A 71501-nucleotide genomic window follows, 5' to 3' on the forward strand; every position below is an offset into this window, starting at 1 on the left:
TGAAGCAAGGCCACACACACACACTCTCTCCATTCTACACACTCACCCAGCTGATAGTATAATCACATTCTCTGACTATCTGAAAAACGCTCTGTTGTCACAGGGATGATGCAGTGATAAAATGGAGGAAAGGAAGTAAAATAAGCCACCTTGGGGAGAAAGACGGGGGTATAAAAAAGTAAATTAAAAATATTTTTCTTGACTTTCCAGTTACTAGCCAACTCACTCCTTTCAATCTGCTTAGTATCATTTGCGTCAGCATTTGGATTTTTGAAATATTCTGGCCTTAAAAAGGGGAAAAAAACTAGGAGAAAAGTGAAAACATTACAGCTTAACAGAACGGTAGGGAGGCTGAACTCTGGTGTAATAGTGTATGCCAAAAAATATCCTGGAAATAAACAGGGTGGGGAATTGCAACTAAAGCAGCCACCTGTGAGTGAAAATTCAACAAAATGTATTTCTACTATAAAGAGTTTCCATAGTCTCTTCCGCATGTTTAAAAAACTGCAGAACTCAGGCACTCAAACTCACACGAGCCTAGCGCCTTCTGCTCGGGACATAAATCACTTGCCATTGCATAAACTCAACCTCCTCTCACTCATCGGAGACTGCGGATACCCCCTTTAACACTATGCGGCAAGAACGAAGTCAAGGAGGGGCGTCCTATTCATGGCAGCGTAGTTCCTCCCCCTGTAAATATGCTACGAGGGAGGGCAAGGTGCTTAGAAAACGCCTCTCGCAGCAGGAACTATATAGCCCCCAGCGACTGGAATTTACGGGAGTCTCTAGGGCCGCTGCAATTCTTCCAGCTCGCAAGGGAGGAGCCGCGTCGTGGCCAATGAGATAGGAGCCTCGCCCACTCGCAGGACTAGCGCCCCAAAGGTTGTCTTTCGCCTTATCGGCTGGTGGCGGCAGCTCCGGAGTGGCTGAGCGGCGTATGGAGCCCCAGGGGTGGATGGAGGACTTGCGAAGGGCGCAGCTCGACGTGGCCTTCAGACCGCGGTTGCCCTCGTGAAAAGACTTGCATGGTTTGTGGAGGGGGGCAGGAGGTCTGGTAGGACAAGACTGTCCCGTTGCCCTCGCGCTGGGAGCTGCATTGCAGGGTTGACAAAGGACAGGACTCCTGCACAGATGAAGGGGTGGTGCATCCCATTGCAGAAGGTGGGGGGGACATTGATGATGGCTATTCGTTATCAATAGCCCCCTTTTCCGAAGCCACGGGGCCGATGCTGACGGTGGCTGAAAAAGCGTTAACGTCGCTGGTAGCTTGTTTCCACTGGCAGCCTCCACCGTTTTGTATCGTAAATACATTAGCAAACTGCCACGTTCGAGAGACTGACAAACAGCGCTCGCTCTTAAATGGTTAATATTTCGCTACGGAATCTGAAGAAGGTAACCTGAAACCACTTGTTGGACCCACTTTTGCTGGTAAAAGGGGATGACAGGGAGGGGTGTTGTGTGCACAGGCATGCTTTGTTTTGCAAGGATTTATATTGCATTGTTAGGATACCCCCTCCCCCTTTCGTTACTCTAAAGGTGGTGGAATGTGAGGAATAGCAAATATCAGGTATCTTTTTTTCTTCCTTCAGCTTCACCCCCTCAAGGAAGTTTTGGCCAAGGTGACTTGTAGATGAGTGTTACAGCCTTTAATTAGGAGACCTGGAGAATGTGTGAATGTGTAACTTAATTCATCCATCATCTTCTGTAGGAAAGAAAGAGGCCAATCCTGCCTGGTGATTTGTTGCCATTTGGGCCTGTTCAAAACAAATCTGGAGCACTGGAGGAATTCCCCCCCCCAACTCCCCCCTCTTCTGCAGCATAGGGTTTATATGCCAGCAGCTTAAAAGATGCCCGGTAAGTGGATTTGTTTCTCCTCCTTCTGTTCTTTAGGTTTTTTTCCTTCTCTCTGCAGGAGAAGCGTTTAGCTACAAGGTGTAATTTTCATTATGCCAAGGACAGTTCAGCAAATGAGATGCCTGCTCGTTACTTGGTACAAACACAGACTGAGCATGAACTCTTCTTTTGTGTGTGCGTGTTTATGATTTATTTTTGCTATGTAACAAGACTTCAGTTAAAACAAAAAAGGTGCCAGAACCATTTTAGCACTATAATTTGAGGCATGATAATATTCCATGATTTTCTTTTTCATTCAGATGCTACTGGAGTTTTGCCTGCTCCCAGGTTTTTCCAAGATTATTCTTGAAGAAGCAAACATTATTATAACTAAAAACTTGTGCTCCTTTTTAATCTTGTTATTTCAGGTTCCCTAAGGGAACTACCAGTGAGAACCCATAGGAATTCACTGAATAAAAGAAATTATTCTTTTCCAATAAATTCTAACATTTTCACCGATCTTCCAAATGTGTCTATGTTTTAAACACCCTGGCTTGTGTTACATCTCCAGCAGAAATTAATAACATTTTTGGATATTTTCTGCATTCTATTGGGAAAGATGATTCCTTTCTTTACAGCTCAGACCGAAGACTTAACTGAGAGGATGATTGACTTGGCAGTAGATGTGATATCCACTGTGCTATCCCAGGCCAAGATCTTGGAATGTATTACAAAAATGGTGTCGTGATATTACTATGGTACTAAATTGTAGACAAATAGATATGATTGATTTATTTTCTTAAGAATTAGGTCTTACTACTTTGCTTCTTTGTAGTAAGACCAACTCCTTGTGACTATCTGCATTCAAACGCACCTGGGCCGATTCCAGACGGGCACAAATAAAGCGAGTGCTTTCACTTTTTCAGTGACAGCACTCGTAAAAACCCGCAATTTCCCATCCCGGCTTACCTGCGGTCCATGGCGCTCGGTTGCGCTATATAAGCAGACGGTGTGAACGCGGTATGGTGGGTTTGCACACTTCTGTACGCTTAGTCGCCACGGAGAGGCCCTCCCCTTTCCCTCCTTCCTTTGCCAGCCGGCTGGCAACAATATTCCCTTAATTTTTTTTTTAAACCGGGAGCCATTTGCGCAGTCGCACGTTTGCGCACATCAAACTGTGCAAATGCGCACAAATGCACAAAAGCACACAAACGTCGACGCTGCATATTCACATACCTGCGCATTTGCGCAAAACACGTAAAAATTTTTTTTTTAAAAAAACAAAATGCAAACCAATGAAGGCCCCTGACGTCAACTGTGACGGGCAGGAAACAACCAATCCCGGGTACCTCAGTTGGCCGTGCGAACATCTGGAAGCGGGACGGCATGGCATGCTGCGAGACAAAGCAGATGGAGACGAAAGTGAACGCGTGGCCGGTAAGCGATTATTTCCGCAGAAAAACCGCAATTTCTGGCCATCTGGAATCGGCCCTGCTGTTTGAGGAACCTACCAACCCACTTGTATTAGTAGATCATCCCGTACTGTGGAACATGGTCCCTTCGGGAGAACTGTGGGTAGCAAAAGAACTTCTCATAGGAATCCATAGACTCTTAACAGAAACTGCAACTTTCCTGTCTAGCAGAGTGAGGTAGGAAGCTGCCCAGCTAACCCTTGACTGTTGTGGGTATTTGTTTACAGTGACAGACCAGGCCTTCGTGACCCTTGGTACCAATGATGCTTACTGCCATGGAGCTCTGGTTCTTGGACAGTCCTTGAGGAACCATAGGACGTCCCGAATGCTTGCAATACTAATTACACCCCAAGTTTCCAGAGCAATGAGGTAAAAACACATCCCCAGATGCAATTAACAGCATTATAGCAATGAAGTAGAAATGGGAATTATGCAATTACATGATTGCAAAATAACAATTCACAGCATATTGAATTGATATTGTAATTCCCATCCAGTCAGGGTGATTAAATTGCATGTGACTGAATAAGATTTTTTTTTCTTTTTGCAAGCTTGTTTCAACCATATTGAAAGCATCTTTCCACTTGTAACCAGTTCTTGTGCTGGAACTGAGCAGAGACTAGTGTACCTTGGTAGCTACATGAACTGCAGAACACCACTTAAACCCTTTTTAATCTCAGCAGTGAATTCCAAATCCTTATTTTAAAGTATAGGGTTCATCCAAAAGTAACAGCCCCAGCCTTCTACACTAAGAGGGTTTGTACATCCCCGCCTCACCTTCCACCCTCTGATTCACTCTCCAACCTCCTGTTTCAGAACGATAGTTTGCCCAAGCCAGGAAGCCCCTATGTGTTTATTTTAATGGGGCACATTGGAGCTCCCTAAGACATTCAGGAGAGAAAATGAGATGTGAGAGAAGTTCGAATCTCCCTTTATGCAGTTCTTGATCTAAATATGAACCCGTACACCAGCTCCTTAAAGAAAAACTCAGATGCTTATAGAGTTCCCAGTGACACATTTGTTTTGACCGTCAGGTTTCATTCAGGTGTCATGACACAATCCATTAAACACAAGATTACTGGCCTGTTGCACAAGCACAACTTGTTCATTATATTTGTTCCTCCTTCATTCCATGTGCAGAGCTTGATTGAACACTTCAGTTTACTATGATATTTGAATGCAACTTAAAGTATTTCAGTTTAGAAAAAGACAAGTGGGAACCAGCAAAGATTTATGGGGGGCATCTAATTTTCCCCTCCCCCTACCATATCCTCTTCCCTTCCCTTCTCTCCCCATAGTTTCTCCCCTTTTTCCTGCTTCCTTCTCTCCTTCCCACCCACTTTTGTCTGCCCCTTGGTCCTTTCCTTTCCCCCGGGAGCCTCTCCTCTATGGCCCAGTTGTGTGGCACCAGCTGAGCTGGACCCAGTTGCATGGTGGGAAACCTGCAAGGACTTTCTCCATGTCCCCTTCCCTACACTATTTCCTCTTTCCCTCCTCCTAGCAGCCCTCATATGCTGACTTTTCCCTACACCCTTCTTTCCTTCAAACCCACTATGCAAATTACTTCTTATTTCCCCCATCTATATTCTTTAATTTATTTCATTTATATACCACCTTTTCCTCCAATGGTGACCCAAAGCAGTTTGTCATTCTCCTTGCCTCCATATTATCCTCACAGCAAGACTGAGAGGAAGGTTAGGCTGAGAATGTGTGACTCGATCAAAGTCACCTGGTGAGCTTCCATAGCAGAGTGATGATTCGAACCTGGGTCTCTAATCTGAATTCTAACCACAGTACTACACTAGCTTTTGGAGGGGGTTGCTGTTTAACAGTAGCAAGCAGTCTGGCCTGGGTGAGTCATGTAAGTAATTTGGTATCGTTGTCAGGTGGTTGCATCTTGGCTTGGCCCCAGTGAGTCCTTCAAGGGCCAAAACAGCCCTGGAAAGTCCCACCACCACCTCTTCCTGACAGAAACCAAGCCTGGAATAGGGTTGCCTTTGGTTAAAGCTACAGGAGCTCTTTTTATCATTTTGGGTTTTTAAAATTCCCAATGTATTTTTTTTAGATTTCAGATTTCTCTGCAACACTGGAGCATTTTTCAGAAGATCTGACTTGTCTGTTTATGGTTCCAGTCTCCAGATCTAAATATACACAGATTAGGGTTGCTTGGCTTTTAGTATATAAGATGATTAATGGAGGAGGACATGGCAGAGACTTATATGAAGTTTATGAGAAGTGTGAAGAAAATAGATAGAAAAATCAGTAAAATTAAGTGTTAGCAGGTTCAGGAGAGATGAAAGAAGTACATATATTATTTTGTGGAATTTACTGGTGCAAGAAATTGTAATGGCCTCACCAGTTGAGATTTGTGTGGCACAGTGGTTTAAGTATCTGTCTAGGATCTTGGACAACTGGGTTTGATTCCCCATTCTACCATGGAACCTCACTGGGTGACTTTAGGTCAGTCACACACTCTCAGCCTAACTTATCTCATGGAGTGGTTGTTGTGATAAGCTGCTTTAGAGAGAAAAGCAGAATACTTTTAAAAATAAATACATTAGGATGGCTTTAAATAAGATTGTATGAAGTCCTGAAAGATGGGGATATCAATGGCTATTAGACATGATAGCTAGGTGGAAACTCCACATCCAAAGGCAGTATACCTCTGAAATAGAATGCTGTTCTAGATGAACCTGCCTTTTTGCCCAACAGGACTGCCCTTGTGTTCTTCTCAAATATCAGGCTTCTCCTACTACACAGCAGCCCCTATAATAGCCTCCACCTCAGCATGCTGTTATTGTTGAAGTGAAATGAATCTCTGAAGATCTTACGATGAACTGTCAGTTGTTTGGATTATCAGAGTATACAGAAGTCGTCTTGTTCAGAAAATCAAGCACGTGTTTAATGAATGATTAATGTTTATTACTAATTCCAGCTGCTGTAATTTTAAACGTCAGAGACTTTAATTACAAAAAAAGAGCTTTGAAGGCTCCCAATTGTGTTTTTTTCCAGGGCCGTCCTCAGTAACGTATTTGATGCTGTGGTTGATGTGGATGAAATTGATAGCAAAGATGTGCTGTGCTTGGCTCTTCTGAATAGGCCAGAGCTGGGTGTGACCTTTACCAAGCTTCACTGCTGGACGCTTACTCAGTATAACAAATGTGTCTTCATGGATGCTGACACTTTGGTAAGAACAGTGGTGCCAGAAAGCTTATGGCATTTTTGCCGTATTGTTTGGCTTTTGTAAGATGTTCCAGATTTTGTACGTATTGTTTTGCTAGTCATTGCAGGATTTATGATAGACTGGGGGAAGTCAGTTCATGCAGCATTCCCTATGCTCATATTATATGCATGTGCACATCTTCATAAACAAGCCCCTACCATAGGAACAAATTTTAACTATAAACAGCTGAGTACAATATAAAAAGTAGCTATAAAATGCTTACGTATAGAATGTTCTGTTCTGCAATTGATGTAGAAAGCACTACAAATTCAGTGGTTGAGTGGCTTGGATAAAAAAAAAGTATCCCATCAGTACAAAGGTAAAAGGAAACATATCAGTATATAGATACTGAGAAAAAGGCAGAAGGAAAGTGGCAGAAGATAACACAGCAGTCTACGCCAATGAAGCATTTTGGATTCCTGAAGTTTGTATTGTGTGGCTGTCTTGTAATTCAAATTTTTCATGTCCTCCTTAGGTCCTGTGCAATGTTGATGAACTGTTTGATCGAGAAGAGCTGTCAGCCGCTCCTGATTCTGGCTGGCCAGACTGCTTTAACAGCGGTGTCTTTGTTTTCCGTCCTTCTTTAAAAACCTTCAACCTCCTCTTGCAGTTCGCAAATGAGCATGGTAGCTTTGATGGTAAGCTTTATCAGACCCGCTTCTTGTTAAAGTAAGGTTTACACTGTGGAATTCTTTTAAGGATGTTGACTTTGGGATATTGACACTATCCTAGGAAATTTTCCCCCTATGGGACTAGGCCATAAGTAAATGAAACAATTGCCTGCTTCCAAAAAGTGGCCACTTATGTGTACAGTTCCTCTGTTGCCCTTTCAAAGTCTAGTCAGGGCCTAGCAATCTTACTGAACCTGTGAATACTTTAGGAATTTTGGGAACCAGTTCCTCCACAAAATGGCTTTTATGGGAGGCATCACCTTTCTGGAGCCAAGCTCAACCCACATGAAGTGGTATGTGGCCTCTATTAGGCAGGAGGGGAGCCTATTGGGAGTACCCTGCTGAATGGCCCCAAACCCTGGTAATGGTCCTGTGTTAATGGGAGTTTCAACAAACGCGTATATTCTTTCATTTTCTTGAATATCCTTTATGCCTTCTATTGTTTTGACTTGTGTCATTCCAAATATTGCAAGACATCTACTGTTTGTTCAAGTACAACCCAGCCCGCCATGTCTTTCTAAATTTAGTGAGGGAAAAAAATCTCCAAATTTACAGAAAGCATTTATTTTCATGGCAACTGTTGAATTTTTTTTTTTGAAAAATTCTTGTTTGAAATGTAACAGATTAAGTTTAAAGTACTGAGTGGTGAAGTGGACACAGTTTATCCATACAGACAATCTGTATACAGTGCTCAAAAGGTTGATGTGTGTTTTCGACCACAAATATTTGGATGGAGCTGTGAACCCTATTTCCTGACATGACTGTACTACAGAGTATGTCCTCAAAAGGCCCATAACTGTCATGGGCTGTGGATCAAGGTGCATCCAATGCTCTGGCTTGCATGGATTGCTTCACCTTCTTGCCAGAACCTATGTGACAAAAGATGCGTAATTGGTATGTAAAACTTCCTGGAGGAAACTTGTCCAAAGTAGATTATACATCCATGGCCTTGTTTCTGTTTATTTGGTGTTCTAGTTTTAATAGAAGTGGACTGGATGCATGTGGGAGCTGTAGTGTTATATAGTACAACACAGCTGGGTCTTTTGCTTCCCAGGTGACCTCCTTGTGACTTTTCAAAATGATGCTGTGGCTCAGTGTTAGTGCCCTTGTTCTGCTGCTGTTCCCAGGTTCAATCCCTGGCTTCTCTACCTGAGACTTTAGAGAGCTGCTTCCAGTCAGAGTACACCATTCTGAACCTCATAGACTAATGGTCTGACTAATGTGTTCATGCAAATAAGAGGACGGAAGGAAAACAGGCAGAGAAAAAAGTAGCCATATGAGATGTGATGGTATTGCTCTAAGCTGTTTGATGATCAGAGAGTAGTGATCTGTGGGCTCTCTTTTGAAACTTGCTTCTTCTCTGGATGGAAGCTTTGGGGCATGAGTAAATTTGACTTTGAATAATTAACTTTTGGTTATGTTGTAGCTTGCCATCTCTTATTTTCAATTCTTTAGGAGGTGATCAGGGACTGTTGAACAGGTTTTTCAGCAACTGGGCAACAACGGACATTAGCAAACACTTGCCATTTCTCTACAATCTGAGCAGCAATGCAATCTACACCTATGCCCCTGCATTCCGATAGTAAGTATAGAAATACTCTGGGTCAGTGGTTGCAGTAGTCTATGACTGCAAACCAGGTAGCACAGACACACCTGCCAGTTCCATCTCCTAGATAATACTTGGTGTTCTGCTCTGCATTTATAAGTTGGATCATCCCTTGACACCTAAAGACTTTTCATGATGCCATGGCACTGATGAAACATTTCTGTCAACTCTTAACACAGTTTTGGTAAAGATGCAAAGGTAGTCCATTTCTTGGGATCAGCAAAACCCTGGAACTGCAAATATAATCCTCAGACCAGAACAATTGTAGATGATGGTTCAGCTTCGGTATCTCAAAGTCAGCGTTCCTTTCTTGAACTTTGGTGGGAGACGTACAATTCCAGTATATTACCCTTGCTGGAAAAATTACAGGAATCATATGAGCCAGAGCTCCCGAAAGAAGAGGTAATATGACGTTTTGACAAAGAAAGGCTTTTTGTTGTTGTTCCTTTGCGTGCCTCCTCCTCCTCCTCCTCCTGTGTTTGTTGCTGATTTAGGCTGTTGATCTATGTAAGGAGTGTTATGGAATAACATCCTTACACAGCATCTAGCATTTTAAGTACATGATGCATAATTATGTGAGTACTGGAAATTAGCATAGAGTCTATAAAAGTGTACAGGTGTTGTGAAGACATGTAGTGAACTTGTGAATTTATCCTCTCTTAGCCATAGTTCTGCAGTGATTACTTTTGTTAGAATACATCTAACAATACAGCCTCGTTGACAATTACCAGCAGCCAAAAGAGCCACGTGATGACTGTACACCCTGCACATTACCCAACTAAACATAAAATAATATATTTATATTACATATAAGAGAGCCCCGTGGTGCAGAGTGGTAAGCTGCAGTACTGCAGTTGCAGCATTGCTCGCAACCTGAGTTCGATCCTGGTGGAAGCCAGGTAGTCGGCTCAAGGTTGACTCAGCCTTCCATCCTTCTGAGGTTGGTAAAATGAGTACCCAGGTTCCTGGGGGTAAAGTGTAGATGACTGGGGAAGGCAATGGCAAACCACCCCGTGAAAAGTCTGCCAAGAAAGTGTTGTGATGTGACATCCTCCCATGGGCCAGTAATGACTCGGTGCTTGCACAGGAGACTACCTTTACCTTTATATTAAATATAGCTCTAGCCAGAGGCTGAAAAGAAGGGGGAACTTGGAGAGGACTGGGCCTTTATTTCCATCCCTGGCATGAGGCCCGCAGCTCAGGAAAATTTACCATGCTCCAATCTTTCCACCAGCAATTGTTTCAGTGTGGGAACCCCACCTGCCAACCACAAGTCCCATTGGGAAACGGGGTTCCCTACTTTTCTGAATAATGGGGCGGGTACCACATTAAGGAATGAGGCTCTAAAAAGCCATAGATAGCATGTCAAAAAGCCACATGTGAGCAGTGAGTATTACTGGCCTATAGCCTTATATGTGGGAATGAAACAAATAATTATATAACTGTTCTCCTCTGATCTTTTCAATATTTTTAAAAAGACTTATATAAGCAAATAAAGAATGAATAAATGTATTACTTATCCTAATTCTAAAAATTACTTATCCTAATTCTACCTGCTGTGAAGGTAGGCCTATATGTGGAAGCAGGCATTCACATATTATATGGGGTTCAGGACCTAAGCATGGATTGTGCATCTGAGTATTGGTGCCTGTCTACACACTACTGTTTTGAATGGGACAACAGCTCAGATATGTGTCCCAGCCACATTGTGGCACAAGTAGTCATCCACAAATACCATTTTTTGCCTTTGGAGATTGCATGTGTGTATACAGTACAATTGCCAGAACAGATTGTTTCCCATTTGAAATAAAACATTACATCTAGTAAAAAATAAGACAGTATTTTTGCTAATACAACTTCCATTATTTTTGTTAGCTTAACTTGAGTGAAAATCAAATTGAACTTGAAGAAGAAGAAGCTGTTCTTTCTAGTAATTCTTTGCCTATATCTGTGAATACAGAATATGTAATAGAAACGACTGTAGGCACATGTAATGAACTCTCTGCCAATAATGTAAGTTTTTAATTTTTTTTAACTTTTCATGCTAATTGAGTATAGAACTATGATTTAGAAATATTTCAGATGTTCCAGTATTATGTATTTGGAGATTACATATTGAGTCGATAAAATGTTTTGCCTGTGTATGTTCAACAGTATCTTATATGTGAATCTTTTTTAAAACTAGTAAATAAAAAAGATACTCTCTTACCAAAGGAATCCTATTAAATTGGGATATATATTGTAAATAACTTGTTATAAAACACTTTGTGTTAAAGTTGGGTGGTGGGAGAACGGAAGGGTGAGTGAATCTCTTACCAGGATGCAGCATATTATCCAAAGAAACTGCATCTTCCTTGGGAAAATATACATAGCTGTGAACTTTAGACCAGAGGTTTGGGTTTTTTTCTTGTCCAAAGCCATCTCAAGCCCTTGAGAGGAGTTTTTCCTCTCTAGAGAGTAATGGGCATCACCCATTTGCATGTAGTCTAATCCTAATTATATTTACACAAATGTGTGTAATTTCGATTTCTTTCGACAGTGTTTCCTTGTGAATGTATTTTAAAACATGTTTCTTTAAGGCATCTTTTGTCTGGAGTCCTAAGAGTACTTAACTGGAAATCACAATATAGTCATAGTCAGTTTAGTGTAGTGGTTAAAAGCGCGGGACTCTAATCTGGAGAGCAGGGTTTGATTCCCCACTCCTCCACTTGAAGACAGCTGGGTGCCCTTGGGTCAGTCACAGCTTCCAGGAGTTCTCTCAGCCCCACCCACCTCACAGAGTGTTTGTTGTGAGGATAATAATGACATACTTTGTAAACCACTCTGAGTGGGCATTAAGTTGTCCTGAAGGGTGATATATAAATTGAATGTTGTTGTTGTTATAATAGTGCTCTTAGTTTTATCCATTACAATATCTAGAACAATTAGGTATGTGTCAACTAAGCAGAACTCGCGAACCTGTAAGCTACTTGTACCTTGAAACGGAACACACCTTAAGGAATCATAGGTTTTGAGCTGTGCTAAAAGCACGCACTGATCATCTCCCCTCCCCCCAACATGAAATAAGATAAACTAGTAACCAAAATTGTGGCTTTCTTTTTCAGCAGTCTGTACAGAAAGTAGAGGGCAGTCATGATGTTAAAGTTGCTGTGCCCAGCCAGTCTTCCACAGTGCCTATTGTCCAGACTTTCCCTCAGCACACTATAGAAATGGTAGGCACACTTCCCATGGAAAACTTTGAGTGCCAATATTTATCTATGCATTTTGACTGGAACTGTGGTTCCAAAATCAGTATAATCAATATCGATCCATAACTTTAAAAAATCTATACAGGCAATTGTGTAGCAACACAATCTGTTCATTTTGTCCCATCTTTGGAATGATGAAGAAAGGGCCTCTAATATGTTTTGCGAATTCTCAGATGCTGCTGTAGGTACAGTCTTGGATGTGGGGGAAGTACCTGCTTTTGTTTGCTGGCAGGATCATCTTGCAAGTAGCACTGAGGGAAGGGATTTGTAGAGGCTGAGTCTGGCAGATAGCCCATTCTGTCATAAGGATTTGGGGAGCCTGAAAGAGAACACAGACTCTGCCCTAAAGGGGGAGAGTAACAATTTGTAGCTAGGTGAAAGTAATGTAGTTTCTGCTCAGAGAGAGAGAACCTGTAGAAAACAGAGATCATCCTCATATCTGTAGTTCAGAGTCCTCTCAAAATTAAAATTGCCGTTAAAGTCTCCAGTGTCCTGCTGATTGACATCTAATATTTTCCTTTTTTTCTTTTTTGTAGGTGGGTGGAACACTCTACTCTGGCACCTGTGGAAGTGAGAAGTTACAGGTAAGACCAATTTCTTCCTTCCTCAGGATTGGGCTGTTCTGACTTTAGGATGCAAAAGTTGCCAAGGCTAACCCCTTTTGGGATTTACAAAATCTCCCACAGGTGACATCAGAGGAGAAGAAAGTATTTTCTTCTCCTCTACGTCACCTGTGGGAGATTTTGTAAATTTGCCAGCATGGTGTAGTGGTTAGAATGTTGGACTAGAATTTGGGACAGCCAGTTTTGAATCCCTGCTCTGCCATGGAAGCTTGTTGGTCGATCTTAGGCCAGTCACACACACTCAGCCTAACCTACCTCTCACAAGGTGGTTATTGTGAGGAAAAAATGGAGGAGAGAGCAATAAGCAGTTTTAATAATAATAAATAAATAAAACAAATTAAAATTTCTTAATTTTTAAGCTTTTCTTTCTCTGGTAGAGGACTCTGAGTGGCTAATAGTTGTAAAAAAACAATCCATTGAAACGTTCAAAACAAATCAAAAACCAGGAAGAAACATTAGTTCTGCTTAGCCCAATTGAAAGGCCCTCTTAATCAGTTCAGTCAAATAATTTCCTGAAGATCTGAAAGAGTGGATGTCTTCCTTATATGCTCAGGTAGGCTGTTCAACAATATAGCGGACACCACTGAAACATCTGAACCAAGGACAGTGGCAGGGGACAAGAGGGAACAGAATGGAGGCATTGATTTGGTGATTGAAGCGGCTGCATAGATTCCTACTGGGAAAGCTGGTCCTTCATATATGTGGATCCCAGGCCATGAAGGGCTTTTCAGGGCCAAACCAGCACCTTGAATTGATCTCTGAAATACATAGTCAATTGAGTGTTTTCAAAACCAGCACAATTAATGCAATATGGCTGGATAACGATTGAGCTGCTGCATTCTGTGCCTGTTTCAAATCGTAGTTTCACAGAGAGCAGAGATCTATACCGCAGCACTTTCTGAGGTCTGCACAGAAGTCCAAGAGGCTATTTCACATACTTCTTACACAGAAAAGTAATTCCCCTAAGTTACAGAGCAGCTGCCCCTCTTAATGAGCAGTGATCTCTTTCCCTTGGCTTTATAGGTCTCTTTAATGCATAGTTTGAATCACCTAGCAACAATTGAAGAAGAAATGTATGTACCCATAGGAGATGTCTTGAAAGAAATAAACCTCTGTTGTCTTATCTGTAAAAACTGGGAGTTTTCTAAACATCCATCTATCTCTTTTAATAAAAGAGATTTGAAGACAAAGTTGATGTCACATGACCTGTAAAACACAACATTGACTTCAGATGTGAATCTAGATGCAGAAGTGCTTTATGTTTGTGGAAAAAAGTACATCTTTGTTGGTTGATGAATAATTTAAATTCTGACACTATGTACCAAGGTTACAGATGCCTAAAAAGCTGAGTTTCTCAGCTTGGGGACTTTAAGGAAAGTTGTGTTAGCTCTAAAACCTCAGTATGGAGATGCCACCTATGAACATGCAGAGATGAGAGGATGGGTATTGGTGAACACAAATAATAGGTGAACAGTAAACTAAACCAAAATTTGTGGACTCTGGAATGTATGTCCTGAACCTCAAAATATTCTGCTGTCGTGTTACTTTGAAGAATGGAGTCTACATACAGCACGATCCTAGTTATATTTATTTGTAAGTAAGTTGTTTACAAAATAAACATGTGGGGGACCTACAAGGACTTGCGGGGCATCTCATTCTCCCCTCCCTCGCTATTTTCTCTTTCCCTTCCCTGAAAGCCTCCCCCCTTTTCCTACTTCCTTTTTTCCTTTCTTAACACTCAGCCTTTTTTATCTGCCCCCCTCCTATCTTCAGCCCTCCCTTTTCCTGTGAGCTGGGAAAACTACCCAGCCCAGGTGCACAGTGGGCAACCTGCAAGGACTTTCAGGGGCACCTCATATCCCCCCTGTAATTCCTTCTCACTATATTCTCTTTCCCTCCTTCTGGCAACCCTCACCTCACCTTTCCCTGCTTCCTTCTCTCCTTGCTATCCATCAAGCAACCTACCTTTTATTGCCCCCCAATATTCAGCTATAATTTTTATTTAATGTATACCCTGCCTTCCTCCACAATGGGGACCCAAAGTACCTTAGATCATTCTCTTCCATTTTATCCTCACAACAACCCTATGGCATAAGTTAAGGCTGAATATGTGTAACTGGCCCAAGGTCACCCGGTGAGCTTCCAAGTTTGAGTAGAGATTTTAACCTGGATCTCTAGATTCCAGTCTGAAACGGTAACCACTACATCACACAGGATTTTGTGGGGCAGCTGCTGTTGAATAGTAGCAAGCAGCTGGTTCTGAGAGAGTCATGCAAGTTCAGTGATAACAAGCCGCTTGGTGGTTGCTGCTGGGCCTGTCTCCAATGAGACCTCCCTCAAAGGCCAAAGTAGTCTTGGAGAAGGCCCTTTTCCCTGCACTGTGTTTTATAGACGGAAGCGAAAGCTTGAAGCTTAGCAGTTTGGTGTGGTTGTCTAGCAACAACTCCAGGGGCATTCGCTTCTTATAGCTATAGGTGCTGCTTCTGTTTTTGGTTTTCTAAAACCCCCAATGTAATTTTTTTTAAATAACATTTTTCTATAAACCTGAGATTTTCTCAGGTCTGTTGGAAGATCTGGCTTGTCTGTTCATGGCTCCAGTCACTAGATTTTAATTATCCACAGATTTAGCCATGTTGAGAATTAGATATATTGATGTGATATGATCTCTATGGGATGTAATTCCAATAAGGTATTATTAGGATTGTAACCGTAGTGGAATATTTTGAAGTCTGGATCCAAAATTACGGCTCTTAATTACTTTTCCAAGAGGCACTCAGAGCAGTAATCCACACACTTCTTATGCTGCTTAAGATCCCCTTGGGGTAGGCTGAACTCCACAGTGCTTTGTAGTGATGTATTTTTCATATTCAGGTTTCTCAGAAAACTGCAAAGTCAGTGTTTGCATTAGGACAATAGTGAAACTGGCTTTCTGGCTTGAATATTGCATCAGTTAAAGGTAAACCTCCCTTTCTTACTGTTGTTTTTATAGGAAGAGGTTACCAGTTCTGTTTCAGAGCTTTCTACTGAACCAGGACCACAAGAGCCAAGTGCAGAAGATGAACGAAGAAAATGGGAGGAAGGCCATATTGACTATCTGGGGAAGGATGCTTTTGAAAACATTCAAAAAAAGTTGGATTCCTTTTTATTATAGATCTTGCTTTTGTGCTCTTACAGTAAAATTATCACTGTTTACATCTCTCATGTATGTGAAATCTTCAGGATAAGACCCTGGTTGTTTTGCAGAGAAGAAGGTGGGGTGAAAACAAAAAAAACCTTTACTAATGGCCGCATTTAGAACGTGTGACTGTATTATGGCAATATTTTGTCCCAGAGACTGAATTACAATAGGCTTATCAAGTTGCCTTTTACTGAGTCAGACCATTGGTTCATCCTTTCATGCACTGTCTCCCCTAACTAAAAGCAGCTTTCCAAGATTTTAGGCACAAGATTTTGGGCAGCATCTGGACCCAGTTCTCTTCTTGAGAACCTTTTAAATGGAGATTGTAGGTAACAAACCTTGAACTTTCTGGATGCAATCCAGATCCTCTGATTAGTTTCTGCTGGCACAGTATGCCAAGTACTGCTGCCACTCAACCAGCATTACTTTTGCTGGCGATTCTGCTCAGTGTGATATGCCAAAGTTGTTTCCTCTTGGACCATCTGTCTTATGAATATGGTCAATATTTGGAAACCTCCAGTACTTTCGTACAAAGAGGGTTTAAAAACAAAAGTCTGTTTAAGGCTGACTTGTAGTGCCTCATAAAACATTCTTTCACCATCTGAAATCATGTTCTGGAAATCATTTTTATACCAAATATCACACCATATTGTATTCTTCAGTAGATTCCAAAGAAGGGTCCAAAGAATTTTAATCAGACCTGATGAACACAGTCAGGGCACGATCCAAAATACTGGTGCATAGAAGAGTCTTACAGATCCACTGGACTGCTGCCTTTCCCCAGACTACAGGCATGCAGCTGGTGCAATGAGCCCCTAGAGACACCTGGAAGCATCTTTCTTATCATCCAGCCTCCCCCCTGCCACTTGTTGCAAATTGTGCTTTAGAGAGTTATTGACTTTTATCAACTTATTTTAAATTGCTATTCCTGAATCCTGATTTGTGGAAAGAATGCTTGGAGTTGTGAGCTACAGCTGGCAAACTGATCATTATCCTTCCTGTCTAATTAAATCCTGCTAGGAAAAGTTGAGATCCTCTTTAGCTAGGATCCAGAGGAGTTAGCCGTGTTAGTCTGCAGTAGCAAAATAGAAAAGAGTCCAGTAGCACCTTTAAGACTAACCAACTTTACTGTAGCATAAGCTTTCGAGAATCACAGTTCTCTTCGTCAGATGAAGAGAACTGAGGAAGAGAACTGTGATTCTCGAAAGCTTATGCTACAGTAATGTTGGTTAGTCTTAAAGGTGCTACTGGACTCTTTTCTCTTTAGCTCGGTTAATTAACTGCTCACTGGGGGTGGCGGGGGGGGGAGTAATTTTCCTAAGAATTTAATGGTGAGACCATTGCTTTTAAAAGCCTTCTTTAGCCAACTGTTTCTTAAATAATTATAGATTTTAACCTTGTATATATAATATATAGTAGTAAAGGGCTAGGGGTGGCATTACTTAGTGGCGCCTCTGGAGGATCTACAGTTGCCAACTGATAAGGAAAACTTTTCTTGTTAAAAAATTCACCATAGTACCGTTTCAGACCTCTTACAGTGTCTCTTAGGGATTTTGGGGGTTGCTCTCTGTTGATTTCTGTTCCATTTTTCTGATATATGTCAGTTACCATTGGAGAAGTGGAATTATGTTCTTGGGATTCAGAGGCTCTTTGTGTTCTCAATTATTTTATTTCCAATCAGTTTTATCAGGTCGTTAATCACAATCATCCAGATCTTTTGGTCTGGGTGTTATCAGAGTACTGGTGATAACCTACAATATATTTAACTAAACCTCATTTTTAACTAAGCCTCCTGATAAAATTGTCTATTCTGAATCAGTGCATATCGCAATAATTCAAGCAGGAAGTTATGTGGATGAGGAAGGATAAGTTGAAACTAAATCCAGATAAAATGAAGGTGATACAGTGGGAAAAGCTGATGGATGGTCTGAAAGAGCATGACTTTTCCTATCCTGTCTTCATGGGCAATCCTTATTTAACATCTATTTCCGTAATCCAAGCATGCAACAGCATAAGCAAGATTTAGTGTCTGATTAGATGATAAGTTTAAAAGTGAGGTGGGCTCAGGACCTGAGTTGGCCCCCACACACTATCTTTAGGGTGAGTCCTGGATCACATGTTAAAAGAAGCTGGGTTCAGGTTTTCCCCAGCCCAAATCACCTTTAACAAATCATCTAATCAGACTCTCAGTCAATCTTGAGGCTGTTGTATGCCTCAGTAACTTCCTGCTTGGATTATTGCGATATGCATTAAATGCAATTGGCCATGATGATGACCCAGAAGCTTAAGGCAAAATGCAGCTGCTTGTCTCTTAGTAGGTTCTAGGTGCCATATATGTTTTAAGCTGGTTTTAAAAGGCTGGCTCACTGGCTGCCTGTTTACTTCAGGTCTCAGTCCAAAGGTACTGGCTGTCACCATTAGACCCTTCATGGTCTCGAGCCCACATATTGAAAGATCACCTCTCCTTGTTTAATCTATTTGCCAGATTAGATCCTCTCATCAGACTACAAGTGACAAAAGGCACAGGTTGGACACTTGTCAGCTTCCCTCAAGTTTTGATGGGAAATGTAGGCATCCTAGTCTTGCAGCTTGGCTCTCTGACTGCTGTCCAATGGACTTTTCAACTGTCACTTGTCCAACATTCCGCCAAGCTGCCTACATTTCCCATCAAAACTTGAGGGAAGCTGACAAGTGTCCAACCTGTGCCTATTGTCACTTGTAGTTCCGCTCTTAGCAGTCCACTTCATTTGCCATGTTCAGACCTTCTGGGCAAAGTCTTGTTCCTTTTTCTGTTACGACACCAGTCTTAAGGAACTTAAGGCTTTGTCATAGGCAGTTCTCTGCAAGTAAGGCAGTCCTCTTTGGTAGGGCAAATTTTCTCCAAAAAAGGCATTTTCAGATTAATTGTACATCATGATGTTTATGAGCAATGAAATTTTTTTGGCAGGTCTGTGATGTTTAATGGTAGTCTACTTAGATTGGTGTGTTTTGTTATTTATACTGCCTTAAATGAAGGATAAGGCATGATATAAAGTTTTGAACTAAATATTGAGGCAACAGAGAAGGCTAGATAAGGACCTGTCCCATTCCCCATTTTGGCCCATTTCACACACTGCATGTGTATTTTGTTTTCAGGAACTTTCAGGGAAAATTTGATCTTTTCTTCCTCTTCATAGAATGGTCCCATGACAATTAATCCTTTTCTGTTAAAAACACTGGCAAAAATCCAACTAGGATATGTTCAAGACTTGCTAAATTATGGTAAAAGGTACTGGAGTCTCTAGTTAGTTTGTTAGATCACTGAAACAAGCAGCTTCATATCAGTTTATAAATTGCTATGAAATTTTGTTTTGACAGCTACAGGTAGGCAGCTGGTCCCTACAAACTTGGTTTGCCAACCCTAATACATTTGCAGCAGGTGAGAAGAGTCCTAATTCTTGGTAAAAGTAAGATGGACATTGTATGTTATATATATATATATATATATATATATATATATATATATATATATATATATATATATATAAAATCCTATACATAACTGAAAACATACATGATAGAGCTTTTTATAAAAGTGGTTGCACTGAAACAAATATTTTTTCCTCATAGCATATTTTTTACACACACACACAAAAGAGAGAGGGGGTTCTTGAAGAACATATAATTCACCTTGGCATATGGCCCTGGATTTTTTTTTTGCCTAGGGTAATTCTTATTAGAAATGTAATTTGTAAATAAAGAACAAGAATGTATTGCTTTCGGTAACAGTAATTTGAGACCATTGCCATTTTCCCCATTATCTAATTGGGGATGCATTAAGGTAGCTTCTATTAAAACTTACTCTTTCTTTCTTTTACTGTGAATGTTTCATAATTTGAAAGGTCATATCCTAAACTGAACACTTTTGCTTCTTACAAAGGGATTCCTTGTTTGGTTGCTGATGCAGCTTGAAAAACTCAATATAAGTAAGGGGTGCTTCTTGTGAATATCTACATCTTTACACCTATTCTTACTGTAATTCTGCATGAAGAAATAATGGTTTTGTAAATTCATAAAACCTAGCAAACAATAGGACCGTCTGAGTGTTCCAGTTATTTTTGTTTGCATTTTTATAAAATTATTCAACAAATAAACATTTTATATTCTTGATTTTTACATCTGCCTAATTTTTTCCCTTTAATTTTATTGTATTGGAATTTGTATGTGGCATCTATAGCAGAATCAAGAATAGATGGTAGTAGAGGTATGGAGAAAAGTAAAAGAATGCACTTTAAGATTTTCTAGGGAATCATTCTGAGATCCTAAACACTGATTATTTAGTTGATTATGTTGTAGAGCCCAATGATTTAGGAAGCTTCTCAAATATAGTAGTATGATACTACAATTTTCCTACTGTACAATTTTGATCTTGTTTATTCTGTAATTTTTATCTTATATTTACTTTCACAACCAACCTAATGTGGTGTGAGTTACATTCTGCTTTAGAAGAGAATTTTCTACTCTAGTACAATGCTGAACATGAAGTAAATACATGCTTTCATCGCATGTAAAGTGTGCTTGTTTATTCAGGGGATTTTTTTTGGCCACTTAACCCTTTGGTATTCACCATTTAGGAAAAGAATTGTCTTTGATCACGTGTTTTGAATCAGTAAGCACTGGGAAAAATCATAGCTGAGGAGGTTAATAAGGGGAATAGGTGGAAGGAAGGGATGATTTTAAAATAAACTGGGTGTTCCTTCTATTGTGTGGTAGGCAAATTTATTGAGTAGGGTAAAGCCAAGTAAGAAAGGACGTATTTTCTTTAAAAGACCCTTAACCTAAATACGGTCCCCATTTCACTTTCAAAGGAGAATAAATTCTCAAGAGGCTCATCCAAAGGTCAGCAAGCATATCACTGAATTGATTACATTCAGCTGTTTAAACCAGATATTTCACCAATTGATACATTTGTCAGTCATGCCTGGATGGTCCCTTTCAAAACTTACATTGATTTCTGTAGGAAGGGCATTCAAAATGAGGAATATTTCATTTTCTCAAGGGTTAAACTCTGCTTGTTCTGCCCTTCATGAGGAAGCTGCTCATTTACTTTAGAGATGTTCTAATCAACTTGCAGCATATACAGAGTACAGGTGCTTTAGTTCCATCACTCTCACTGAAATGTAAGTATTCAGATTTAGCAATATCGAGATAGGTCTGTTTACAAGGAACACAGCTGGGACAGTTACGGGCATTCAGCACACACCCTAGTTGTTAGCCTGTGAACCACATGTTTAAAACAATGTTGCTATTACTTCCTGCTTGGAAGTAAGAACTAAGACTCAAAGATCTACTGCCACTGGTGGAGTGCTATTTTTGTTATGCAAGTAACTTGTGCAAGACCCCTGAATGGAGAAAGTCAAACTGCAGTTGATTTTCTCTACCAAATTCAGAAGCTTGTACAAGCTGTGTGAAAGGGTTTGTGTACAGATGTATGGAATCATTAAGGGTTTTTTTCACTGTAGTTTATAACCTCCTGGAGCCTTCTCAGTGATTGCATCAATGATGGCAGAAAGGGTAACCTACAGTGCCTTCATAATATTTTGATCGTGACTGCAAAACCAGAAGCATGGAAAAAATTTTGCAGGACAGCAACCACCTACATGCTCATTGTTAGCATCACACCAGGCTGACCACAACCTCTATTAGTCCCAATTAGCTGGAGGGAACCAGTGTTGACAAACACTAATCACATCTGGTGTGATTAGGATTACTTCCATATACAAAAAAACATGCACCTGGATTAAGACACTGATGGCATCACCAAGACTGTCTATACTTGGAGTGGTGAAGTTTTATAGAGGCAGTTTGGACTTCGTGGTTTGCACTTTCCCTAGACTTGAATGTACCATTTTAAAATCCTTAGACCAAAACCAAGATTCAAGAATCAAAGGGAATAGCTTCAAATGCTTTCCACATCCCTCCTTAAAATCCACAATTTGTTGATGCAATCAGTAGCTCAAGTTTCATTCAAGCAGACTTTAGCTTTCCTCACTCTGTCATCAACAAATGCTCCTAGTTTCTTCTCACATGAACCAGGACACAATAGACTGAGTTTAAGACATGAAAAATAATTGTTAAAAAGGATTCTTTGTTGACCATTTTTTTAAATACTTATATGGTCATTATGATTTCCTTTATTACACCAACAGAAGGGGAATGTCCCACAGCATGGCTGCAGCCATGGTTTCCATATATTGTTATATGAACTAAATTGTTCAGGAACAGGAGTGAGTGTCCTGCGATGCTCATCCACCCCTCTTTTGATTTGACTTACAATTGTGTTAAAAAGAGGCTCAGCATTTGGTGACAGAGGGTTGACTTCAGAAGGGTCCTGTAAGAGATTAAAAAGCAAAGGAGGGGTGTGGTGAGTTACGGCCTCTCCAAAACACTGGCACATCCTTTGTCCATAACAGGCTCCAGCCCCCTCTGGATAAAATTTTGGAGTCACATAATGGGCTTTCCAGAGAGCACCACCTGAGAGAAAGAAAATCATTTGTTAAAAAAGATACACAGTGCAATGCCAAAAATAAACGGTTTCTTCATATCTAGGTAATTAATTTTTTATAGCATTAAGATCTGGTTAGTTCACAACAGATGCACTAATGGTATCACCTAAAACTAACTTTCTGATTTATTAAACAACTATCCCTGTTTTGGTCCTGCACTGTGCCTTACATGCTTGGAAGACATAGGCTGAACTGCTGGCTTGTATAATCTCAAAGGGAGAGGGAGAAGCCAAACAACAGCCTGTCCCACTAACTTTTGGTGCATTTTGCAACTTGTTTTTGAACCTAACACCATCTGACCCAATTACATCTCTGACACATTCTGTATTCCATTTTAAGAGTAATCAAATGTCACCCAAGGACCTCACCATCATGCTCCAGACACCTTTTCTTCCTTCACCTTTTGTATCAGATATCTAGCCTGACAGAGAGTACAGTGGAACTCAAAAGTTTGCTCTTTTTTAAATTGATCCAAATACAGGTTTTTGTAAGCAGTCGGCCTGGCCTCCGCCATCTTTAATAGCCATCTAACATGGCTACCTGTGATATAAAATCACAAGGCCCCTGGATTTTAAATGGCTGTTTGGATTCCAGCCAGGGGAATTCCAGCTAACAGTTGCCGAGTCTCACCCAGGAGACCCAGGCATAAAAGGAATGCCACATGTAATTGCGGAGAGACTAGTGGCGATTAATTTTATAGTCTCCCCAGCCCCTAAAGAAATCCAGCGCAACAAAGGTCTTGCAGAGTCACCCCCACTTAACACATTTCTTTCCCTCCTCCCGTGATGAGATCTGTCCATGACTGAGGAGAGAATCAACTGGCATTCATAATTCATTCCTGGGAAGGCACATTCCCTACCTAAATTCATCAACTTAGCTCCGGTGGACTTCATGAGCAAACTGCCCCTTGGTGCAGTGCCAGAACAAATTTTGCATTCTCTTTCACACGCCCTGGCAGCTAGCAATCAAGGTAATCAAACCTTTTGTTACTCCCAGGAACTGACCATTAAAGTCTTTGTTCCAATGGCTGGGTAGGCTACCCCACCTTTTACCCTGTAAGATTAGTGCCCTTGCCCCATTCAAATCATGCATGTTTCAAGGATCCCTGCTTCCAGGACGCTGCTCCCTTAGGGTCTCTTCCCTAAGACTCTCTCTCTGTACATGCTTACTGGATCCGAAGCACTGTTCCCTTGAGGTTTGCCCTAAGCCTCTTGCTCTCCTGGCCAAGACTGCTGGCGTTTGAAGCTGCCCCCTTCCCCATGGACTGGACTACTCTTCAGGATAGGTAGATAAACTTTGCCCTCCCTAACTCTATCCCAACTTCTGCCTAATTTCCCAGGACTCTGTGTATGTGTAACCATTTTTACTATTTACCCTGTGTGTGTACATGCATGCATTTTCCTCTTTCAATAAAATACTGCTCTTTGAAATTTAAGCACCAGCCTCATTTTCTATTTTGGGAAGGGACTCTGTAAAAATTGGTGAAAAAGATCCCATAGTTACTGCCTCTTGCATAGCCATCTTCCTTGCTGCAACCCCCCCCCCACTATTTTCTTACTCGCAAGGAGACCAATTCAGGTAACAGTTTGGGACTTTTACTCGTCCCTTGGAAAGGATGCGTTGGTTCTTCCGAACAGAAGATTTTTCAGGAAATGCACTTTTGAGTTTCTTCTATTTACTTTTGTAACCTCTATTCTCATACTGCTTTTGCCAGTAAAGATAAGTGTATTAGCTGCCTTTAAGTAATACTCTGGCGGTAGGTGGGGTGAGCAGGCATACAGAATTCCACTTCTTCCCTTCACAAAGCCTTGGCACTAAAAATATCCATAGTGAGGGCAGCTGTCAATGAAGAACAAAGTTGTTAAGAAGTAAGAATATTAGTGAGAATATTAATATTCTTAAGAAGTAAGAATATTAGTTAGGCAGTCTAGCAACCCATCATAGTTGATATTCCAACTAAAGCAATGGGCAACCTGTTTTATTTTGCTTGTTAAATGTAAAGCAAGTGGCATACAATATGATTAAAAAAGGATTTAGCTAACCCTCAAATGGTACATTTATTTATTAGTTCTGTTTTGTTAACTGTTAATTCCACAAAATCCACATTCAGACTTATTCATAAGCTCCTATGATCAAGTTCTTAATAGCTGATACACAGATTGCAACTTTCATTTTATTGTTGGGGTGCTGAAAACTTTGTGAAGCCAATATATACTAGAACTAATTTGGGATATGACAGCTAACAGGCTGCACAGCTATGACCATATGAGTCAAATTTAAACTCAGATTCAGATATCATAACCTCTTAGAAATACTGTTACTGTAAAAAACTGAAGATAGTCAAGTTTCAGGAAAGGAAATAAAAAATGCAAGTTGTGAGGGGAAAACCATAGGTTGTTCTGCCCTCTAGTGGGATATTTCATGATATACCTATGCAACTTGGAATTGGGGAAGACAGTATCACTGGAAAAGATGTGAAATATAAAAATATGCACACCTTCAGGTTAATTTAAAACTATTTCTCTTTCTGTATTGTGTTTAAGGACAGAGCTAGATTTGACACTATCAGTAACTTAAGCTGTAGCTACAGAAGTATGAATTCACTACACAGAGTGCAGCTTCTCAAACGTTTAATAAACAAGTGGTTGTCAAGTTAGATCTGATATCTGAAGAAATGAGCCAGGACTCATGAAAGTTCATTCCCTACCACAATTCTTGTTAGTCTTATAGGTGCTACTGGACTCTTGCTCTTTTCTACTGGGCGTCAAGTTGACCATGATGAATGAATCAAACTTTGAACTAAAGTGTTTTTTTTTAAGTGTCCTTCAAATATAAAGATCTATTACAGAGACAAACATTTTATACTCACTCTCCTTCTGGTACCAGCGTACTGCATGTAAATATGATCCACAATAGTGAAACATGAATTCATGCTCCGAGTGCTGTGCTGATCCCTGCAGTAACGGTAGTAGGTTCTGGCCATCAATTACTCTAACATGAAGGAAATAACAAAATTAATTGAATCAGTATCTGTACATTCACAACACTATGGTTTTCAAGGTTTCATGATGGAATACACATTAGTTAAATGGTTTAAAAATAAGTTTGAATTTTTAGTTTAAATGGATACTTATTTTTTCCTGGCTAAACTTCATACTTCAGCTGCGAGACAACCCATAAGAAATAAGGATCAAACCATAAACGTAACAAGAGTCCAACATCCAGGATTTTGCGCTTAGTTACACAACTTAAACAACAGATCTGTTCTGGATGCAAGTACCTTTGTACACTCACAGAATTCCCATCCCTTGAATCACCTCATTGCTTATTTCAATGGACAACCGTATGTACATGTGCAACCAACAGCACATATGGATCAGAATGAATGGTCTGTTTCCCCGTGTGGACAAGAGATCTCTATGCACATCTCAGCACACATGGATTTCTGGATCTGGGCAGGGTTATACAAAAGCTGGGGTCATTTGTGCCTTTTTACTGGGGGAGGGCACACAGAGACAACCATGCCATGTATTCAAATTCTTAAAAACTTACTCATATGAATAAGCTCATGAACCAAACATGTAAAAATTTTGACTATGAAGACTTGTTTGTAACAAATCAGGGACAACTCCATCATGCTTGGATACTATGGCTGCAAACTTGTAGTTATCAAGATATCATATATCCATGGACCACTATCGCTCTTTTAATGAAAATATTCATGTAAACTTACTCTGAATAATTTTTTTTTAAAAAAAATCATTCTCTTTAGTTAAATCCTTGCAAAACATATCCAATATTAAGGACAGATGTATGAAATATGTTCTTAGTGTGATGATTGTAAAGTTTCATTGAACCAAAAACAGGGATACAACAATATGAAGTACATTTTTACAAGATGTTTATTGTTGAAAGCAAATATGTCTTAATAAGGAATGCTCAAACATCCACCAGTTCAGCCCATTTCCTGTTGGCAGGTGATGATCAAGCAGCCAATTAATCAATGGGCGGCTTATACCCTGCCCAGGTGTATTTCGAGGAAGAGACTGCCTGCAGGCACCACAAGTTGACTCCCAGCTGATGAGTGATCAGATGGGAGTCAGCTTCTGACCACCTGGGGAAATTTTGCTCTGTACCCATCTAAGTTTCTTTTTGCAGGGAGAGGGATCATGAGCCAAATCCCAGATGATCCGCTAGAAGTCAGGTTTTTCTGATCTCACACATCCTGCACACTTTGCTGCCTTGCAGACTTGTTGAGATATAGTAAATTGCATGGAGCATGGAGTGATGATCAAAAGCCCAGCTGATTTCCCATCCTCCCTCCAAGTTGTTACCTTGGGCTTCACAGAAAAAAAGAGAAATGAGCTCTTATTCCTCTCTCTTTGGCAACTTCACCGTGTAGCCATTTTGCTAAGTGGTCAGACTCAACCTCAATTTCTAGGTGATCCCCCATCAGCTGTGAGTGGGTTTATGACCAACAGGCAGCTGCAAATTTAGAGTCTGGCAGGTATTCAAGTTGCTTGATGCAATCTAAACATATGCCTTGTCAGCTCAGATTTGTTCATGAGCATTGAACAAAGTAAGTTTGTCTGCCTGACAGGTTCACTTAAAAATGTGTGGCATTCTTAATCAACTTTAGACCAGCATTCTGTACCTGTCTTGTGGCACTGATGCCCCAGCCAGGTGAGCTACTGTGGGATAAATATCCATAAGATGTGTTGGTTCATCAATAATAGTGTCAGTAGGGACCATTCCTGGCCATCTAACTATTCCAGGCACACGGATTCCTCCTTCCCAGCCTCCCATGCCTTTTCCACCTGTCACGGAAGCAGTGGGACAACAGACAATTCATTAAAAGTTGAGATGATAATATAATTAATTTCTCCAATCCAACTATCGTCCTCTTCACACTGGTCAATTGCTTGAAGCATTTAAAGCTCCCCTTTGACTCTGAATAGAAAAAAACAAAAGAAACAGCAATGCAAACCAGATTTTAAAGATTTTAAATATTAAAAGTATAAGAGGGTCTTCACTTGGTTCCTAAAGGTTAACAAAGATGGTGGCAGGCAGGAACACATATCTAAGAAGAAGAATCCAGAGTCTGGGGCTGGGAACCAACAAAGAAAAGGCTCCTTCTCCAATCACTTTCCTCTGTTTTGAAGGCAGAGGTAATATGGAAAAAGACCACAAGCAAGTATCAACTTATAAGCAGGACCATGTGGGAACAGGCATTCCTTTAGTAATCCAGCCATTTAGGGCTTTAAATGTTAACCCCAGTACTTCAAACTAAGTATGAAAACAAACAGGAAGTCAGCAAACATGTTTTAACACAAGGTAATATGCTTATGGAGGTTGGTTCAAGTTGTCAGATCTGTGGCTAAATAATAGTTGTAATCCAGACTACCTTCTGCAATCAGACAAGAGTCCCTTGTTTTCAAAAGATTTACTGAAAAAGGCAACCATTATAGTCCACTGGCCCAGATGCAATATCTGGGCTGGTACACGTGTATTGTTACGAATGATAGACAAAGAACAAGGTACAGAGTATCAAACCCCAGCAGGCCCAGCCTCCCCCCATAGTTCTCAAAACAAGCCCCTTGAAGCTGAGAAAGTGAAAGTTTCCCAAGGCTGGAAAAGCTGAAGTCAAAACATTCTTCTTCTGTGAGATAACTGCGAGGGAGCGTCTTGGCACCTGTGAAAGAAGCACTCAGAATACTAAAAGAATTAAAATGGAGTCTCTTTGGTTATACATAGAGAAAAACATTCTGAACCTGACACAAGTTAACAATCTGGCCGATATGGATTTTTTTCTCATTTAAACTTTCTGAACACTTTTCAAAGACAGATTACTGTAATGAGATGTATGTGAAATTATCCTGGAGGTTACCCTGGCATCGATAACTATTGCCAGGTTATAGCTACAGTCAGAAATAGACAAGCCTCTCCACTTACATAAGATACATTGATTTGAACTGAGTGTCCATTACACAACAGGTTAGTACATGTCATGTATAGTCATTTTCTGTTGCTCAGTTTCATTCACACACATAACCAGTTTTGACAAACATTTTTCCTATTCTTGCAAGGACCAATTTATGCACCATTCTGAGGTAACTGTTGTGATTACCTTATAGTGAAGAACAATTTAGAATCCATTGTTTTTTTAAGAATTCACTATGCACCCCCTACTGTAGTAGAATATTAGCTTTTTATACCACCCAGTGGCCAAACTCTTCTTTGAGCCCAGTCTAGAAACGCAACATGCCCAGCTCCCATTCCATACTGCTATCTCATGTGTTAAGAAAGAACCTTTTCTGCCCCCCTCCATCCACTGAAATGCTGTAAACAAACAATATCCTAGTAATGGACTTGCAGACAAGGGTACCATGCCCAGGAACTGGTTTTCAGCAGGTCTTAACTAGTCAGTCCCCTCCCAGTTCTTGTGCTTTGCCACCAAGTTCTACCAGAAGTATAATATCCAAAGAAAGGCACAGATTTTGCCATAGAAAATAGTTTCTATTAGCCAAGATCCCGTGAGGTGGGTCACAATCTGCTATCAACTATTGTTCCAAGAAACTTTATAAAGCTGGCCTTTGGCTATAAAGATTTCATTCTGTTCTGTGGAAAAATCAGGCAGAAGCCCATCAAAAATATAAAAACCTGAGAATCTAATAAGTGTCCTCCTGTTCTGGATTCTCTTTGGAAGTCCTTGAAGAAGTTTGGCTCCCCACATCGTACCTTTTGAGCCTCTCAGTCCTACACAAAGTAAGGACTATCCTTCTGCTCACATCATCATACTTCTGTTCCATTTCAAGCCAAACTTCTTGTATATATTGCATTTAATAAACATACTAAGAAATTGCTAGTGTGTCCTGTTAGCTTTATCAAGAGACCTGAATGGATAAAAAGGAAGAAAAATGCTTCCTGCTCTCACTGAATTCAGATGGAAATGTTATTTCACAGATGACTGCAAATATCACTTAATAGCCCCAACATATGACAAGGCTCTCTAAAGATGAACTTTTTATCATGTATAGAAAGTAGCATCAATAGAACAGTTTCAGTAACCTTTTTACAATCAAATTTTATGTTAGTGGAAAATTTCACCAGTGCCTAATCTATATGATTTTAAAAAACAACAGATTAAGGATATTTAAGATCTAGGGCAACCTTTTCCTCCTTCCGTCAAAGTTCTGCAGGTACACATGTGGATCTTACCTTTGTAAATACTATTCCACCCACCGAGCTGGAAAGCTCCATCTCTAGCCTCCAGAAATCCTCCATGGTCAGATGTGAAGTAAGTAAAAGTGTTATTCCTCAATCCGTTTTTGTCAATTGCAGCAAGAATTTTTCCTATATAGGAAAAAAGTCCCAAGAACTCATTTAAAACCAAACAGAAATTGCATCTGTAAAATTCCTGTCTGAACATGTTAAGAACATGTACGCATAACTACAGATAGAGAATATAATAGAAGAGACCCTTATTTCTCCTCCTAGCCTTTTTCCAGATAGCAGATTATCTTGATGGAATTAATTGAAGATATCCTTAAAAAGAAAATTGATTCTGGATAAAAAGGCTAGGAGGAAAAATGGAAGGATACTTGTATTTCTGGTATAATACCCTACATGCACTTAATGTGGTCAAAAATTTTTTGAATATGATTAACAGGCACTACAATGGAGCTGCTGACGCTCATGAAGTTGGGAGACAGAATTCCAAAGTGTCTGCAAATCATGTACTAAGCAGAATACTACTTTTTCTCTAAAGGCATTGAAGATGTAACAAATTCAGGAAAAGGAGAAAAATAGCGGGAAGGTCATCGTTACTTTGTCACTTCACAAAGTGCAGCTGCTGAAATATGACTTACCTACCATCCAATCCATTTCCTCTACATTGTCTCCATATAAACCATGTCTGCTTTTCCCACGAAACATTTTTGTAGTGACAAGTGGTGTATGGACATGTAAAAAGGAAACAAAGAGGAGGAATGGCCCTTTTTGGTTTCTGAAAGAGAAAAAAAAAGAATATACAGAAACCCTTTAATGGTTTTCCCATTACAGATTATCTTTAAACTAAACAAGATCTGTAGTTGAGGAGAGGTGTGATCTTGCTGAGCCAATATCCAACCATTGGCTCATAAGATGATATCAAATTGATTGCCTTTGCTATGAAAGAAGCTTTCCTCTGTTTTCATGGAAGGCAGTCATTATGGGAGTCAAACCCATAAAATACAAGGAAAGGAAAGAGAAGAGTGTGCCATAGTGGTGGTCCTATTCCAAGATGTCACACCCAGGACATCTGCAATGTTTGGCTAAAACTGGGAGCTTTCACTAAATACTTCCACTTTGGAAGCAGAAATCTCATGTCCTCTTAGAGTAGTAAAATAGATGTGTGTCTGGATTATGAATAATGAAGTTCTAGTCTGAAGTTCACTGCTGCCAGTGTGGTGTAGCAGTTAGCATAATAGCATGCCAGACTAAGAACTGAAAGACCAGGGTTCAAATCTCCATTGCTTCATGAAACTCACTGGGAGACCTAAGTGGGCCATTCACATTCTTTCAGCCTAACCTACCTCTCAAGGTTGTAGTAAGAATAAATGATAAGGGGAGAAACAACGTAGGCTGCCTTGAGTTGTTTGGAAGAAGAACAGGTTAAAATGTGCTGAATTTGTTTTTTGTTATTTGTTTTATTTATTGTTATTGCTTAAATTTGTTTTATTTATTTTTGATGTAACTTATGTACTGCTTTTGTTTCACATGAAGTATTCAAGATAGCTAACTCTGACAAAGCTCCATAAAGCAGGATAAAAAGTTGAAAAAAACCACAACCTGAGTAGCATTAACATCAAAACTTCAGTCATACATCAACACTGTTAAATGGACTTCTGGAATGAAATTGTCTTAAATTTATGGCCATATGAGGCTGCAAAGGGGAGAATAATTTCACTTTGTGGGATAGGCAGTGCTACAGCTTGATGGGAGGCAGCTGAAAAGGCCACAAACTCACTAGTGGGCCTTAATGCTTTCCTCCCATCTTCAACACTGCAATAGTAAAACAATTGTGTCTGCCAATGCTGATTCAAGCCAAATTACTGAAAAGCTTAATTTGTAATTTACAAGTTATACACAACCGTTTCCTTGTAGCTGGCTTTTATAAAAAAATCTGTACCCAAGGAAAAAAGTGGAGGAAGGGAATCACATTCCAAGGTCAGATGATTTCCCCCCATACAACAGAGCTATGAATGAATTGGTTATGTGAAGATTCTGTTCAAAGTATGCCAATAGTGTATGGCACACAGATCTGAAACAATAGAATTGGTGCCTTAATCCTATGATACTATGTACTGAATTGAGAAGTTACACTTGCAACGGAAGGCATCTTCCACCCTACACACTTATTTGTTAGAAGTTTCCAATAAGGACACACATCTGAAATCTGAAAAGGAGAAGGGGGCAAATTTCTTGGTTACCGTTCAATAAATGAGATGGTTTCTTTCAGCATCCTGGAAGCAGACATCTCTGGCTCCATTGGTTGCTCAATAATAACATGATCTCTTAATATAATACAGTTCCAGTAACTCACAAATCCATAACTGATAAACCAGCAGATGAAAAACAAGATGCCACACAACGTAATGAGGGCAATTATTTTCCATTTTACAGAGCACAAACCAGTCACTTTTCCCAGCAAAAGAGTGAACACCAAAAGGGCAACTATGTGTGTGTAAAACCAGTAGGTAGCTCGCTGATTTACTCCAACCTCGGGATTCTTCCTTGACTGACAATCATTTACAAGGGTAAAAGGAGTTCCATAGAAGTAATCAAAGCCATGGCTCAAAGGATGGTGACAATGATCGCTACGGGATTCACAGTTCAAACCCTGGTGCCATTTTCCTGAATAGAAAACATTGTCAGAATGTTTAACTCGTCATCAAACTTCAAGTATTTCTTTAACATCTTGTTATAAAAGGCATATTCACATTTGTAAAATACTGACAAGCAGTGATGCTTAGCATATGCTCAACAGACACCCCCCTATCCCACTACCAAATATGTTCTAAGGACAGCATGGCACCAGCTTCATTTCATAAAGACAAATTCTGCAGGGTAACTATTCAACTCTTCATCTACATTAATTGTTAGACTTCAGCCTAAGCCAATGGAAAAAAAACTATATAAGAAGAGCCATACTGGGTCAGACCAAAGGTTCACCATCCTGTTTCGCACAGTGGCCATCCAGAGATCTATAAGCAAAGCACAGAGCTCAGAAGAAAGTAGTTTAAACCTTTGGATGGGAGAGACAGCTCACATGAGGCCTTTGAGAAAGAGCTTGCTTCCTTATTATGGCTGCTCTCCCTGAGATTTCATTTGGAGTTTGAAACTGGAATATTCGAGGTCAGACCTCAAGATCTGGTAAATTTATTAAGCTGATGGTTTAAGTGGCTTTTAAGATGAGATTTTAATTTGTATGTTTTAATTTGTTGGCTGCCGTGGTGGCCCTATGAGGGCAGAAAGGTGGGGTAAAAGTAGGGATTTCCGGTGCCTGCCAGCAGCAGGCAACCTCCCGGTGGTTTTCTCCTGTCTTGCAGGAGGTTGCAAGACATCCAGAAATTTCCCGCCACAGGCAGGCATCCCTTACACAAGTGTGGCATGTGCACTCCAGGTGGGCATGATGACATCACTTCTAGAAGTGACATCATCACGCTGTCCATGGGAATGCTCTGGTGCTTTCTTTGGGCTGATTTTGGCCCCAAACATGCTGATTCTTAAAGAGCTGGCCCAATGCAAAGCGCAAGAGCACTCCTGCAGCCAGCACAATGTTGACACTTCAAGGAGGAAGGGAGGCACCTCTCTCTCCCATTGGTAAGCCTTGGCAACCCTAGGTAAAAATCTCGTTAATAATGATAATGATAATGATAATGATAATGATAATGATAATGATAATGATAATGATAATGATAATGATAATGATAATGATAATACCTGTCAATACAGAGTAATGAAAGAGATCTACATAGTGTACCTATCAGGCCAGTTGCATAGCCTTGCTGCTGTAACAACTTTGCAAAAGTTGTTTCATTGTTGGGAAGCCCTCCTGAAGCAGCAACCCAATAGAGGACACGTTGTTTATTGCTGGATGCCATACCTATAATGGAAAGAGAGAATGGGGCAGGGGGACATGTTTATTTTCTGGAAAATACAAAATTATAAAGAGATGTGTGAAGACTGTTCCGTCAATGTAGTCTGACTTGATGATTGCAGCAAGCAAGCAAGAACCGCTGACATCTCAAGTCTCACTGGTTGCTTGAGACCAGAGTCTTGGCCTGCACAAGTCCTCAGTCTGCTAGTGGCCTCCAGATGGCAAATGGACCCACATCAATGCGTCTCTCAGTTGCTGCCTGGCAACTGACTAAGCCTGGCAATGTTCCTGCAGTGTGGTCACAGTTTTACCACTGGAATGGCCAGGCTGTGCAAATTCCTCATACACTCAAGGCATAAATAGGCATGAGTAGGCCAGGGGGCAACTGGAGCCCTGTCATCCTTCACAACTGACCAAGAGGCACAGGAATTGCTTTATTTTGCCATGCTAGGGCCTATTACGGATGTTTAATTTATTTTATTACATTTATATCTCACCTTCATTTGATTATGGAACACAAGATGGAATCCACATGTTCCCAAGAGGTCTCCTGTCCAGGCACTTATCAGGCCCAGGCTTGCTTAGCTTCAGCAAGTTTAGGGGTACCATTCCCCTGCCCCAGTCTTCCCCCCTCCACCTACTTACTTGACTGGTGGGGGGATGTGCTCCCCTGGATGCCCCCCAGGCACCGCAGCATGCCCCTGGGCAGCATGGCGCGCTCCCACACCCACAGCAGCCCATTTGGGCCAAAATGCACTGTGCAGCAGGCCTGTTTCAGGACGAATCGTGCCCTGCAGTGGGCCGATCCAGCCCATGGGAGTGCTCCCAGCTGCCATTTGAGGGGAAGTAAAGGGACCTGGCCACCCTAAGCAAGTTTGATAAATCACATGCTTTCCAGCCGTACCCTGGGCCCACTGCAACACTGTTGCACAGAAGGCAATGGCTCACCATTATCCGCTGTCTACACCTGTTATGTCCTCTGCATGCATAAGCACCAGTCACCCACTAAAGAGATTGCCAACCTGATCTGACGGGGTATCTGCCAGTCAGGAAAGCTGCTCTGCTTGGAGTACAAAGAGATGCTGCAGCAATATGTTGAGTAAGTTTCACTCCTTCCTTTGCCAGCTGATCAATATTAGGGGTCCTAGATATGAAAAATCAATAAATTAATATGATTACATCCCCAATTGAATCCTATCTTCAGCTGACTCATTGACAAAGAAAAACTAAAGGAATAAGAAACCTTTCCTCGTAGAGGGTTGAATAACAAAAACTGATATTATATATCAGTTATATATTATATATAGGTATATATTATATATTAATTTTTAAAAGGATTCATTATGAATAATCAATTTAACAATTGCACCTCAAACAGAACAATAGGGCAGTATTACATAAAAGTACAACTCCAGCAACACTAAAAAAGAATCGAATACTGGATGACTGTTCTAGCTTGGGGGATCAAGTTTATTGCAGACACAAAATTACTTGTTGCTTCCAGTAGGCTGCAACGTTCAGAAAAACAGTAACAAAGGATTTAAGTTCGAGTTGTTCATGCAGCACAATTTATCCTAATAGCTAATTGTTCATGTAACTTCCCTAGAATTTTTGTACATGAAACAAACCTGACTGAAACAAGAGATGCATTAAACCTTATAAAAGAAAATGTTCCTTGGTCTGCTACAGGCATTTACAAGTTGTTGTACTGCATGTTTTAGTTCAATATTTTATTTGATTTTCAAGTTAGTGGGATACTTTCTGGTTTTTTAAAATTATATATTCCACTTCTTCCTTCATAAATACCCTTAATTTCAACTGAGTTTTTGCATAGTACTGTTAAAATGTAGGCACATTTTCTGGCTTCTTCCTTTGGGGTTTAGGGATTAGAGCAAATTTACTGTCATGTTACACTTACCTGATTGTGGCATTACCATAGCAGCCCAAATCACCATAGCCAAGGTCATCTGCCATTATTAGCAAAATGTTGGGTCTTGATGGGACCAGTCCGGAAGTTAGGGAAAATAAAAAGGGTGCCAGCATAACCGCTAGATTGTATCTACATGAAGAACAGCAATACTGTTAAATAGATTGGAATTTTCTCAGGATGGATTTTCAAAAGCATTTTTGGTAGGAAATATTTTGCCCTGTGTTCTCCAAAGGCCAAGTACTCAGAGGAAGAGAGGCTGTGGCTCAGTGATAAAGCATCTGCTTGGCATGCAGATGGTCCCAGTTCAATCCCCAGCGTCTCCAGTCAAGATGATCAAGTAGTAGGTGATGTGAAAGACTGCAGCCTGAGATCCTGGGGAGCCACTACTAGTCTCAGTAGACAGACAACACTAGGCTTGATGTATCAATGGCCTGATTCAGTATAAGGCAGCTTTATGGTTTTGTTTTTCAGAATGTTTATAAAATAAAGAGTAACAGTTTTATGTATATTCCTTACACGAGTATTTTGTGATTTTTTGGGGGGGGGGGGGTAAAATACATTTTCTATTAGGTTGAAGAGAGATGCTTTCTGTGGTTCCTGTGAAGAATTTTGGGATTGTTCCATGATACAAACTGTGGGGAAGAGAGTACATTGATCAGGCCCCTGAAGCTGGACAAAAGGGGGTTTAACTGTTCTTCTTTACTTGATTTCCATGATTGAAAATCTACCCCCCACAACAAAACACAGCTACTTTAATCCTCAGTAAGGAAAAAGATAAATATATTATGGATACCTGCATTTTTTTCCCTACCAGGGAAAGCATTATGGAGAGCATTTCCAGTTGCAGAAATGGGGGAGAGAAAAACCATTACATAAGATAATTCTGGACTACTTCAGGTTAGGGAATTGGCTTCACCTTCATTTTATACTCACAGCAGCCACCCTGAGAGGTAGGTTAGGCTGGGAGAGAATAAGTGGCCAAATAGCGCCCAGAAAGCTTCCATGGCAGGATGGGAATTCAAACCATGATCTCCCATATTCTAGTCTGGCACTCGAAGCACTACATCTTAGTAGGTCAATATGATGAGCTGAATGACCATGGCTCCATGGGATCCTACCACTTCTCCATAAATGGGATGGCTTAAGTTCCTGAACCGGGCAAAAGCAGCTGCACATCCTAATTTACCAACCCTGAACTGATCAAGCACAAATGAACTTCACCAGGAAACACAGAGGCAACTCAGGAGTTCAGCTGCCGTCTGGCTGAAGGCGTTTGAACTGTTTCCCCCCCCCCCCCTACACCTACAGTGTCTTTACAGCATACCACAAGTTAGGGAGCCAAGGAAGTTTCCTTGGAAACAGCGTACTCTTGTCCTGCACTCCCTTCACTCTGATGTCTGCTGAAAAAGGCAAACAGAGCAGAGAAACACCTGCCTTTATAGGCATAGTTGGTCCTTCAAAGAGCCAAGTCCCAAGCCACATAGGGCTGTACAGGTCATTTTCAGCACTGAGGGTTGCCAACAACCTGGAAAAAAAATCTAGCCCCTTTAACAGAGGTTTAATGTGTGGAAATAGGAAGCTGAAGCTTTTCATGGCACAGAGGTAAATAATATTACCTGGTAAAAACCATCCCATTAAGTTTCTGTGAAAGGGTCAGGATTTTTTTTTCTAGGCTGTTGGCAACCCTACTAGCACTTTAAATTGAGTACACAAATGAGCTGGTAGAGCCTATGAAGATGATATAACATCGACATTGTGTGTTCCTCTCAGCTGGTCCCCATTATATCCCCTTCTCCCCCTTTTTTATCTACTGAGCATCCAACCTTATGAAGAGTTCTGGGGGACCTGAAAGCTTACCATTTTGTTTGATTTTGATTGTTTCTAATGAATATTAATTTATTTCTACATCCCTGCTGTGCTGTAAAGTAGTACACCCACTTGCATGAATGAATAAATGTATACCACATATTCACTTTTGCATTCACTGCTCTATATAACTCTTCTGACGGATAATGCTAATTTTAATGCAGTAACATGACATGGTTAACATATACAGCATATACATTCTTGAGACGAATACTCCTAAACTCTTGTAAAAGTCAAGAAATCCCCTAGTCAGTAACCACAAAAGCCCAGCATTAAAAAGGAAACCCCAAACCTTTGCCAAATGTTTTTCTCCTCTCTGGAGATTCCTCTTTCCAAGGCGACAAGCATCATCAATCCCTTTGGTGTTAGGAACCAATACAGCTAGAGCAGCCTTCAGCCTTCCCACCCCTTTTTTGACAGTCTTTGAGTCTTTTCCCCTCTCTCAGTTGCTTCACGGTTTGCCAAGCACCTGTGTGGAATTTTGTGACAGAATTCCTGTTAATAATTGACCTGAATCGCTGATTGACAGAGTACAAAGTGCATCTTTCAGAAGCTTTAAAAGCTGTAGTGATCACCCATGCCCCTCTCTTCTGCTACACTGGTCTGAATAACACTTCCTGATTGCATCTGCTCTTTTCATATTTTGGTCCTGAAGCCATCAAACAGATGTTAGGATCATTGCCTTATTAAATGTTTTGCCACATCTCCCCATAGCTTGTCCTCACTGCTTTTCCTCAGCTTGAAGAAAAATATTCTTTGGTTAATACCCTATTCTGAAGAGAGTGGGATCTACAGAAGACAATGAAGAATCCCTGTTGCAATTTAAATACTGGCTTTGTACGTGTGAGACAGTGACAAAAGTGTTAGGGAACTAGTGCCTCCTCCATTGGATTCATGGACTGGGCTTGATGAACTGAAATGCTAATCCAGGAACACTCAAGACAGCTGGCAATTATTAGATCGTTAGGTGCTGCTGGACTAACTAACCTGATTCTTCTGCGATTTGCACAACATCTCCCTTCTCCAGCAAAGTCCTTCTTTACTGGCTTTACTTTTGTGCCCTTAAACGCAGCCAACACATACACTTGAGTAGATGAGGCTTTTCATACTGGAAATTGCTTTATCTGCTACATTTGTGTCTGTCTGTCAGGATTCTATGAAAAGCAAAGAGGGAGGGTCAGTGGGGGAAAAAATAACTTACTGTTTTTATAAACTGTATCCAGAATTGTGAAGTCAGGATGGGGTCCTGTAACAATTGACCACATGTGAGCTAATACAAGTATTTGTAGCCAGCTTGACTCCGTGGGAATAGTGCTCTTGGTAAGCAGTCCCGTTTGAAGACAGATTATATCTCTTTCCCTATGGCTAGAAAAAATATCTGCTCCAGGTCAAACTCGCTTGCTTCCCAATATGCCAAAGGACTACGGACATTACAATGTTTTTTAGGGAAATAAAGATAAGTAGTTTTCCCTCTCTTTAATCCTTAAGAATAAAGTGATCAGTCTAAATAAAGCAAACAATTCTAGTTTCTTAAGTAAAGCCTGAAAAGTAGAAATGGTCTTTTCCTTCTGCCACGTTATTTGCTAAAAGATAGAAGCAAATGCTGGCAAGCTTAACAAGACCAGGGGAAATACCTAGCGTTTCTTAGTGGTCTCACATTTCTGTCAAAACCAATATGTTTAATTTATATATCACGTAGTATACATCAAAATGTTACACCTCTACTGTTTAAGCTGTTTTTGTCTTCAAGCAACTGAAAAACATCATAATATTCTCTTCATGTTTTCCTATAGAAATTTAGCTTAATCACCCATATTTAACTCCGCTCCTTATTTTTCCATATATTGGGATCCCCCCACCATTTTATTAAATTTTAAAATTTCACAGCACTATGGATTACAAAAGTTTAACATGGAATATCAATGGAGCAAATTCAGCCCCCCAAAATTTTTCACTACTTAAAGAAATTAAAATATAATATGATTTGTTTGCAAGAAATCCATATTAGAAGAAAAGATATAAAATTTTTGAAATACAAAATCTTGGGTGAAGAGTTTATAGCAGCAGATACCAAAAAGAAGAATGGAATTGCCTTATACATTAATCCACATTTAAAGCCTAAATTGATAATGAGTGATGAGCATGGAAGATATGTGGTGGTAGAAATTGATATACAGGGGACAAAAACATTGGTGGTGGGTCTTTACACTCCAAATGAGAATAAAACTGGATTTTATAAAAAAATTGGGGATTGTTTAACAGATTTAACATATGAAACTATAGTTTGATGGGTGATTAGAATGGAGTGATTGATCCAAAGATAGATAGATGCTCTGAGAAACATATGGGCAAACTACCTAAAGCCTTTTTTCATCTAATGGACAATTTTGATCTGATTGATTTGTGGAGACAGAAAAATGGTAATGCAAGAGAGTATACTTTTTTTCCAGAAAGACACAGAATTTTCTCAAGAATAGATATGATTTAGACATCAAGGGACATTGCCACCAAGGTGTTTAAAATAGAGGTCCTACCAAAGACATTTTCAGACCATAACCCAGTATCCATGACTTATAGGGGGAAAAAGGGGTACCTTTAGGTGGAGATTAAATGAAGCTCTATTACAAAATGGACTATCAAAGACTTTAAAAATAAACTAAAAGAATATTTTGAATTAAACTTAAGAAAAGGTACAGATATGAGAATGGTCTGGGATGCGAGTAAAGCATATATTATAGGTTACCTAATTCAATATAATGTTCAACTGAGAAGAAAAAAAACAAGAGAAAAAACAACATATTTTGGAGGAGATAAAGAGCAAAGAAGAAGAACTCAAGAGAGCTCCTGGAAATACTAATATATTGCAACATATTAAGATCTTACAACAACAACTATCAACGTTAATGTCAAGAGAAATGGAAATTAAATTGAATTATGCTAAACAAAGAACAATTGAATACGCAAATAAGCCAGGAAAATGGTTGGCTTATAAATTGAGAAAGGAGAGAGAAAAGAGAATGATATTGAAAATACAAGAGGCGGATAAGGCATTAACAGACACTGCAGATATACAAAAGGCATTTTATCAGTACTATACAAATCTGTGTAAGAGTTGTGATGTGTCAGCAGAAAAAATAGATGAATATAATAATAAACAAGTTACCTAAGCTCACAGAACCACAAAGACAAATTATGAATGGACCTATAACAGTAAGAGAAGTGGGAGAAGCCATAAAAAAGAGTAAGTTGGAAAAAGCTCCTGGACCAGATGGCCTCCCAAGTAGCTACTATAAGTGTTTGGAGGATAAACTTCTTCAGCCTCTACAAAAGACGATGAACTCTATTTTAGAGGGAGGGAAAATGCCGGACTCATGGAAGGAGGCCAACATAACACTTATTCCAAAAGAGGGACAAGATCACACGTTGACAAGAAACTATAGGCCAATATCATTATTAAATAACGACTATAAGCTGTTTGCATCGATCTTGGCAGGAAGACCTAAAAGTATCCTACGGGACATTATTCATGAAGACCAAAGTGGATTCCTACCTAAGAGGTATCTAAATGACAATGTAAGAACAGTATCGGACATTCTGGAATATTTAGAAAAACATAATGAAAGACAAGTTGCTTTGATTTTCCTAGACGCCAAGAAGGCTTTTGACAACTTAAACTGGAAATTTCTGTTTAAGATATTGGAAGATATAGACTTTGGGGACGATTTTCTTAAACGGACTAAGTCAATCTATACAACCCAGACTGCATGGATAGTTGTGAATGGAGAGTTAACTAAACCATGTGGAATACAAAGAGGCACAAGACAAGGTTTCCCATTGTCACCTTTGTTATTTATACTGATGCTTGAAGTTTTTAATAGGGATAGAAGACAAGATGAGAGAATTCGAGGTGTTAAGATGAAACAGGAGAACTACAAACTGAGAGCCTTTGCAGATGGTTTGGTGTTGATTTTGGAGGACCCCTTGAAAGGAATTGAAACCCTAATGACAAAACTGAAAGAATTTGGTGTAGTGGCTGTTTTTAAGGTTAATAAGCAGAAAACCAAAGTCTTAACTAAAAATTATGAAAATACAAGATCAAATGAAACTTGAGAGCATAACAGGGTTTAAAGTTGAGAAAAAGGTAAAATATTTGGGTATTACTTTGTCAAATATAAACTGTATGTTATTCCAAAACAATTATATTAAGAATTCGAAAGAAATTAACTATCACTGTTGGGAAGAATAGCTACAATTAAAACGGATGTCTTACCTAGAATGTTATTCCTATTTCAGACAATTCCGGTATTGACAACAGAGGCACCATTTAAGCAGTGGCAGAAGGATATATCGAGATTTATATGGCAAGGCAAAAAGCCAAGGGTTAAATTTAAGGTTCTACAGGATGCAAAAGAAAGGGGAGGTCTGGGCCTCCCAGATTTGAGATTATATTTTGCGGCTGTTTGGTTTGGATGAAGGAATGGATACTGCTAAAAAATAGAAGATTACTGGATATATTAATAGAGCAATGGGAAAATATGTAGATAAGGGGGCTGAAATTTACACTAAGCTCCAGGATTAAAGAAATTTTTTACAAAATGATGTATTGTTGGTATATGACTCCTGAAAAATTGACTAGAATGTATAAGGAGGTGTCAAATGTATGTTGGAAATGTGCTAAACAAGAAGGGACATTTTTTCATATGTGGTGGACATGTAAGAAAGCAAAGAGTTTTTGGCTGCAGATACAATCATTGATTCAGAAGATTTTGAAGATTAAACGTCAGCTGAAACCAGAGACTTTTTTGTTGGGAATAATGGACAACCAGTTGGGAAAAAGTTTTAGAACACTGCTTTTATACTTTACTACAGCAGCAAGAGTACTTTATGCACAAAAGTGGAAAACTACAACATTGCTTACAGTGGAGGAATAGTTGACAAAAGTTTTGGAGTTTGCGTCAATGGCAAAACTTACTGCATTGATTAGAGAAAGGACATTAGTTAACTTCTTGTCTGAATGGAAACCGCTAATAGACTTTTTGCATGAAATGGATAACAAGGATTTGATGACATCTGGATTTATGGATTAAGAAACAGGAACAATAGAAAAAAGAGGGGGTTTGTGACTAACTTAGAATAAGTGGGACTCTAGAAATGATATGTACTTGTGGTGGAGAAAATCGGAGCTCAACTTTTAGTGTAATGTAGGTGTTTTTTTATTTTCTTTTTTCTTTTCCTCTTAATTTTATAGATATATGTATTGTTAGTGTGTAGAAATGTGTGTTTTTTCTTGTTCTCTATGTTTGTTGTTTATTGTATTGTGGTGTGTAGTTTGTAGTTTAAATAAAGAAAATTTTAGGAGTAAAGAAATTTAGCTTAATCAGACATAAATCCCTGCTAAAGACCACCAAATTTAGCAAAATCAGTAAAAACATAAGGTCATCTAATCTATGCAATTTAATTGATATCAATTATTATCAAAATGTAACAGCCAGCAGCCATATCTTATTCATTATTAGTACTATAAATATGAATACAGATCTCCAAAGCCATACTAATTTAAAGTTATTTTACCATAATCCAGCAAAAGTTTAGTTAATTTGAATAGTGTACCAATTAAATGCTAGCACAAGTGAGTAACAGTGCCATCCTAACCAAAGTTATATTCATCTAAGTATATTGAAGTTATTTTGTTGACTGAGGTTTAGTGCACACTAGTGGGGAAAGAGTGCACAGCTTATTTCAATAAGACATATGTATTGTATATATTTATGACCATTAGAGGGAATTTGTCTAGTTATGTTAAATTAACTGCAATAGATGGTATATTTTGATGATTATCTTGAGTTGTGACTCATTTCTGGAATGTGTTTGATGAAGGGGAAATTGTGACTGCATAGTTGTGGCAAAGTGTATTTCCACATTGTTTTGGTGGTGATGTACATTCCCTGATTGTCCTTCACGTGTAGAACTCTACTTTGTTATTTCATTTGTGAGCGAAGGGGCCTCTTACAGATTCTTTATCACTTGGGGAAGTGACATCGTTGTGTCCCGCAGGGAGCTTACCTGGTGTACACTTTCCCTGGTTGCCTGCCAGTGGCAGGCAATTGCAGGGAGATTTGCCACCTGTCAGCAATCGGCGGACAATTGGGCAAATCCCGGGGAGATTGTCTTCCACTGGCGGGCAACTGGGAAGCCTACCTCCACCCTTTCTCACTTTCTGGTTCTCTCTTTGTAATATTTCTCTTTCTTTTCCCCTCCCCAGTGCCCATTGTATCATATTCACATATTCACTTTCTCTGGTTTAAAACTTTCTGAGTGACAGGAGAGAATTATTTCCTTTTCCAGTTTGTGGAGAGCCAAAGGTCTCCTGATTCAACATCTGCAGGAGTGGCCTCCCACTTATTGGTGGGTGGTTATCTTATCATCGCAAATGAAGGACTAAAGGCAAGTTAAAAAAAAAACGTGCACTAACTTGGAGAACGATGATAAAATGAATACCTCCAATCTGTGGGCAATTTGTATCTTGGACTCTGAAATCTTGGGAGTCTATATTGCTTGGTAACTGCTGCACTGAGACAGAACTATAGACAGAAGCCACTATGAATCCTCTCCATGCAAGAGAGCTTCTGCAGATTTAACAGTGCTTTTATTCCTAGGGTGCTGCTTTTGAAATTTCCCTCTGCACTTTTTTTCTGTCGCTTTTATTAATCTTTCTGTTCCCCTGGGATTATTAGAGCTGGTGGCAAGATTATGTGATTATCAGAAGCTGAGAGAGAGAGAAGTTTATTAACCCTGGTGAGACCAGAGTTGCTTGGTGTATCTGACACTCTCCGACTTTTGCTCCAATTCTTCCTGGGTTGTGGAATTAGACTTCAAGTGCAGACTGGAGGAATTTCAGTCCTGGAGATATATCCAGAGATATTGCATCAGCAGCTACCTGCCTACAGCAAAATTTCAGCTCCTGTGTGTTCACCAGTGAAGAGTGCTTAGTCATCTACCTGTGGCCTATTGCTTTAAACATCTTTAAGCCCCTCACTATGGACATTTGAAGAGTACTGCAAGGACCTGAGTGGGCAAAATTTGTGGCAAGGATCTGGACAGTAGCCAAAACCTGTTGTCTGCACTGAGAGCTATAACAGTCACTCTACACATTACTTCTTTTACAAGTTCTCCATGAAGACAATCCATCTTTGTAAACACACAGCACCTTGGCAATTGGCTTCTTATAAAAAAAACAGCATGTAAGTGGGCTCAGAAAGCTGTCGCCAGGGGAAGGAAAGCTCCTGGCTTTCTCCTGCCTAGAGATCCCTTTATCTGTCCAAACATCAACGGAATCTGCTAAGCCTCTCGATGTGGCTCTTAGTGATAACCGATCTGCCCCATATAAAAAGCTAAACCTTTTTCCAACGATTGCTTTTTTTTTTTGCACAGGTGAGAATGATCTGAAATGTATTTTATGGAGTGTGACAGGGTGGTTAAATGAAATCCAGGATCCCACAGTTCTAAAATTATAAGATGTTATGATATAATTTTCATCCATGAGCTCTGCAGGTGGCCTTGGGTAAGCCACTTCTCTCAGCCCAAGCTCCTCAGCAGTATTGTGGGGATAATAATTACACTGAATTTGTTCATCGCTCTCAGTGTGCAACTGATTTATCCAAAAGGGTGGTATATAAGCACACTTATATTCAGGTTTTCCCACTTTTTACCCAAAGCAGGAAAACAATTTTGGTGTTTAAACCACTTCGGTATGCTCCATAAAGATTTGGGAATCTTTACGGAGCACACCGAAGCTCAAAGCAACACTTTCCTTACCGCTTGCAAGCGGCAAGAAAAGTGTTGCTTTTAAAGTTCAAACTCCCCCCCCCCTCCCCCAATTGGGTGAAAAAAGTGGCGGTGAGGCTGCTGCCGCGTTGCCTGAAGCGATATAAATTGCTTCGGAAAGCTTTGCTTATGGATTCCCAAATTGGCTCAGCAATGCTACGGCCGATTCAGCAATCCTGAATCTTTCCAAATCGGGCCTTAACAAAACGGAAACTTGAAGCTCACATCCCTAACTATTATTTTATTAAAATTTTTTCCACATTTTTATTTGGTTATGCTTAATAAACAGTTACAATATTAAAGAAAGTGGTTATACGATGGTATCTAATAATTTTCTATTACATATGTTAACAATGGTTTACATGCCATGATAATTAGTTTTTTTACAAGTAGGTGTTTCATCTTTGGATTTCAAATAGAGGTTAATATACTTAAATGATATCCTAAAATCTGACATTACTATTGAGAATTCTTTATATATACATAAATGATTGTATCATTTTTATAGTAATCAGATTATTGTTTATAATATTTGAAATAGATTATAATAACACCGATTTAATCATTACTGTAAAATAAAGTCAAAACTTTTATGGATCAGTTACAGATATTAATAAAAAGAAAAAACAACAATAATAATTTGTAACCATTATTATGAATCTTGCTAAAATAACCCCCTTTCCCCTTCCCTCTCTTAACTCTTTCCCGTCTTACTTACTGATTAATACACTATAGATTAATCTGCTTACTAAACAGTTCTCTGTAGCCCAAAAGTAACCCTCTATAGACTATTTGATATTTCTTATACCATCTTGAAGAACTGTAAAAATAACTGGGGGCCCTATCTGTGAGCTCCGCTTCTCCCCCCTCTCCCGTGCCTCTGTTCTTAAACCGGATTTATACATTCTGCAGTCATAACATTTAACAAGTTGTTTTAGTTTGCTATCTCAGCCTGTTTTTTCTTTGCTTGTTAGATATGTCTCGCTGGCGTCTCGCCTTCCTTGTAAGGTGATAAAGGAACCAGCATTTATCTTTTCTGTGAGATTCTGTCGCAGTTCGAAAAAGTCTCAGCGCCAAGGTCCTGCAATAGTATCCTCCCAGTTTCCTGATCTGTAGCTTGGAAGATGCTATCTTGTATTTTTACTTCAAGAGTAGTAGAGTTGGTCCATTTGTGTTTTATTTGAGCTTTCTCAGTGCTTCTGTTGTAGATCTAAGTTCTTTTCTTTTTTTAAAAAATTGTGGATGGTAAGTCTGTGAGTATTTGGATATGTGTCCCTTTATATGGAATTGAGCCATTATTTCTTGCTATTTCCAGGGTTTTCCTTCTTGTCTCCCAGTCAGTTATCGTAGCTAATATGTCTCTTGGTTTATTATTTTATTTTCTGGTTGTTTTGTGTTCCCAGCTTGGTGATTATTGGGGTTGCTCCCTTTTCAAGCCGCAAGTGCTGTGTCAGCCATGACTCTAAAAATGAAGGCAGATCTGCATTTACAGTCATTTGCTTTTCAAAGTTTCTGAATTTAAGATTAGATTGTTTTGTCAAGATTTCCATTTGTAAAAATCTTTCTTCAAGTTGTTATTCTCCTGCTGTAAGATAGCGATTTTGGACCGCAGCAACATCTTAGTATCAGCGCTCGGTTAGCCTTTTGTGATACTTTGCCTAAAGCCATTTTGATTTCTGTTAGTTGTTCTTCAAATGGTTGAAGTATGGTTAGGATTTTATTCATTATTTTTTGTTCCATTTGGGCAAATATTTTGGCAAGCATCGGATCAGCGGAGATAGGTAAATTAATCTTATCCTCACTGTTTTTAGCCGCCATTTTGGTTGTGTCACTTTCTTTCTCTGCTGCTTGCTGAGAGACCAGGAAGGAATCTTGAAGCTTTTTGGAGACATTTACCTTTGTTTTTTAGTTCTCCACATTTTGTTTATGCAGATTTCTCTCGGTTTTTGCTTTTGGTTTCTGTTATGATAATTTAATTTGAAGCTTTAGGGTGGGGAGGGATGGAGGTCACTTTCCAAGCGTCCCTCTCCCTTGGAGCCTGCGCCATGCCCCACCCACATCCCTAATTATTACCATTCTTGTAAAGTTTAACTACTCTCAAAAGGCAATGGGGGAGGGCTATTTGCATTAGTGAATATTCCTGTCATCTGCCCAAGCATGATTAGATGATACAGGAAGATAGCTGGCAGACCTGTAGAATCTTCAGTCATGCAAATAGCTCTCCCTCCTCAGCATTTTGTGGCCAGTTAAAGCTGGTGGTGGGGGTGAATGGAGGGGATAAAGCTTCTTCTGCCTCTATGTATGCCTGAAAGATATGTGTGCCCCCCCCACAATTTTAAACTTAAAGTTACAGTCACATGTTAAATATGAGGTAGGTTGGAGTTTTGTTCAAAGCAAACTTGAGATTGTGTAATGTGTGAGAAGGCCCCTGCTTATCTCACTATCAGCCCTGCTACCATGATGGAAGAAGATGAAGTCACAGCTTTTCTGGGCCAACTCTTTCCGAAATTGGTTGCCTCTTCTTTCCTTTTGCATAACTTTTATCCTCTTTCTTCTTGAAAGTATCAAGCCAGGATCAGAGGAATGAGATAGGCAGGCTCTAGATGCGTCTTTCTTGTGGGGCTGCTGAAGAGACAGGAAGATTCCTCTGGTAATGAACAGAATTAGCCAAAATGATACAAAATGATTTCACTACCTTGCTGTGAATTTTACAAAGATCCATTGTGATAAGATTCCTTGGCTAGCCCACTCTAAGAGTATCTGCAGTGCTAACTTCCTTGTCACACCAACAGAATGGGAAAGTTCCACAGCATGGCTGCAGCCATGGCTTCCACACTATGTTGTGAAAAGACAGTTGCTGTGGGACAGGAGTGAGTGTCTTCCGGTGCTCATCCACAGCTTTGTCTATTCTCTTGAGAACAGCATGGAACAGGGGCTCAGTGTCCAGCAACAGAGGTGTAGCCTCTGATGGGTCTCGAGAGAGATCAAACAGCAAAGGTGGATCATGATGGGTTACACTTTCTCCAAAACATGGACAAATTCCTCTTCCGTAACAGGCCCCTGCAGTTTCCGGGGAGAATACTGGTGTCATATAATGGGCTTTCCATAAAGAACCACCTGGTTGGGGGAAAGACTGATACAGTAAATAGAGAAGATGATGCAATGCAGCCACATTCCCTGAAAAACTTCTGACTTCCAAGAATTTAAATGAGATTCCTTGCCAAAAAAGAAACAGCTTTTTAAATACTCTTAGCAATCGTGTATTCTTCTCACATTGCCTTCCTTGCCCTTTTATCTCATTTTATCAAATGCAAACAGCCAGAATTATATCAGGAGAGCTCAAAGAATTTTCATGAAAAGAAAAAGTTTGTTAGGGTTTGATAGACAGTTCCTTTGGCCATGCGGGGTGTTAAGGAACCTACCATACAAGCCTAAAATTCATAGTGCATTAAAACAGGCCAAGGAGAAAAAGCAGCAATCCCCGAGCCCCCCTAGATGGCAACCTAACTAACAGACAGACATAGCTCTGTTCCTGTTCCAGAATTTCTTCAAAGTTATTTTTAACTATACAACTCATCTTTATCTATAACACGAGATACGCTTCAAGAGCAGGCAGGCAGTAGAGGACTATTTGTCTTCTGAGAGGTTTTAGGTTTTACAAACTTCGACCAACAGCGGTGCCAGTGGCCTTGAGTTCTAGCAGGCTCTCTACCCCACTCTCTAGCCTGCATCTTTTGAGAGAAGGTGATGAGGAGTCTATCCCCCTGCTCGAAAGAGAACGTATGTAAAGGGGTTTTAATCCTGGCAAATCAATGGCAAATCATCACCTCCACTCCACCCCTTGAGAGCAAGATTGTGTCAGTGGAGATTTATATTTGCAAATACAAACTTAAGATATTGAATTCTATCATCTTTGCTTTCAAAATTAGTTCATGTAGTAGTTCTTTTGGGGGGAAATAAACTAGCTATACACACATACTCTGTAAAGTTCACTACAACAGGATTGTAATAAGCAGTCACTAATTATAAGCCTTCCAAGAACAGAAAGACCTTCAGAATATATCTGGTTACAGGCAGAGAAGAAATACAATCCAGAAAATTACAGCTCCCTCTAGCATTAGAGTAGGCTAATCACACCCTATATGAGTATTCACATTAATGAAGCTGCTCATAGGCTGTTGCTTCTCCAACACTTTCTTTTTTTGAGAATTGTAAAAACATATTACAATGACCATTAAACTGATAGAAAGCATCAGGTCAATTGCTTTTGTATCAAAATGACAAACCAAGATAACTGAAGTAATTTAGAGTAATTGAGATCGGATCTTCATATGTTAATAGCTTTTGGAATGCAGAACAATTCCCACCCTTAGGACAATTCTTCATACTTACTGTCTTTCTGGTGCCACCGTACTGCATGCAAGTATGATCCACAGTAATGAAACATGAACTCGTGGTCTGAATGCCTGACTTTCTGTTGTAATAAAGGTAAGATATTCCTTCCATCAATTATTCTGAAATGAGAAAGAAGTTATCAAAGAGAAGCTATCAAAGAGACTGCAGTCTAGACTCATCTTCCCCAGAAAGGAGAGATTGAGAAATCTGGGAATGCTCTATTCTAGTTTCTTTTAAATGGGAACTTCAGTTCATGGGATACTGATAAAAATCATGGCTGCAGCCCAGGAAGTGACAGGTTTGGTTTTTTAAAAAAAAATCATACCCCCCCCCCATGCAGTTTCATCTGTTTGCCACCCCATGTTGGCATCCTCTCTTTCCCTTCCCTTTCTAAGGAAAAAAAAGTCGCAGGGAAGGAAGATTTGATTTTAAATGGAAAACCATGCTGAGGAAAAGGTCAAATTCCTTCCACCTCTTCTGCAGCCTCAATCTAATCAGGATCTGCTGAGCTGCTTATTCCCATTTGTTAGATACTGGGATGTGCTAATCATGTAATTCTGCCCCCGCTCTAAGTATAACATCTACTTTTGAATGGTCCTCTGAAGTCTTTGAACCTAACCTGAATGCCCAAGCCATAACCCTTTTACATGCTGTAGAGGGGAGATCTCCTAGGAACCTTTCTATATACTTTCTTAAGTTCCCATGCAGCTCCTAAAGGAAGCCTCCACAAGGAAACTAAAGGGAACATCCTCATTCAGGGGCAGTAAATCTTTGAATACCAGGGAGTCAGGCAGGAGGCAACCACAAGGAAAGGGCTCCGTCTCAGCGCAGCTATTGTAGCTGTGCAGAGAGAACTGAGACCGAGACGCGGGGGGGGGGGGGGAGAAGACCTGATCCTGAATGTAGTCTGTATTTTATAAGATCTACCAATCTGATAGCATATTAGAAAGTTAACTTTAAAGAAAAATTGCAGCATGAAGGGAATACAAGACATGTAGTGTGTGTTTTCTGTTTATATGTTGCTCTTCCCTTTTCCCCAGTCCCCTTTTTTCCCTTTATATTTCTGTAGTTTTTTTGTAGTTTTTATGTTAGAAATTAAAAAAAAATTAAAAAAAAGGAAAGGGCTCCATCTCTATGCCCTGTTGTTGGCCATCCAGAGTAACTGATTGGCCATTGGGTGAGACAGGGTGCTGGACTAGATAGACAACTGCTCTGATCTGGCAGAGGGTCAAATTACACCATGAGATTTGTGATTGATTTCTCTACTTTTTAAAAATGAATAGCCAATATGCACATGTGCACTACTAATGTGATCAGGGAATATGTGTGGATGCTGGATATACTTAACACTCCCTGCCTATTATGTTTGTCACCATGCTTGTTCCCATGGTGGTAGTGGTGGGGAAGGAATCACAGGAATGATACACCCATCTGTATTTCTCCTGCACAGGAAATAGCTGCTTGAGTTGGACAATAAGATTAAAAATGGCATATTGGAATGGATCAATGCCCCCTAACATCAGCCCCACTTCCATAATCAAATAGCCACCCCACCAACATTGAGCTTAAAAAAAGAAAAGAAACAGAAAACAATAAGAAACTACATATCTTGTCAACAAGCAAAATATTATTATGATATAAAATACAGAGAGTAATATGGAAGGATTGCTCAATACTTACTAGCTAAGTATACTTTGGGTGATGAAATCTACCTATACCCAAATGTTCAAAACCTGCATTTCCATTGTTAACTGTGTGGAATAAGAAAGAATCTAGGTTCTATACCTGTCTTGTGGCAGAGCTCCTCCAGCCAGATGAACCACTGTTGGGTAAACATCCATCAAATTGGTTGGTTCATCGACAACAGAATTGGCAGGGAGCATCCCAGGCCATCTCAATATCCCCGGGACCCGGATTCCACCTTCCCAGCCTCCCATACCTTTGCCCCCTAGATTGGAAACACAACACACCTGTGATCATGAGCAGAAACAGACAAGATTGCTAAACTAAGTTGTGGTTCCTCCTAGAATTGCTAAGAAATTATTTTGTCACTTTATAGCATAAACTTCTACAAGTAAATTTGGGGGATCAGATTTTAAAATACTTTAAAAGTAAATAATAAACATTTTAAAAACTATAAAATTCTCCCCAGTTGTGTGCAACTAGCAGACATGATGCATGGTAAGAGATCTAAAAACATTTCAGAAGTCTCTGATCGGGGGTGGGGGAGGTCTCTCTCATATCTTTTTGAATATTTATCACTAGAGATGGGCATGAACAGCCCAATCTGCTGTTTGCAAACAAGCTGTTTGTGAGGCCCCATTCTAAACAAACAAGTGGTCATTGCAAGCCTCGTTCGTTGCTGTTTATCAAGCCAGACAGTCTGGCACCTGCAATCAATTCCCTTGGCAACTTAGGCAGGGATTGTCTGAACTCCTGCTGTTGCCCTGGAAACCCCACTCTAAACCCAATTTAGCTTGATAGGCAGGTCTTCCTTGCAAGTGTTGACTGGAGCTCCAAATTTGTTACAAGATGAAAAGACCAGGGGGGAGGGGGGCTCCCAGCTCTGGCTTTCAGGGAGAAACAGCTGCTGTTAGAGAGACAGGGTGAGTGCATTGGAGCTTGAATTTTCTTTGTGTGTGGTGGGATAGGGATCTACCCTTTTAAGTTCCAGGGCTGCTGCCAGGCTCTGGGGCCAAGCTATTATTTATTATTGGTACATTTCCTGCTGCCTGCTCAGGTAAGGTTTCTGCGAGTGGTGTGGTAGGGATCTTGATGGCTGGAGGAGAGCCTGCTGGCCCCCACGAACAACGAACGACGAACATGTTCATGAACAGGATCATGTTCATCAATGTTCGTTGTTCATGGACGGCAACGAACAATGAACACCATGTTCGGGTTTTTTTCCTGTTCGTGCCAGGGCTTTTTTTCAGGGGGAACACGGTGGAATGGAGTTCTGGCACCTCTTGAAAATACTCAGCAATAGTGCTTGAAAATAATATTATTTCAAAGAAACCCGTGTGTTTCCTCCTCATTTCCCTCTTGAGAGTTCTGCCACCTCTTTTCCCCGAAAAAAACCCCTGGTTCGTGCCCATGTCTATTTATCACATGAACCTCCCTGGAGCACTAGCTGTAACAGTTTGAAAGGGTAGAATGAAATGGTATGAGACAGTTCTCAAACTTTAGCAAGCTGAGAATCCATGTTTTGATTTAAAAATTTCCATAAGCCCTCTTCCTTCAGTGGTGGCAACATTCATGCTCCCTTTCAAAGTATGCAGCATAGAGACTTCCACCTAGTTATGCCCACAAAACAATACAGTGAGAACTATACATCCTATGCTTATAAATAAAATGTTTATATTGTGTGTACCTGGTCTATAGGATCGCGTCTCAAAGGGCAGCTGATTCTACAAGGCCCCAGTTCAAAATGCCCACATCCAAATTCTAATCAATCTCAACCCCTGATTGGAAGGGATTTTGCACTGTAGATAGTAAGAAACTTTTTATTGGTTCGTAGCTGAACAGACCAGTTGAACAGACCAGCTGAACAGTATGGGAAGGGGCCAGGAAAATATGAAATCCCTGAACTGCACACAAGCCAAAATTCTAGCATTCAGCTGAAATCTGTTATTGGCTATTGTTGTCTATAGAAACATAGTGGCATATTTCTATGATTACAGTAACATTCATTGCATGGGAAAAAATGAGGGAAAAGCAGTTTGCTTTTATACCTTAAGTCAGGGGTGGGCAATTGTTTTGGCTCGGGGGCCACTTTGTGGGAGAGGAGGTTAGTGGAGGGCCGCACCTTTTAAAATGATTGCATTCATTAGTTAACTTTGCATTTCAGAAAAGGTATAAATTGTATCATAAAAATCAATAAATATAAATTAAATAAAATAGTGGTAGTTTTATTCAATTTATTTATTGTGCTAATTTCATATCATCTATAGCTGCAAGCACATTTAATTTAAGATTCGGTTTAATGAGACAAATGTACCCTATCACACTTCTCTACAATTTTTTTGAAATCAGGAGTGAGATTGCTTGTTGAGATTTCAGTGCAACTTTCATTGTAATCCTAAGAAGACTGACTCTAATCTAAACCCACTGAAATCAATGGGCTTAGACTGGAGTCACTCTGCTTATGATTTTACTGTTTGTTGTACAAAGGGCCATTCAGTTACACCAGCCATTACACAGCTTTGTCTCGTTTTTCTTTTAGTAATAGGTATGGGGGGGAACCAGCAAAGTCACTATCTCTAACATATTTGTACAGTGAAGGTCCACTCATCAGATCTTTAAAAAAATGGATGCACAAAAGCCCCTGCTAGGATTCAAAACTTGTTAGTCTTCAGGGTACCACAAGATTCCAGCCTACTTTTGGCACCTTGAGAAGGAAAATGTTTTTATTCATCCTAAGCTTGCTTAGTAAGGATCCACTCTGAGCAGCAGCAGCAGATTCTTAAGGTTCAAGAAGGTAAAGAGTCCAGTAGCACCTTTAAAACTAACCACCTCTATTGTAGCATAAGCTTTCAAGAGCCACAGCTCTCTTCGTCAGATGCTTCAAGGAGTCAACAAAAGCCTCTGCATGGAATAAACATTTTTGCTCGCTCTTAAATTGCCACAGGATCCGCGTATGGTTTTTTTTTTTGCTGCAACAGACTAAAACAGACACCACCACCACCCCTGTTGCTAAGCATCCATTCCCCCTCAGCCGCGGCCGTCTCCCACCCACCGCCCCTCTTCCACCTTGAGGCCGCACCTGAAAGGCCTCCGGGCCTGCCCTCACCTTGCCAGCTCATGAAGAGAAGGTAGCGGTCCATGGCCCAGCTCGAAGCCCCTCAGGAGGAGGCACTGCCGCCACCGCCTGTTGCTGCCCTTTGAATCCCCCGCGCGGCTCCGCCAGGCTCCTCCTTTGGCTGAGGCGTCCCTTCCACTTCCCAAGGCCGAGGCCGCCCTCCCCTTCCCGCTTCCCTCAGAAACACGGCCTAGTTTTTTCCCCTCAGAGCGCCTTTTCCTGCGTCCCTGTGTTATCCGTTCCACAGAAATTCGCCTTACAAATTACAACTCTTCTTCTGGTTGCGGTCGTGTCACGTTTACTCGAGAGTAGGACACTCTTGCTTAATATTGGCGGGCCACAAAAAACTCTGTCACGGGCCGCATGCGGCCCGCGGGCCGCAATTTGCCCACCCCTGCCTTAAGTGATTATAAATGACTGTATTAGGACTGTACCTCCTTGGTTCCATTCACCCAACAAGAACCCTAGGGCTAAGCTGTGGGCTCCCTGCAACTAATCATTGTGGGGGGGTTTGACTAGTGCTCTGAGAGAGATGTGACTCTGGCTGGTGGTGGCTGTATGTTTCCACCCTTTTAAAAAGACAAAAGTCCATTCTGTTCCATTATGCTGAGGTCCTTTACCCATTTCTAGAAAATGGTGAGGGCTCTGTTTTCCTTTTATTCAGAGTGACATGAGAGGGCCTCAACTTCTGTCCTGACAAGGACCCCTGGAGTTCCCAGTCTGAGAAACTTACCTTTGTATATGCCATTCCAGCCACCTAGCTGGATTGTTCCTTCTTGAGCTTCCAGTTGCCCTCCATGGTCCGAAGCAAAGTAAGTTAATGTACTGTTTCTCAGGCCTTCCTTGTCAATTGCATCTAAAATCTGACCTATGCATTTTTCAAAAAATCAAAGATCATTTAGGAGGACAATACAAACGGTATTCTTATGTGAATAAATCTGATGAAACTAGTGCTTATATCTGTTTCACTGATAGCCAATATTTTCTCCAAAGAGCTCAGGGAATACAGATATGGGTATATTTCTTTTACTTTTCCCAACCATCCTGTGGTATGGATTAGACCAAGTGACAGTGATGTGCCCAAGGTTACCCAGTAAGCTCTATAGCTGACCTGGGATCTAAACTCACATCTTCCCGATCCAACTTCAGCACTATGGACTACTCCATATTGATTCCTAAAAATACTCAATGAAATCTTGGTTTCCTTTTCTTTGACAACATCCATTATTGGATTTCAGCTGAGTTCACATGTGGTTGTGAAAGGGGGTTAACAACTGTCCTCTGAGTAGCATCCAATCTGAGCAGAATGAATGTGTCACGATCTAGATTGCAGAATGAACACAAATGCAAGTTCTGTAATCCCTACATCTCCTCAAAAATATCTCTCTGATTTTCTTGTAAAAAAAGTAATAGGCTGCAGCTCTAAAAGAGCGTTGCAAATGTCATCCTAAATCAGCTTATTTTTATTATGTTTATTTGTTTGTTTAATTTGATTTATATTCCACCCTCCTCGCAACTGCAGGCTCAGGGAAGATTACATACAATATAATACATTACACACAAACACACTTTAAAATCAGATAAAATCACATAAATATTTAAAACAAAGTAGCAGCACTTCCTGAGAAGATCCACCACCCAGTCCTCTCCACAGATGTTTAACAGAAGTCTGGGTGGAAGATACATCTGGTAGGGAGGGCACTTTTTCCTCCTATTCGGCCGGCAGGGAGGCCTTAGCCAGCGTCAACTGTATGCCTGGCACAACAGCTCCGTCTTACAGGCCCGGAGGAAAGATATCAGATCCTGCCGGGCACTAGTCTCTTGAGACAGTGTTCTACCAGGCTGGAGCTAGGACTGAAAAGTCCCTGGCTCTGGTTGATGCTAGGCAGGCCTCCCTGGGGCCTGTTCTAATGAACTCTTCTTGGTACAAAAAATAAATCAGTGTAGGAGACAGACACAGGCAGGACAACATCTATAGTATATTAATAGTACTCTAGCCAGTGTCTCTTCCTGCAGAGGATGACAGAGGTAAGAAAAAGAGCTGTAGTGACCATGACCAAAAACTTACCTACCAACCAGTCCATTTCTTCTACATTATCTCCATATAGACCATGCTTGCTCTTCCCAAGAAATCTTTCTGATGTAAACAAAGGTGTATGGACGTGCAAAAAAGAAACAAAGAGGAGGAACGGCCTCTGCTTGTTGCTTAAAAGGAACAAAGCAGAACAAACACATCAGGTAAATTTCAAGGCCTTTACACCTGCTGTTTCAGGAAACAGACTACTTACCTCTGAATAAATGACACTGCCTCCTGTAGCATGAGAGAAGTGGTTCTTTCTAGTTTCATTGGTTGTTCAGTAATGTCATAGTTGCGCATCATGATGCAATTCCAGTGTTTCACAAAGCCATAACTAGAGTACCAGGAAGCAAAGAACAGGAATCCCAACAAAGCAAAGCAGAAGGTTGCTTTCCAAGATACAGAGAGCATCCCGGTAATTTTCCCCATGAAAACACTGAATATCGCAACGGCAATGAGTTGAGTATAAAGCCACAACTTAGCCTGCAAGGCAGCGTCCAGCTCGGGAGGCTTGTTATCCTGACAGTTGTTGACAAGACTGAAAGGCATGCCATAAAAATAATCAAAGCCATGATTTAAAGGATGGTGACAGTGATCATGGACAGACTCACAGTTTACACCTTGATGCCACTTCCCTGGAAATCAAAACAGAAAAGACAAAGTTACTACTATTGAGCCTTTTTTGCCCTACAGGCATTTGAAGAAATTTGTGCTACAGCCTTCCAAGAAGATGTTCCACTCAAATTCCACAGAAAGGAATGGGATTTTTGCAACTGAGTTCATGTGCAGGTTCTATTTTTCTCAATGAGGCTAGTAGAGTGGGAGATATTCTTATCTCCTTATTCCCCTATAAATTTTAAATAGCAATTCTAGAGCTGAATTTTTCAGTTTGTTTGTGTTACAAAGAATTCAGAATCACTTTTTGCTTAATTTTGGTAGAGATAACATGACAGGCACAAAATGTGGGTTGTGTCCTGCATAAGGACTGGCAAGGTCTATGTATAGATTGTTGATATGTATCCTGGCTCTCCCTCCACATCCTCATCAGCCATTTCTAAACTCAGAAAAGTATTCTGGAGGTCATAGAAGCCACAAAGAGTAATAGCTATATGGGTCAGGAGGAGGCTGCGGTGGGGAGGTAGGAAAAAAATCACTCTTTCTCTTCCATCAGTGGAGCTGAAAAGGCAGGAGGGAGCAATTTTACCTTCTTCCTCAACCCCACCACAGTCTCCCAACCCTTGTGGCTATTACTCCACATAGCCCCTTCAAGATTTAGTAATTAACTTTCATGTGGTTGGAAATGGTTGCTGGGGGTAGGGGAAAGAAAGGAAGATCAATGCCCATCAGTTTCTTCCCTGGTCATAGGAACCAATCCCGTATCTGTGCTGGTTATACATATCTGTACTTACATGTTGGATCCCAGAGTCCTAAATTTCATTAAGAGTTAGTGCAGGACCTATTAATTCATTTATACGAGATAGATTTGTGTGGATGAAGGCATGATAATGCCTTTTGTCTACAGAAGTAATGTGAGACGCAGCCTATACCTGAAAGATCATCTGCTCCCACAGAAACCTACCCAACTGCAACCTGAAAGTGCCTTCTCAGCCATGGCATGGGATTCTCTTCCCAGGAATATTTGTCCATCTCCTTCTGTCGCTGTCTTCCACCAGTGGGCAATGAACTTCCTTGTTTCATTTGGTGTTCTCTCAATGATCCCTCGTTACTGCCCTCTGTTTTAATTACTGGTTTATGTGCTTTAAATATGTATTTTTGTTTTGGTTTTGTGTTTATGAATTGCTTTTATGAAGTCTTTATAATGTTTTGTTTTAACTGTTACCTGTCCTGGTGTCCCTGAATGGGCAGAAAGGCAGCATAAAATTTTTGTAAATAACTAAAATGATAAAATAATTACTAACTTCACAATTTTATGCTTAGGAGAACTGTGATTTGGCTGCAGGATTAATAAGTATCTGACACCGTGGTGCAGCTGTGTAGGCATGGTGGGAGAAAGGTGGGGAGTGGGATTTGGTTTTCACTCCTATTGAATTCATGATCAGGGTTTATATTGCACCGTCTCTTTTGCTTGCACAGGCCTAGGGATGGGATCCAAGATGAATGGCCTTAGGATGCTGACTCAATGCAATCCTAAACAGAGCTACACCCATCTAAGTCAACGGGCTTAGAAGAGTGTGACTCTGCTTAGGATTGCACTGCAAGGGTTGTTTATCCCCTTGTGCTGTCCATTTCTGGCACCTAGGCTGGCACAGTTGTGCCAATGCTGGCTTGTAGTAGTGTCAGAACAGCATCAGATCATCATTGATGTGGGTCTGTGCCAGCAAATCTCCTGCCACATCTTCAAGCTACACTGAAGTTGGATTTACTTGTGATTCTAAGAAGTTCCAGGATACATTTACAATTGAATCCTAAAACAGGTTCCAAGACTACAAACCCAAGACCCTTATGTGTGGGAGTAAGCCTCATTGTCTTACTTCTTAAGCAAAAATGTAAAGGATCACACTGGTAGAGTGCTCAATATAAGAAAAAATAACGAATGGTTTTGGCAATCCGTTCCTCAAGAAAACCAATATTGCCCCGTTCATCTGTATGCAATAATTCCTTTAAAAGGCACAGAGATTTAAAATTACCTAACAATAAATCTGACTTCTTTAAATAGTGTCTAGATAGTTTTTTGGAAAGTGATCAGTAAAAAAATCCTATATGCGTAACATAAAAGTAGTAATTTATCTGTAAACTTTGGGGGTCAGGTAGCAATATGGATCCTGATGGTGTTTTGCCATCTTCTGGGCATGCAGTAAGGGTAACTGGGTATGTTTGGGTGGGTGGGGAAGGTAACTGTGAATTTCCTGCATTGTGCTGGAGGTTGGACTAGGTAACCCTAGAGGTCCTTTCCAACCCTATGATAGGTAATCAAAGAAATCCATCCTAGCTTTTACACACAAAGCAGGAAAGAGCATCTGAATTTTTTTGCCCATAAAATATCAACGGCATGCAGCTATTTCTTTTCCTGATACATCACTTGATGGATTCAGATTACTAGCTTCTCTCCCACTGAGAAACAGTCTTTACCATCACAAAGCTGAATAATAAGTGAAACTATATTATTGGACAGATTGCAGCACAAAATGAACTCTCCTGCCACATACATATTTTTAAAAAATTAGTCTAGTTTGCTCCATTGGTAACAGAGGAATGTATTTCAAATAGGTCTTACAGATTTGCAATTTTCTCTAGTCGTTGTTAATATGTGAACTCTTCCTCAAAAGTGGCTCTATGGAAAACTACTGTGAATCTTTATGAAAAAGCATCAAAGCAAGTATGATGAATGCTTCCAGGTGCATACTTCAGTATGTTCATCTGGTATCTGAAGAGTGTCACCCTGTCAATTCATGGCCTACTGCTCCTGGGAGAAGCTGATACCCCAACATGTAGCATTACTCCCATATCTCAATGCATGTGAAACATAATGTATCATAAAGTACCAATGGCCATACATGCATCTCTCTCTCGACTTGATTGATTGATTGATTGATTGATTGCATATATTCTCAGGGTACAAGAGAGGTACTCCTGAAAATGGAAAACATATTTGCTATTGCAAATGTTTTTAATACGTCAAGTACAAATATATTAGGTGCCAGTCTGTAACCGCTGAGAAATTTGGTCTGTTAATATATACATACACACAATACAAATATCCTTCTATATTATTATGGAAGGAATGGATCCAGCCAGCTTTTCCACTCAGTCTCACCCCTATTCTTTATTACAGCTAGTCAAAGTGGACCCCTCCGACCTTTTTCATCAATGTAAAAGTGGTTGGTTAGTAATGTAGAATGCAAATGAATAGGTTGCATAATAAAGCATGATTCTCACTGTACTTAAGTGCAATGGATCCAAAGCTACTTTGCTTTCCCACAGGTCACTGGAACAATACAAATTTTAAGTCATGGACTATCTTCTATGGTTGGAATAAACAGGACTGATGTAAAGCTAACATGTTGTCTGTAACACTGTAGGAATCTGGACAGAGGAAGAGATCTGCTAATAAACGGATTTGGGCAAAAGCCCTGGAAGTAGCTTAGGTATAAATGCAACAAGTACTGTAGCACCTTAAAGGCTAATGAATGTATTGTGGCATATCCAGAGCCCCCTTTGACAGATGAATGAAGTGTTACATTTGGCAAGTTAAACAAGTGCATAGACCCTCTGGAGGAATGCCAGCAAGTGCCCCCCATACTGTGAGGTCACCTGGACAGGCCTAGTTGAGAAGCCTCGGCCACTTGAAATATGGTGGATATGTACAGGAGCTAGGGCCTGTTCTGTAGCTGTACTCTCCCAGTGGAATTTCCGTGCAAGGTAGGCAAATATAGCCAGCTCATGTCAACTTCTCAAAAGGGAAGACACCCTTTTCGGAAGGTTTTTCTGATCTAGGCCAGCACTGCTACACAGGTTTTGCCAGAACTGCTTATATGGATTAGCCCTTTTATTTTTCTTTTACTTCAAAAATTGTTGGCTTGCTTTGCATCTTATATTAATTGTTAAGCTCCTTTGAATGAAAAGGTCAAACATTAACAAATAAAACTTTGACACACCTTTTAGATGATCTATTTAATAGTCAGATAGCATCAAGAATATTTTGTTTCATGGTTCTTTCCTCCTTCCACATGGTCATAGCCACACCCAACTGAAGATATTTGAAATATTCTGCCACAAAGATTTTACATGCCCATGGCAAAGAAGTACCCGTAATGCAAACAACTGAAGAGATGCACATAAATTTGGGTTGATTTGCTCTTTAATATTCTGCATTTATTTTCACTGTTATAATTTACACCTATTCTTTATTGGATCCCAGTGGTGCCAATTGGCAACATATTCTCACCTGTAACCATTTGTGTCTTATTCATCTGGGATACTATTTTATCAGTGAAGATGGAAAAGATGATAAGATACATTCCATCACAGTGATTGCATGAGGTTTAGAACTGCTGCCTTATGTTTAGACATACATACTTCTTACTGTGTTGGTAGGAATCTCAATATATTGTCATTTTTAAAAAATGCATGACATTTTTAATTCCTTCTTTCCTTTTACTTTTGCCTTCACCGTCATCTTATAGTCGCAGATGCGATGTGATTCTGCAGCCAAGAAAAACTGCAGACATAATGGCTAACAAAATTGCTAAAGTTTAGTGCCCTCTCAAATGCTTACTGCAAAACTTGCATGGTTACTGACTAATCAATGAGACAGTGCCAGTCCACAGGCCATTTTAATTCTGTCGTTTCATCATAATTCTAAGCACGAGCACTTCATTTTTGGTAAGAATTAAAGTATTTTTCTTTTGTGCCTCAACTAGTGCATTAATGTACAGCGATGCCTGTATCTGCCAGTGTGCAGAAGAGGTTATGAGAGCCAATATGGAGTAGCAGTTAGAATGTCAAGACTAGGCTCATGAGGTCCCCATACAAGTCCCCGTTCCGCTATGAAAGTCACTTGGGGACCTTGAGCCAGTCATATTGTCCCAACTAACCTACCTCACAGAGTCTTGTGAGGATAAAGAAGGCACTATGTGCACTGACCCGAGTTCCTTGGAGAAAAGATAAAAATCTCGTAAGTATTGCAAGCTGGACAATATGTATTCTGAACTAGTAATTACAAATGTAGGCTACATATTAATTACCTATTTTCTCACTTATATATAGATTCTGCTTCTAAAACTGAACAGGCCCATGTATAAGAAGTGAAAGATATACATTGTGGAGATCATCCAAGTGGATGCTCATGAGGAAGACAAAATGTTTCTACATACCTACAAGTCCTGTGGTATAACCTTGCTGCTGTAACAACCGGGCAAAAGTGGTTTCATTGACAGGGAGTCCTCCTGAGCCAGCATTCCACCAAAGAGCCCGATAAGCATTGCTTGACGCCATTCCTGCATCAACAAGAGTAAAACCCCAGCAGCATTTTTCATGGCTCCACGCTCATTTTCCTGGGCCCAAAGCTTACCAGATTACTCAGTCTTACCAATTTAATACCACTTTTTTTTAATTTTTTTTTTATTGGATTAGATGTCATTAAATTGTACATTACAATCAGTTTCCTTTAATTTTTCCAATTCTAACCCCCTCCCTTTCCCCCCTTTTGTTGACTTCCAACAGTTTTCCAACCCCTTGTCACTTTTCCCTTACTCATTTTAAATTTATTCTATCTGTCAAACGTAAACTTTCACTTTCTTCTAAGCTTATCTATATAACACAGTGCTCCTTCTGTCTTCCTACTTACTTTAACAACTAAATAATACATAACTAAATAATACATTCTTGGCATATTTTCTTTTGATAATAATCATTTAGCTAATTTTGGTACTCTATACTCTCTATCTTATAATCTCATCTTCAATATGGGACAAACAATTTATCCCTCATTTAGCATAATTTTAGATACTTCTATAAACAGTACATTCAATATAAGTCAACCAATTTAACTTATACTCTATATATTACTTTTTCTACATATCTTATCTTCATACTGTTTTAATTATATAATTATATTATTCTTTCATTATGCAACTATCCACCAAAAATAGTCAACCAATTTGACCCATATATACCTCCAAACCAATTCAATCAATTTAATACATGATCTATACATTAATATATATTTTCCCACCTTACTTAAATTCCTTCATTGCAATTATAAAATTATCTCCATTATACAATTATTGCCAGAAATGAAATTAATTAGTTTCTATCCTTATAATTAGTTAATTTCTATCATTATAATTCTTGTAATAACACCTATAATACTTAATGCTATATATAATAGTCTAATAAAATAATTGCTTAGAAATTCTCATTTACCTCTCCACCCCCCCGTAAAGTCACCTCCCTCTGCTTTTATTGTATTTCAGTAATTTTCAAACTGCCACAGTTCTCTTCCCACCTCCCATTTCTTCACTAAATATTGTTTCAGCTTCTCCCAATCCGTGTTGAACTGTCCTGGATCAAGGTCTCTCAGTTTCCTTGTCATTTTGTCCATTTCCGCCATGTACAGCAATTTATATATCCAGTCCTCAATAGTTGGCACTTCTTGCACTTTCCACTTTTGCACGTACAGAAGTCTAGCCGCTGCTGTCATGTAAAATAGCAATGTCCTATATTGTGCTGGAATATCCTCCATTCCCAAGTTCAGTAGCAGGAGTTCTGGGTTCTTATTAATTTGAAATTGTAAAATCTCGCTTATTACTCTTATTATTTCCCCCCAGTACTGCCTAGCTACCTCACAAGTCCACCACATATGATACAAAGATCCCTCATGCTTTTTACATTTCCAGCATTTATTAGACGTGCTCAAATTCTCTAGCGCAATTTTCTTTGGTGTCATATACCAACGATAAATCATTTTGTAGACATTCTCTTTAATATTGGTGCATGTCGTGATCTTCACTGTATTCTTCCACAAGTATTCCCACGCCTCCATTGTTATTTCCTTATTAAAGTTTATAGCCCACTTCACCATTTGCACTTTAACTGTTTCATCTTCAGTATACCATTTCAGCAGCACTTTATATACCTTAGAGATTTCCTTTTTATCCTCTTGTAAAAGTGCCTGTTCTAATTCCGAATTCTCCATTCTTATCCCTCCTTTCACACAGTCCGAATTATAAAGATCTCTGATCTGTCTGTACTGAAACCAATCGTAACTTGGAGACAACTCGTCCTGCGTCTTTATTTTGGGTTTAGAAAATTCCATTCGGGTTATCTCCTTGTATGTTAAACACTGTTGTTCATTATCGACAGTTCTCGGATCTATTACTTCATATGGAACCACCCATGAGGGGATTCCATCTTGTAGGTAGTTTCTGTACTTCTTCCAAGTTGTGAATAGGTTTCTCTGAATATAATGATGTAAGAACATAGAGTCCGCTTTTACTTTATCATACCATAAATATGCATGCCATCCGAATATTTTTTTATAGCCTTCTAAGGCCAGTAATTTCCGGTTTTTCAGCATCATCCAATCTTTCAACCACACTAAACAAATTGCGTCATAATAAAGTCTTAGGTTGGGCAGTTGCATTCCGCCTCTTTCTTTTGCATCTTGTAACACTTTCATTTTCACTCGAGGCTTTTTGCCTGCCCAAACAAAATCTGATATTTTCCTCTGCCATTTTTCAAACTGCTTAGAGTCTCGGATAATTGGTATTGTCTGTAACAGAAACATCACTCTTGGCAACACATTCATCTTAATTACTGCAATTCTTCCCAACCATGACAAGTTCAGTCTGTTCCATTTAATCAAGTCTTGCTCTATCTGAGTCCACAGTTTCTCATAGCTGTTTTTAAATAAATCTATATTCTTTGCAGTCAGTTCAATTCCCAGATATTTCACCTTACTTGTTACTTCGCAGTCTATTTCCATTAATAGTTGTTGTTTTTGTTTAGTCATATTTTTACATAATATCTTCGACTTCTTTTTGTTTACATAAAATCCTGCCAAATCTCCAAACTCCTTAATCTTCTCTATTACTTTTGGCATATTCTCCATTGGATCTTCCACAATTAGCATTATATCGTCCGCAAATGCTCTGACCTTATAGGAAAAGTCCTTTATTTTTATTCCACGGATTGCATTGTCTTCTCGTATCTGTATCATCAGTATTTCCAAAACCAAAATAAACAACAGTGGAGACAACGGGCAACCTTGTCTTGTTCCTTTACCTATAGTCAATTTCTTGGTCACCTCGTCATTCACCACAATTGCTGCACTCTGGTCTCTATAAATTTCCTTTACTGCTCTTATGAATCTTTCTCCCATTTGTAGCTTTTCCATGGTGGCAAACATAAAGTCCCAGTTCAAATTGTCAAACGCTTTTTCAGCGTCCACAAAGAAGAAACCAACCTCCTTGTCACAACATTTGTCATAGTATTCAATAGCATTTATAACTGTCCTTAAATTGTCTTTGATTTGTCTATTTGGCAAAAAAACAGCTTGCTCCTCCTCAATAACTTCAGAAAGCCATCCCTTCACTCTTTCCGCCAGTATCTTCGCAAAAATTTTATAATCATTATTAAGTAACGATATAGGTCTATAGTTTTTCACGTTAGTCAGATCTTGCCCCTCTTTGGGGATCAGTGATATATTAGCTTCACTCCAAGTGTCTGGGATCCGTTGATCCTTTAAAACACCATTAATCACATCTTTTGGAATGGTGCCAGTTCATTAGCCATTACCTTATAAAATTTGGCTGAAAGTCCATCCGGTCCTGGCGCCTTTCCCAAGTTTGTTGACTGTATTGCCTTTCTTATTTCTTCCTCCGTTACTTCATTGTTCAATTTGTCTCTCCAAGCTTCCGAAATTACTGGGAGCTTCATTTTCTCCAAATATGTCGCTATTGAGTCTTTATTCACCTCTTTTTTATTATACAATTTGGCATAAAATTTATAAAAGGCTCTGCTAATAGCTGTCTGTTCCAGGTACACTTTATTGTCCTCACAGATTTTATTTATTATTTTTTTCTCCTTTCTCTTCTTCAATTGCCATGCCAAATATTTCCCAGGTTTATTTGCGCCTTCGAACGCCTTTTGATTCATTCTCTTGAGATTCCATTCCAATTCTTTGTTATTCATTGCTGTCAGCTGTTCTTGAAGAATTTTAATGTCCTGGTAGATTTTCTTTTTCCCTGGTCTTTTCTTTAACTGTATTTCTTTGGCTTTTATTTTCTCCGTGATCTCCTGTCTCTTCTCCTCTTTTTTTTCCCTGGCTCTTCCATTTAAGTCCATTAATATGCCCCCAATTACTGCCTTGTAGGTGTCCCATACCTTGTTGGTTGGTACTTCTCTATTCATGTTATATTGTATGAAAAACTTTGTTTCTCTTCTCAACATCTCCATATTTTCTCCCTCTTGCAGCAAATCCTCATTTATTCTCCATCCTCTCCTTTTCCCCAGCTTCCACATAATTGGATTATGATCTGAGCCTACCATAGGCATTATTTCCACATCCTTAGTCCAAAGCGCTAAGTCTTTTGAGGCCCAGATCATATCAATTCTTGATAGCGTAGAGTGTCTCGCGGAGAAAAACGTATATTGTCTGCCTTTGGGATTTTGTCTTCTCCATACATCTTCTAAAGTTTCCTGTTGCGTCAATACAAAAAACGTATTTGGTAATAGTCCTCTTTTCTTTTGTGCAGTTGCTGACTTTTTATCTAGTTCCAAGTTTGTCACTCCATTGAAGTCTCCTGCAAGAATTATCTGGTCATAAGAAAGTTCATCTAATTGCTTCCTCAAGTCCTCAAAGAAGCTTTCTTTTGCTCCGTTAGGTGCATAGATTCCAATCACCAATACTATTTTTAAATTCCATATACATTCCACTGCTAAAAATCTGGCTTCCGCATCTTTCATCACTAACTTTGGCTGTAGCTCCTCTTTTATATACAATACCACTCCCCTTTTTTTCTTATTAGAGGCCGCTACAAAATCACTGCCCAATTTATTCAATTTTAGATACTTTGCATCCTGTTTTCTAATATGAGTCTCTTGCAAACATACAATATCACATTTTTGTTTTAATAGCCAGTGGAAAATACTTTTTCTCTTATTCGGTGAATTAAGTCCATTTACATTCCAAGATAAAACTTTGCACTCCATATTCATAATCTTGTTGCTGGTAAGTCCTTTTCATTGTCCCTTATAAACTGCTCCATCTCTGATTCAGATCTAATGCGCTTTTTCGCTCCTCCAAATTCAAAGGACACTCCTTCTGGTAGTTCCCATCTGTACCTTATTTTCATGTCCTTCAGAATCTGAATTAGAGCTTTATATTTTTTTCGATCTAACAACACCGATCTGGGTAATTCCTTCATGATAATAATCGTCTTGCCATCAATCTCCAATGGATCTTGAAACTGTTTAGTCACAATCTTCTCTTTTATATTTCTGGTCGTGAATTGCACAATCACATCTCTTGGTAGTTTCCTCTGGGTCGCGATTCTTGAATTTACAAGATATACCACATCTAGGATAGCCACAACTTCCTCCTCCTCCTTCCCCAGGTATTCAGCTAACACCTCAGTGATCTGTTCTTGAGCTGTCTTTCCTTCCACTTCCGGCAAGCCGCGAAACCTCAGCTGCTTCTCCATATGTTTACTTTCCGCAACCGCCATTCTCCCCCTCATCACCCTCATCTCTGTTCGTTGCGTATCTGCTAAGTTCTCCACCGCGCTTTCCACTACCTTGACTCTTTGCTGTGTTCCCTGCAGGTCATTTTGCATTGTTTCCATACCTTTCTTCTGCCAGCTCATTTTTCACTGTCTAACCTCTTTAACCTCTTTCACCAACTCCGGTTTCATGTCCTTGAGTTCTTTAATCACTTCTAAAAGTTTTTTATCCAAATTCTCTATCGCCGATTGCCACTCTTTTTTCGACATTGTGGGGCTTGCTTTGGCTCGCTCCCACGAGTCCGCTCTCTTCCTTAGCTCCGTGGCGTTTAATTTAATGTCCTTTTAGTTTAAATGTCCCGGTCTTTCAAAAAAAAAAACTTTTAAAGAGTCCAAAATGTCAGGCGTCTTTTCTCTATGGTTCCTCTATGATTTTTGTAATCCAATATGGCTTACTTCCTCTTTCACTGAAGCCGCGGCTCTTCCCCTTTCAAAAATGGCGATTCCCTACTTCCTGCCCTCTGGCAAGGGCCGCCTCTCTCCAGAAACTCTATTGTTGTTACGTACTTCCTGTTTCCCGACTTCCCACAGCAGTTCTCGCGATGGTGAAACTTTCTCACTGCCTGATATCTCCTTATAGCCACAGGTATTCAAAACAATAGTCCAATTTCTTTAATAACTTTGTTTAACTTAGTCCTTTTTCTTTTTTCTTTTTTTTTCAATTTTAAAAGTTTATTAACAATAAGTCATAACAACATCAACTGTAAGAGGATATATCATATAACAATACACAAAACGATTACTGTATATACAATTGGGACACCAGAGGAGATTTCCAATACATATACCTTAGCTGGTACACTTTACCTAATCTGCGAACATACAAGCAAGGATGATTGTTGAACTACATCTCATGGACAAGATAACATAACTACTCCAGTACCACAATGGCCTCTTGATCACTCACACTTCTGGATTTATGATTGCCTGAAAGGGCAGCTGTGATGCTAAGAACTCATTTTTGGCTAGATGATCCAAGAAAGGGAACCACTTGGATGCAAAGTCAGAGGGTTTCAAGGGGCTTGTAGAGAATTGTAATCTGTCAGATTTTTTTCCATTACAAGATGGTCCCACACCATCCTGTACCATATGTGTAAATCCGGGGGAACAGGTGATTTCCATTTGATTGCTATCGCATTCTTGGCAGCAGTCAAGAACGTGCGAATTAGGTCCCTCCGTTGGCGAGGTACAGGAGAGTCAGTCCAGACATCCAAAAAGATCAGTTCAGGGCTAGGAGGGATAGCGTGGGAGGTGATGGTTTTGATTTCTTTGAAGACTAAGCGCCAAAATCCTTGAATGGATTGGCATCCCCACCATACGTGTATAAACGTTCCCTGCTCACCACACCCTTTCCAGCAGAGAGGGGATTTTTTGGGGTCTATCCTTGCTAGCTGCTGTGGGGTGAGATACCACCTGTGAAGGATTTTGTAATTTTGTAGTTTGGCATTAATGACCGGGGTGCTTAGTAGTTTGGAAGTCCAAACCCGTTCCCAGTCAGACTGCGAGATGTCAACACCGCAATCTAGTTGCCATTTATCTTTCAGTGTCTCATTCTGTTTAGTATGGGAGTTAATCAGCATGTTATAGATTTTAGACAGAAGCCCTTTGCGGGAGAGAGAATCGGGTTCAAGAATCTTTTCAAATTCCGTCATAGGTTTGGATAGGACGTGCCCTATTTCCAAGTGTCTCAAAAAGTAGGTTAACTGAAAGTAGAGGTACCACGGAACCTCCCCACCGAGTTTGCGGGCTAGTTCTGTTCTGTCTAAGATGCCAGTTTTAGATGTTATATCTGTCAGCCTCTTGTTCTTAAGGCTCTCCCAGGTTGATGTGTTTGCACTATTATGTTGAGGTGGTGTCCCGTCATGTGAGGTCAATAGTGAGAATCTAGAGATTTTAGGGATTAGTTTGGACCTGTGTTTATCCCAGAGCTTCAGAAGGGTCATGAGGAAGATGTTTCCGCTCGATGAAGTGGAGCGGTGAGCAGTATCGGTCCAGAATAGTTCGCCAATCGTGTGGGTTTGATGTTGTGGGTGCAGCACATCCATCCAGTCAAAGTGTGTGTTATGGTGCAAGATTTGAACTACGTCCGATAGCCTAGCTGCTGTATAGTACATGCCAACATCAGGGAAGTTAAATCCCCCTTTAGAGCGTTTGGTCCTCAGGATCTTAAAAGCTATTCTGGGACGCTTATGATCCCAAAGAAACCTATTGAGGGACGTCTGCCATTGGCTCAGTAAGTGATGGGGAATCTGTATTGGGACTGTTCGGAAAAGGAATATTAGTTTTGGAAGGATGAAGGATTTGATCAAGTTATACCTCTCAAACCAAGATAACGTTTGTTTGTTCCATTTGAATAATACACTCTTAATTTCTTTCATCAGCAGCTGGTGATTAAGTCGGAGCAGGTGGTCCGGGTTTGGGGGGATATTTATGCCTAGGTAATGTAAGTGAGATTGTGCCCATTGATATGGGTAGAGCCGTCTGATTTCGTTACTCACAGGAGCAGGTAAATTTATGGGGAGGAGACTAGACTTATTCTGGTTAACCTTTAGCCCTGAGATTAGTTCAAATTGGGCCAATTCTTTGTGGAGGTACTTCAGGGAGTCTAGAGGGTGAGAGATAAACAGTAAAATGTCATCAGCGAAGAGACACAATTTAAAGGTGTTGTCATTGACCTTCATTCCATGGATTTGCACATTAGACCTTATAGCTTCAGCAAGGGGTTCGATCGCTAGAGCAAAAAGGATGGGAGACAACGGACAACCTTGTCGGGTGCCCCTGTGGAGGGTGAGTGAGCGGGAGGAGACACCATTGGTTTTAATTTTTGCATGGGGGCAGTCATATATGGCTTTAATTACATGTTGGAAATCAGAACCAAAATTCATATGGGACAGGAGCTCTTGTAGGTAGGTGATTTCAAGTGAATCAAAAGCTTTCTCTACATCTAGGGATAGGAGCAGTAGTTGTTGATTGTAATGCTTGCTATGAGTTAGTATATTTAAAGCTTTATAGATGTTCTCCGAGATATCCCTGTTGGGGATGAAGCCTATTTGATCTTTACTAATATATTTCCCTATAAAAGAGTTCAGCCTTTTCGCTAGGATCGAGGTAAAGATTTTATAGTCTGTGTTTAGGAGAGATATTGGGCGGTAAGAGCTAGGGTTCGAAAGATCCTTGCCCTCCTTGGGAATTAATGTAATGTTAGCTTCTGACCATGTTCCAGGTAAGGTGCCTAACACAAAAATGTCATTGCAGGCCGAAAGCAAGGGCTGGTGCAGTGTCGCCGCAAATTTCTGATAAAATTCTGCCGGGAAGCTGTCCGGCCCCGAGGCTTTATTGCGTTTCAAGCCCTTGATGGAGTCAAGGAGCTCAACACTGGAGATAGGACTGTCCATTATCATCTTGTGGGTCTCCGCTAATTGTTTAATATTTTTGTGCTTAGACAGATAGTTTGATGTTCTCTTCGTCTGGCTTGGTTGAGGAGTATAACTTGGCATAAAAGTCTCTAAACACTTTTACTATATCGACAGGTCCAGTGAGCACCCGGTTGTTGGAATCCTTGATAAGCCTGATATGCCTATTGATTTTCTTATCTTTGACTTTCCATGCTAGGTATCGTAGGGATTTAGGGGAGTGGTACCAGTATTTTTGCTTTAAGTATAAAAGATTTTTCTGAATTTGCTGAGTTTCCAATGCCTCTAGGGTTTTACGTTCGTGTAGTAGCTGTTTATATACCTTTTTACTGCCATTCCTTTTGTGTAGACGTTCTAGGGTGTTAATTTTGTCAATCAGGGTCTGTTTCTGCTGTGTTTTAGCTTTGTATAGAGAT

The 71501-nt window shown here is 40.0% G+C and overlaps 3 protein-coding genes across 8 annotated transcripts in view; 1 reads left to right on the top strand and 2 right to left on the bottom strand.

Moving 5' to 3' along the window:
• The first annotated feature begins 905 nt into the window (after positions 1–905).
• GYG2 (glycogenin 2) lies at positions 906–16974 on the top strand. 4 transcript variants are annotated; one of them, XM_054973769.1, is made up of 11 exons: positions 906–1028; positions 1709–1854; positions 3533–3674; positions 6318–6492; positions 7004–7166; positions 8655–8781; positions 8985–9207; positions 10681–10818; positions 11910–12017; positions 12590–12637; positions 15666–16974. In XM_054973769.1, exons 2-11 carry the CDS (start codon positions 1848–1850, stop codon positions 15825–15827), a joined length of 1293 nt encoding a protein of 430 aa, XP_054829744.1. In that variant the 5' UTR covers positions 906–1028; positions 1709–1847; the 3' UTR covers positions 15828–16974. The 4 variants fall into 4 exon arrangements, with proteins under 4 accessions (XP_054829744.1, XP_054829746.1, XP_054829747.1 ...); XM_054973771.1 differs by having other exon boundaries at positions 11913–12017; XM_054973770.1 differs by lacking the exon at positions 906–1028 and adding an exon at positions 1043–1392.
• Positions 16975–21996: 5022 nt separating this feature from the next.
• On the bottom strand, positions 21997–37769 carry LOC129326676 (arylsulfatase H-like). 2 transcript variants are annotated; one of them, XM_054974971.1, is made up of 10 exons: positions 37628–37769; positions 35458–35598; positions 34562–34683; positions 33423–33545; positions 31870–32293; positions 30268–30404; positions 29618–29752; positions 27054–27216; positions 25269–25390; positions 21997–22367 (listed from the first exon to the last, which is right to left on the bottom strand). In XM_054974971.1, the coding sequence occupies exons 1-10, from the start codon at positions 37684–37686 to the stop codon at positions 21997–21999; spliced, it is 1797 nt and encodes a 598-aa protein (XP_054830946.1). In that variant the 5' UTR covers positions 37687–37769. The 2 variants fall into 2 exon arrangements, with proteins under 2 accessions (XP_054830946.1, XP_054830947.1); XM_054974972.1 differs by having other exon boundaries at positions 22275–24238.
• Positions 37770–45380: 7611 nt separating this feature from the next.
• The window catches only part of LOC129325547 (arylsulfatase D-like), a 47063-nt gene continuing 20942 nt past the window's right edge, over positions 45381–71501 (bottom strand). For both annotated transcript variants that reach the window (XM_054973268.1, XM_054973269.1), the window contains exons 4-10: positions 62264–62386; positions 56641–57064; positions 56421–56557; positions 55086–55220; positions 51340–51502; positions 49552–49673; positions 45381–48276 (exon numbers count right to left, since the gene is read on the bottom strand). In XM_054973268.1, the coding sequence (XP_054829243.1) occupies positions 47900–48276; positions 49552–49673; positions 51340–51502; positions 55086–55220; positions 56421–56557; positions 56641–57064; positions 62264–62386 (1481 nt within the window). In that variant the 3' untranslated portion in view covers positions 45381–47899. The remainder of the gene's footprint in view (positions 48277–49551; positions 49674–51339; positions 51503–55085; positions 55221–56420; positions 56558–56640; positions 57065–62263; positions 62387–71501) is intronic.

Source organism: Eublepharis macularius, chromosome 3, assembly GCF_028583425.1.
Source record: "Eublepharis macularius isolate TG4126 chromosome 3, MPM_Emac_v1.0, whole genome shotgun sequence".
Classification (NCBI taxonomy): domain Eukaryota; kingdom Metazoa; phylum Chordata; class Lepidosauria; order Squamata; family Eublepharidae; genus Eublepharis; species Eublepharis macularius.

What these genes read in the sequence shown, in the direction of transcription:
- GYG2 (XM_054973769.1), top strand. An exon ending in ATGAACTCTCTGCCAATAAT is followed by an intron (nt 10,819 to 11,909) that starts GTAAGTTTTTAA and finishes TTTCTTTTTCAG; the next exon opens with CAGTCTGTACAGAAAGTAGA. An exon ending in CTCAGCACACTATAGAAATG is followed by an intron (nt 12,018 to 12,589) that starts GTAGGCACACTT and finishes TCTTTTTTGTAG; the next exon opens with GTGGGTGGAACACTCTACTC.
- LOC129326676 (XM_054974971.1), bottom strand. Translation starts at nt 37,686, where the DNA reads ATGATGCTTGTCGCCTTGGAAAGAGGAATCTCCAGAGAGGAGAAAAAC. An exon ending in ACCATCTCATTTATTGAACG is followed by an intron (nt 30,405 to 31,869) that starts GTAACCAAGAAA and finishes TTTCTCTTTCAG; the next exon opens with AAACCAAAAAGGGCCATTCC. An exon ending in GTGGAATAGTATTTACAAAG is followed by an intron (nt 27,217 to 29,617) that starts GTAAGATCCACA and finishes CTTCCGTGACAG; the next exon opens with GTGGAAAAGGCATGGGAGGC.